The 60948-nt window shown below is 42.7% G+C and overlaps 2 protein-coding genes and 1 long non-coding RNA gene across 4 annotated transcripts; all 3 read right to left on the minus strand.

The window, feature by feature from the left end:
* Positions 1-25541: 25541 nt before the first annotated feature.
* On the minus strand, positions 25542-33772 carry LOC143525657 (uncharacterized). The gene is made up of 3 exons (XR_013133713.1): positions 30135-33772; positions 29767-29870; positions 25542-26183 (listed from the first exon to the last, which is right to left on the minus strand). It is a non-coding gene; the product is annotated as an uncharacterized LOC143525657 (long non-coding RNA).
* A 1552-nt stretch (positions 33773-35324) lies between these two features.
* Positions 35325-40103, minus strand: rassf2b (Ras association domain family member 2b). Its single transcript, XM_077019856.1, has 10 exons — positions 39710-40103; positions 39029-39091; positions 38850-38925; positions 38046-38203; positions 37868-37962; positions 37576-37721; positions 37282-37435; positions 36314-36435; positions 36029-36126; positions 35325-35725 (listed from the first exon to the last, which is right to left on the minus strand). The coding sequence occupies exons 2-10, from the start codon at positions 39082-39084 to the stop codon at positions 35659-35661; spliced, it is 972 nt and encodes a 323-aa protein (XP_076875971.1). The 5' UTR covers positions 39085-39091; positions 39710-40103; the 3' UTR covers positions 35325-35658.
* Positions 40104-40466: 363 nt separating this feature from the next.
* On the minus strand, positions 40467-60659 carry kcnip3b (Kv channel interacting protein 3b, calsenilin). 2 transcript variants are annotated; one of them, XM_077019857.1, is made up of 9 exons: positions 60466-60659; positions 51460-51658; positions 43589-43716; positions 43171-43240; positions 42945-43015; positions 42510-42617; positions 42279-42383; positions 41931-41993; positions 40467-41778 (listed from the first exon to the last, which is right to left on the minus strand). In XM_077019857.1, exons 1-9 carry the CDS (start codon positions 60469-60471, stop codon positions 41731-41733), a joined length of 798 nt encoding a protein of 265 aa, XP_076875972.1. In that variant the 5' UTR covers positions 60472-60659; the 3' UTR covers positions 40467-41730. The 2 variants fall into 2 exon arrangements, with proteins under 2 accessions (XP_076875972.1, XP_076875973.1); XM_077019858.1 differs by lacking the exons at positions 51460-51658; positions 60466-60659 and adding an exon at positions 44479-44920.
* Positions 60660-60948: the final 289 nt, after the last annotated feature.

Consider the following 60948-nt stretch of genomic DNA (forward strand, 5'->3'; position numbering starts at 1 on the left):
TCTTCAATGTCTATACCTTTTAGATATGAAAAGTATTCTTCTGTCCATTTGGAAGTGGAAGAGGACTTGTTCTGTCCTCTGCTGTTCCCTTCGAGTTGTGCTCAAAAGGTATGGGTGGAAAAATGAAAAAGAGCAAGTCAGCCAAAACTCAAAGAGTGAAAAATATAAAATGTCATTGCATCAGTCATGATTCAGTAAGGACAATGTTGGTGTCCTGCATCAAACTCTCTTCAATGTCTATACCTTTTAGATATAAAAAGGATTCTTCTGTCCATTTGGAAGTGGAAGAGGACTTGTTCTGTCCTCTGCTGTTCCCTTCGAGTTGTGCTCAAAAGGTATGGGTGGAAAAATAAAAAAAAGCAAGTCAGCCAAAACTCATAAAAAGTGAACAATATAAAATGTCATTGCATCAATCACTATTCAGTAAGGACAATGTTGGTGTCCTGCATCAAACTCTCTTCAATGTCTATACCTTTTATATATGAAAAGGATTCTTCTGTCCATTTGGAAGTGGAAGAGGACTTGTTCTGTCCTCTGCTGTTCCGTTCAAGTTGTGCTCAATAGGTATGGGTGGAAAAATGAAAAAGAGCAAGTCAGCCAAAACTCATAAAAAGTGAACAATATAAAATGTCATTGCATCAGTCATGATTCAGTAAGGACAATGTTGGTTTCCTGCATCAAACTCTCTTCAATGTCTATACCTTTTAGATATAAAAAGGATTCTTCTGTCCATTTGGAAGTGGAAGAGGACTTGTTCTGTCCTCTGCTGTTCCCTTCGAATTGTGCTCAAAAGGTATGGGTGGAAAAATGAAAAAGAGCAAGTCAGCCAAAACTCATAAAAAGTGAACAATATAAAATATCATTGCATCAATCATTATTCAGTAAGGACAATGTTGGTGTCCTGCATCAAACTCTCTTCAATGTCTATACCTTTTAGATATGAAAAGTATTCTTCTGTCCATTTGGAAGTGGAAGAGGACTTGTTCTGTCCTCTGCTGTTCCCTTCGAGTTGTGCTCAAAAGGTACGGGTGGAAAAATGAAAAAGAGCAAGTCAGCCAAAACTCATAAAAAGTGAACAATATAAAATGTCATTGCATCAATCACTATTCAGTAAGGACAATGTTGGTGTCCTGCATCAAACTCTCTTCAATGTCTATACCTTTTAGATATGAAAAGGATTCTTCTGTCCATTTGGAAGTGGAAGAGGACTTGTTCTGTCCTCTGCTGTTCCGTTCGAGTTGTGCTCAATAGGTATGGGTGGAAAAATGAAAAAGAGCAAGTCAGCCAAAACTCATAAAGAGTGAAAAATATAAAATGTCATTGCATCAGTCATGATTCAGTAAGGATAATGTTGGTGACCTGCATCAAACTCTCTTCAATGTCTATACCTTTTAGATATAAAAAGGATTCTTCTGTCCATTTGGAAGTGGAAGAGGACTTGTTCTGTCCTTTGCTGTTCCGTTCGAGTTGTGCTCAATAGGTATGGGTGGAAAAATGAAAAAGAGCAAGTCAGCCAAAACTCATAAAGAGTGAAAAATATAAAATGTCATTGCATCAGTCATGATTCAGTAAGGACAATGTTGGTGACCTGCATCAAACTCTCTTCAATGTCTATACCTTTTAGATATAAAAAGGATTCTTCTGTCCATTTGGAAGTGGAAGATGACTTGTTCTGTCCTCTGCTGTTCCGTTCGAGTTGTGCTCAATAGGTATGGGTGGAAAAATGAAAAAGAGCAAGTCAGCCAAAACTCATAAAAAGTGAACAATATAAAATGTCATTGCATCAATCATTATTCAGTAAGGACAATGTTGGTGTCCTGCATCAAACTCTCTTCAATGTCTATACCTTTTAGATATGAAAAAGATTCTTCTGTCCATTTGGAAGTGGAAGAGGACTTGTTCTATCCTCTGCTGTTCCGTTCGAGTTGTGCTCAATAGGTTTGGGTGGAAAAATGAAAAAGAGCAAGTCAGCCAAAACTCATAAAGAGTGACAAATATAAAATGTCATTGCATCAGTCATGATTCAGTAAGGACAATGTTGGTGTCCTGCATCAAACTCTCTTCAATGTCTATACCTTTTATATATGAAAAGGATTCTTCTGTCCATTTGGAAGTGGAAGAGGACTTGTTCTGTCCTCTGCTGTTCCGTTCGAGTTGTGCTCAATAGGTATGGGTGGAAAAATGAAAAAGAGCAAGTCAGCCAAAACTCATAAAGAGTGAAAAATAAAAAATGTCATTGCATCAGTCATGATTCAGTAAGGACAATGTTGGTGTCCTGCATCAAACTCTCTTCAATGTCTATACTTTTTAGATATAAAAAGGATTCTTCTGTCCATTTGGAAGTGGAAGAGGACTTGTTCTGTCCTCTGCTGTTCCCTTCGAATTGTGCTCAATAGGTATGGGTGGAAAAATGAAAAAGAGCAAGTCAGCCAAAACTCATAAAAAGTGAACAATATAAAATGTCATTGCATCAATCATTATTCAGTAAGGACAATGTTGGTGTCCTGCATCAAACTCTCTTCAATGTCTATACCTTTTAGATATGAAAAGTATTCTTCTGTCCATTTGGAAGTGGAAGAGGACTTGTTCTGTCCTCTGCTGTTCCCTTCGAGTTGTGCTCAAAAGGTATGGGTGGAAAAATGAAAAAGAGCAAGTCAGCCAAAACTCATAAAAAGTGAACAATATAAAATGTCATTGCATCAATCACTATTCAGTAAGGACAATGTTGGTGTCCTGCATCAAACTCTCTTCAATGTCTATACCTTTTAGATATGAAAAGGATTCTTCTGTCCATTTGGAAGTGGAAGAGGACTTGTTCTGTCCTCTGCTGTTCCCTTCGAATTGTGCTCAAAAGGTATGGGTGGAAAAATGAAAAAGAGCAAGTCAGCCAAAACTCATAAAAAGTGAACAATATAAAATATCATTGCATCAATCATTATTCAGTAAGGACAATGTTGGTGTCCTGCATCAAACTCTCTTCAATGTCTATACCTTTTAGATATGAAAAGTATTCTTCTGTCCATTTGGAAGTGGAAGAGGACTTGTTCTGTCCTCTGCTGTTCCCTTCGAGTTGTGCTCAAAAGGTACGGGTGGAAAAATGAAAAAGAGCAAGTCAGCCAAAACTCATAAAAAGTGAACAATATAAAATGTCATTGCATCAATCACTATTCAGTAAGGACAATGTTGGTGTCCTGCATCAAACTCTCTTCAATGTCTATACCTTTTAGATATGAAAAGGATTCTTCTGTCCATTTGGAAGTGGAAGAGGACTTGTTCTGTCCTCTGCTGTTCCGTTCGAGTTGTGCTCAATAGGTATGGGTGGAAAAATGAAAAAGAGCAAGTCAGCCAAAACTCATAAAGAGTGAAAAATATAAAATGTCATTGCATCAGTCATGATTCAGTAAGGATAATGTTGGTGACCTGCATCAAACTCTCTTCAATGTCTATACCTTTTAGATATAAAAAGGATTCTTCTGTCCATTTGGAAGTGGAAGAGGACTTGTTCTGTCCTTTGCTGTTCCGTTCGAGTTGTGCTCAATAGGTATGGGTGGAAAAATGAAAAAGAGCAAGTCAGCCAAAACTCATAAAGAGTGAAAAATATAAAATGTCATTGCATCAGTCATGATTCAGTAAGGACAATGTTGGTGACCTGCATCAAACTCTCTTCAATGTCTATACCTTTTAGATATAAAAAGGATTCTTCTGTCCATTTGGAAGTGGAAGATGACTTGTTCTGTCCTCTGCTGTTCCGTTCGAGTTGTGCTCAATAGGTATGGGTGGAAAAATGAAAAAGAGCAAGTCAGCCAAAACTCATAAAAAGTGAACAATATAAAATGTCATTGCATCAATCATTATTCAGTAAGGACAATGTTGGTGTCCTGCATCAAACTCTCTTCAATGTCTATACCTTTTAGATATGAAAAAGATTCTTCTGTCCATTTGGAAGTGGAAGAGGACTTGTTCTATCCTCTGCTGTTCCGTTCGAGTTGTGCTCAATAGGTTTGGGTGGAAAAATGAAAAAGAGCAAGTCAGCCAAAACTCATAAAAAGTGAACAATATAAAATGTCATTGCATCAGTCATTATTCAGTAAGGACAATGTTGGTGTCCTGCATCAAACTCTCTTCAATGTCTATACCTTTTAGATATGAAAAAGATTCTTCTGTCCATTTGGAAGTGGAAGAGGACTTGTTCTGTCCTCTGCTGTTCCGTTCAAGTTGTGCTCAATAGGTATGGGTGGAAAAATGAAAAAGAGGAAGTCAGCCAAAACTCATAAAGAGTGACAAATATAAAATGTCATTGCATCAGTCATGATTCAGTAAGGACAATGTTGGTGTCCTGCATCAAACTCTCTTCAATGTCTATACCTTTTATATATGAAAAGGATTCTTCTGTCCATTTGGAAGTGGAAGAGGACTTGTTCTGTCCTCTGCTGTTCCGTTCGAGTTGTGCTCAATAGGTATGGGTGGAAAAATGAAAAAGAGCAAGTCAGCCAAAACTCATAAAAAGTGAACAATATAAAATGTCATTGCATCAATCATTATTCAGTAAGGACAATGTTGGTGTCCTGCATCAAACTCTCTTCAATGTCTATACCTTTTAGATATGAAAAAGATTCTTCTGTCCATTTGGAAGTGGAAGAGGACTTGTTCTGTCCTCTGCTGTTCCATTCGAGTTGTGCTCAATAGGTTTGGGTGGAAAAATGAAAAAGAGCAAGTCAGCCAAAACTCATAAATAGTGACAAATATAAAATGTCATTGCATCAGTCATGATTCAGTAAGGACAATGTTGGTGTCCTGCATCAAACTCTCTTCAATGTCTATACCTTTTAGATATAAAAAGGATTCTTCTGTCCATTTGGAAGTGGAAGAGGACTTGTTCTGTCCTCTGATGTTCCCTTCGAATTGTGCTCAAAAGGTATGGGTGGAAAAATGAAAAAGAGCAAGTCAGCCAAAACTCATAAAAAGTGAACAATATAAAATGTCATTGCATCAATCATTATTCAGTAAGGACAATGTTGGTGTCCTGCATCAAACTCTCTTCAATGTCTATACCTTTTAGATATGAAAAGTATTCTTCTGTCCATTTGGAAGTGGAAGAGGACTTGTTCTGTCCTCTGCTGTTCCCTTCGAGTTGTGCTCAAAAGGTATGGGTGGAAAAATGAAAAAGAGCAAGTCAGCCAAAACTCAAAGAGTGAAAAATATAAAATGTCATTGCATCAGTCATGATTCAGTAAGGACAATGTTGGTGTCCTGCATCAAACTCTCTTCAATGTCTATACCTTTTAGATATAAAAAGGATTCTTCTGTCCATTTGGAAGTGGAAGAGGACTTGTTCTGTCCTCTGCTGTTCCCTTCGAGTTGTGCTCAAAAGGTATGGGTGGAAAAATAAAAAAGAGCAAGTCAGCCAAAACTCATAAAAAGTGAACAATATAAAATGTCATTGCATCAATCACTATTCAGTAAGGACAATGTTGGTGTCCTGCATCAAACTCTCTTCAATGTCTATACCTTTTATATATGAAAAGGATTCTTCTGTCCATTTGGAAGTGGAAGAGGACTTGTTCTGTCCTCTGCTGTTCCGTTCAAGTTGTGCTCAATAGGTATGGGTGGAAAAATGAAAAAGAGCAAGTCAGCCAAAACTCATAAAAAGTGAACAATATAAAATGTCATTGCATCAGTCATGATTCAGTAAGGACAATGTTGGTGTCCTGCATCAAACTCTCTTCAATGTCTATACCTTTTAGATATAAAAAGGATTCTTCTGTCCATTTGGAAGTGGAAGAGGACTTGTTCTGTCCTCTGCTGTTCCCTTCGAATTGTGCTCAAAAGGTATGGGTGGAAAAATGAAAAAGAGCAAGTCAGCCAAAACTCATAAAAAGTGAACAATATAAAATATCATTGCATCAATCATTATTCAGTAAGGACAATGTTGGTGTCCTGCATCAAACTCTCTTCAATGTCTATACCTTTTAGATATGAAAAGTATTCTTCTGTCCATTTGGAAGTGGAAGAGGACTTGTTCTGTCCTCTGCTGTTCCCTTCGAGTTGTGCTCAAAAGGTACGGGTGGAAAAATGAAAAAGAGCAAGTCAGCCAAAACTCATAAAAAGTGAACAATATAAAATGTCATTGCATCAATCACTATTCAGTAAGGACAATGTTGGTGTCCTGCATCAAACTCTCTTCAATGTCTATACCTTTTAGATATGAAAAGGATTCTTCTGTCCATTTGGAAGTGGAAGAGGACTTGTTCTGTCCTCTGCTGTTCCGTTCGAGTTGTGCTCAATAGGTATGGGTGGAAAAATGAAAAAGAGCAAGTCAGCCAAAACTCATAAAGAGTGAAAAATATAAAATGTCATTGCATCAGTCATGATTCAGTAAGGATAATGTTGGTGACCTGCATCAAACTCTCTTCAATGTCTATACCTTTTAGATATAAAAAGGATTCTTCTGTCCATTTGGAAGTGGAAGAGGACTTGTTCTGTCCTTTGCTGTTCCGTTCGAGTTGTGCTCAATAGGTATGGGTGGAAAAATGAAAAAGAGCAAGTCAGCCAAAACTCATAAAGAGTGAAAAATATAAAATGTCATTGCATCAGTCATGATTCAGTAAGGACAATGTTGGTGACCTGCATCAAACTCTCTTCAATGTCTATACCTTTTAGATATAAAAAGGATTCTTCTGTCCATTTGGAAGTGGAAGAGGACTTGTTCTGTCCTTTGCTGTTCCGTTCGAGTTGTGCTCAATAGGTATGGGTGGAAAAATGAAAAAGAGCAAGTCAGCCAAAACTCATAAAGAGTGAAAAATATAAAATGTCATTGCATCAGTCATGATTCAGTAAGGACAATGTTGGTGACCTGCATCAAACTCTCTTCAATGTCTATACCTTTTAGATATAAAAAGGATTCTTCTGTCCATTTGGAAGTGGAAGAGGACTTGTTCTGTCCTCTGCTGTTCCGTTCGAGTTGTGCTCAATAGGTATGGGTGGAAAAATGAAAAAGAGCAAGTCAGCCAAAACTCATAAAAAGTGAACAATATAAAATGTCATTGCATCAATCATTATTCAGTAAGGACAATGTTGGTGACCTGCATCAAACTCTCTTCAATGTCTATACCTTTTAGATATGAAAAAGATTCTTCTGTCCATTTGGAAGTGGAAGAGGACTTGTTCTGTCCTCTGCTGTTCCGTTCGAGTTGTGCTCAATAGGTATGGGTGGAAAAATGAAAAAGAGCAAGTCAGCCAAAACTCATAAAGAGTGACAAATATAAAATGTCATTGCATCAGTCATGATTCAGTAAGGACAATGTTGGTGACCTGCATCAAACTCTCTTCAATGTCTATACCTTTTAGATATAAAAAGGATTCTTCTGTCCATTTGGAAGTGGAAGAGGACTTGTTCTGTCCTCTGCTGTTCCGTTCGAGTTGTGCTCAATAGGTATGGGTGGAAAAATGAAAAAGAGCAAGTCAGCCAAAACTCATAAAGAGTGAAAAATATAAAATGTCATTGCATCAGTCATGATTCAGTAAGGACAATGTTGGTGACCTGCATCAAACTCTCTTCAATGTCTATACCTTTTAGATATAAAAAGGATTCTTCTGTCCATTTGGAAGTGGAAGAGGACTTGTTCTGTCCTCTGCTGTTCCGTTCGAGTTGTGCTCAATAGGTATGGGTGGAAAAATGAAAAAGAGCAAGTCAGCCAAAACTCATAAAAAGTGAACAATATAAAATGTCATTGCATCAATCATTATTCAGTAAGGACAATGTTGGTGACCTGCATCAAACTCTCTTCAATGTCTATACCTTTTAGATATGAAAAAGATTCTTCTGTCCATTTGGAAGTGGAAGAGGACTTGTTCTGTCCTCTGCTGTTCCGTTCGAGTTGTGCTCAATAGGTATGGGTGGAAAAATGAAAAAGAGCAAGTCAGCCAAAACTCATAAAGAGTGACAAATATAAAATGTCATTGCATCAGTCATGATTCAGTAAGGACAATGTTGGTGACCTGCATCAAACTCTCTTCAATGTCTATACCTTTTAGATATAAAAAGGATTCTTCTGTCCATTTGGAAGTGGAAGAGGACTTGTTCTGTCCTCTGCTGTTCCGTTCGAGTTGTGCTCAATAGGTATGGGTGGAAAAATGAAAAAGAGCAAGTCAGCCAAAACTCATAAAGAGTGAAAAATATAAAATGTCATTGCATCAGTCATGATTCAGTAAGGACAATGTTGGTGACCTGCATCAAACTCTCTTCAATGTCTATACCTTTTAGATATAAAAAGGATTCTTCTGTCCATTTGGAAGTGGAAGAGGACTTGTTCTGTCCTCTGCTGTTCCTTTTCGAGTTGTGCTCAATAGGTATGGGTGGAAAAATGAAAAAGAGCAAGTCAGCCAAAACTCATAAAAAGTGAACAATATAAAATGTCATTGCATCAATCATTATTCAGTAAGGACAATGTTGGTGTCCTTCATCAAACTCTCTTCAATGTCTATACCTTTTAGATATGAAAAAGATTCTTCTGTCCATTTGGAAGTGGAAGAGGACTTGTTCTGTCCTCTGCTGTTCCGTTCGAGTTGTGCTCAATAGGTTTGGGTGGAAAAATGAAAAAGAGCAAGTCAGCCAAAACTCATAAAGAGTGACAAATATAAAATGTCATTGCATCAGTCATGATTCAGTAAGGACAATGTTGGTGTCCTGCATCAAACTCTCTTCAATGTCTATACCTTTTATATATGAAAAGGATTCTTCTGTCCATTTGGAAGTGGAAGAGGACTTGTTCTGTCCTCTACTGTTCTGTTCGAGTTGTGCTCAATAGGTATGGGTGGAAAAATGAAAAAGAGCAAGTCAGCCAAAACTCATAAAGAGTGAAAAATATAAAATGTCATTGCATCAGTCATGATTCAGTAAGGACAATGTTGGTGTCCTGCATCAAACTCTCTTCAATGTCTATACTTTTTAGATATAAAAAGGATTCTTCTGTCCATTTGAAAGTGGAAGAGGACTTGTTCTGTCCTCTGCTGTTCCCTTCGAATTGTGCTCAATAGGTATGGGTGGAAAAATGAAAAAGAGCAAGTCAGCCAAAACTCATAAAGAGTGAAAAATATAAAATGTCATTGCATCAGTCATGATTCAGTAAGGACAATGTTGGTGACCTGCATCAAACTCTCTTCAATGTCTATACCTTTTAGATATAAAAAGGATTCTTCTGTCCATTTGGAAGTGGAAGAGGACTTGTTCTGTCCTCTGCTGTTCCGTTCGAGTTGTGCTCAATAGGTATGGGTGGAAAAATGAAAAAGAGCAAGTCAGCCAAAACTCATAAAAAGTGAACAATATAAAATGTCATTGCATCAATCATTATTCAGTAAGGACAATGTTGGTGTCCTGCATCAAACTCTCTTCAATGTCTATACCTTTTAGATATGAAAAAGATTCTTCTGTCCATTTGGAAGTGGAAGAGGACTTGTTCTGTCCTCTGCTGTTCCGTTCGAGTTGTGCTCAATAGGTTTGGGTGGAAAAATGAAAAAGAGCAAGTCAGCCAAAACTCATAAAGAGTGACAAATATAAAATGTCATTGCATCAGTCATGATTCAGTAAGGACAATGTTGGTGTCCTGCATCAAACTCTCTTCAATGTCTATACCTTTTATATATGAAAAGGATTCTTCTGTCCATTTGGAAGTGGAAGAGGACTTGTTCTGTCCTCTGCTGTTCCCTTCGAATTGTGCTCAATAGGTATGGGTGGAAAAATGAAAAAGAGCAAGTCTGCCAAAACTCATAAAGAGTGAAAAATATAAAATGATGATTCAGTAAGGAAAATGTTGGTGTCCTCCATCAAACTCTCTTCAATGTCTATACCTTTTAGATATAAAAAGGATTCTTCTGATGGTGGTGGTGGTGATGGTGGTGGTGGTGGTGGTGGTGATGGTGGTGGTGGTGGTGGTGATGGTGGTGGTGGTGGTGGTGGTGATGGTGGTGGTGGTGGTGGTGATGGTGGTGGTGGTGATGGTGGTGGTGGCGGTGATGGTGGCGGTGATGGTGGCGGTGGCGGTGGTGGTGGTGGTGGTGGTGGTGGTGGTGGTGATGGTGGCGGTGATGGTGGTGGTGGTGGTGGTGGTGGTGGTGGTGATGGTGGTGGTGATGGTGGTGGTGGCGGTGGTGGTGGTGGTGATGGTGGTGGTGGTGGTGATGGTGGTGGTGGTGGTGGTGGTGGTGGTGATGGTGGTGGTGGCGATGGTGGTGATGGTGGTGGTGGTGGTGGTGGTGGTGATGGTGGTGGTGATGTTGGCAGTGGCGGTGATGGTGGTGGTGGTGGTGGTGATGGTGGTGGTGATGGTGGCGGTGGTGGTGGTGATGGTGATGGTGGTGGTGATGGTGGTGGTGGCGGTGGTGGTGATGGTGGTGTTGGCGGTGATGGTGATGGTGATGGTGGCGGTGATGGTGGTGGTGATGGTGATGGTGGTGGTGCTGATGGTGATGGTGGTGATGGTGATGGTGGTGTTGATGGTGGTGGTGGCAGTGGTGGTGGTGGTGATGGTGGTGGTGGTGGTGATGGTGGTGGTGGTGGTGGTGGTGGTGGTGATGGTGGTGGTGGCGGTAGTGGTGATGGTGGTGGTGGTGGCGGTGGCGGTGATGGTGGCGGTGGTGGTGGTGATGGTGGTGGTGGTGGTGATGGTGATGGTGGTGGTGATGGTGATGGTGGTGGCGGTGGTGGTGGTGGTCGTGGTGGTGTTGAGAAAGTGGCACTTGCCATCGTCCGGCTGATTCATTCCATCGCCTGGCGGGTACACTCCATCGCCTGGCAAGCACACGCTTGCTAGTGACACGTGTGGTTTAGATCGAGGAAATGAGAACAGGTCTTCCTGTTTCGTTGTGGTTTGCACCATTGCCGCAGCCCACACGCAATCCCACACAATAGCAGTGACAACCAAGCAATCATGTTTTCCAACATCAACTTTATCCTCAAAACCTCTATCGGGGCCCTCACTCACATGCAGCGTGCAGTGCAGTGACCCCTGCGGTCTCAACATTAGATCACCTGGCAACAAACTACGCACTTCATGCATGAAGTGCCCCCAACAATCACCCCCTGCACTCTGCAGCTCATAAGCATACAGTGGAACTCCTGCTGATAACTGAACCCCCAACATAGCTGGCTCCCATTCTACAAACAACCCCTCAGGCCTGCTACTGATGTTACACCACAATTTACACATTAGATCACAACACATTAAATTTAATGGACATGTTGAAATCAGAAATTTATGATCAAATATGATATCATTTAATTTATATCGGAGAGGTTCAGACACTTTTTCTTCAATAGGGCTACCTCCTACCCCCACAACAATTATTCCTTTTCCTGAATTAAAATCACATTTAACAATCCCTTTTTTAATAACTGAATGGGTCGCACCGCTATCAACCAAAAACTTTATTTTAGTGCCGTTTACAGTCAATGTTATTTTAGGCAGGCCCTGTGGCCGTTCACTAATCTTCTGCAAGCATTGATAATTTAAATGAGAATGTAAACCAGTTACTTTCCTTTTGTCGTCTTCCAGTGGTCCTGCACCGTCCAGCCTCTCCGCTGCCCGTCAATCTCTGCTGTTTCTGTTTCCCCCCTCAGCATTTTCTTCATTCCCAGGACAATCTCTTGCAAAGTGTCCTAATTTTTGTTGAGAATTATATTTTAATCCCTTCATAGTTTGTTTACATTACAGTATTAAATCAAACAGCTTATCATAATCCATATATAATTTGACTAGTCATAAAGTATTAATAAAATTTCTAATATCACTATATGTTTTGCTTACATTGCACTATTAATCAAGTTGCTTAATATCAAGAATGTATGTGAAAGGGCTTGTATGCTCTTTCCAATACACTTAGTGTCTGCAGTTTGCTAAAAGCAGGCTGTGTAAAGGGACTCTCTATAACCCAATTTGGTAAGGTCAAGAAGAAAGGCACGCGTTCATCCCGTCGTATGCTGAACACGAGGGCCCACTGAGACAGATTTTGCCCACAAAAGAGTCTAATTCAACTAGGTTGAAATGAACTGAGAAGGCCCATTCAGCATTTGAATCACTTACTTCAGGTAATGCCTGCTCTGGGGATACCAGACCCCCAAAAGCCATTTGAACAGACAGTTGATGTAAAAGGAGCATACATGACAAGCGTTTTGACTCAAGCTCACGGTGACAGGCAGAGGCCTGTAGCCTACTTTTCAGGAAAACTACATCCTGTGGCAGCGGGGCTGCCCCTTTGCGTGCGCGTGATAGCTGTTGCAGAAAAAGGACCTGGTAGCATCTAGAGACATTGTGGTGTATGCTGAACTCACTCTCCTGGTCCCTCATGCCGTTTCTCAAATTTTACAGGACCAGATAGTAGCACATTTATCCACACAGAGGTGGTTAATATATCATACGCCATTACTGGACATGCCAAACATTACTGTGAAACGGTGTACAATTCTGAACCCATCCACTCTCCTTCATGAGGGAGAGCCTCATGAAACAGCTGTGACACCACATATAGATCTTAAAGAGGAGCCTCTGCACAATGCTGAGTTAGAAATGTTTGTTGACGGCTTTGCTAAGAGAGACAAGCAAGGCACTAATAGAGTGGCCTATGCTGTAGTCACACACACAGGGGTTTTGGAAATAAAATCGCTCCCCTCTCACTACTCAGCACAAGCAGCTGAACTGATAGCCCTCACTAGAGCGTGTCGGCTAGCTGAGGGACAAACTGTAAACATCTGGACCGATTCCAGGTATGCATGGGGGGTAGTGCATGATTTTGGAGCCATTTGGAAGCACAGGCAGGTCCTGACCAGCTCAAGGTCAAAGATTAAAAACCACCAATTGGTCTCAGAACTGTTGGAGGCCGTGCAACTGCTATCACAAATTGCAATCATTAAATGTGCCGCACACACCAGAACAGGCGACACAGTAGCAAGGGGCAATGCCCTTGCTGATGCTACAGCTCAACACACAGCCTCACAGTCTCCACACACACAAATGATGGTAGCAGATCACAGCAATGCTGAAGACACACCTCTCACAACCAGAGCAATTCAAACACAAGCCACAGTGAAAGAGAAACAAAAGTGGGCAAAGGGAGGGTGCAAAACAGTGGGGGGAGTCTGGATACACACAGAGACAGGTATGCCGTGTCTCCCTACAGCCTACATGAGAGGCCTGATTGAAATTTCACATGGGAGAGCCCACATGTGCAAGAGAGGGATTGTATCACTGATAACAAGACATTGGCATGCACCAGGAATAACCTCACTCACCCAAAATTTTTGTTTACGATGTCTGGTTTGTGCACAAAACACACCACAAGGGGATAACCGAACAAAACATGCACCTGCCGGACACCCGCCTCCCACCGAACCGTTTCAACACTGGCAAATTGATTTTGTTGAACTAACACCTGCTGAAGGGAAGAAGTACATGCTTGTGTGTGTGTGTGTGTGTGTGTGTGTGTGTGTGTGTGTGTGTGTGTGTGTGTGTGTGTGTGTGTGTGTGTTAGCAAGTGGATGGAGGCCTCAGAAACAGTAGCGAAGATGCTACTGAGGGAAATAATCCCACGATGGGGGTTACCCAGGAGGGTGTCAAGTGACAATGGCACTCCTTTCGTACACAAAGGGTTAAAAGAATTAACCAAGTACCTGGGAATAGACATGAGAATAGACCCTGCTAGCGCAGGAGCAGTGGAGAGAGCCAATGGCACAATTAAGGGGGGGCTTTCTAAACTAACTCTGGAAACGGCTTTGAACTGGGTGAAATGCCTGCCTCAGAGCCGCACTAGGCCCCAAGCTTGTACAGGCTTATCAGTCTTTGAGATTGTGTTTGGAAGGCCTCCAAACATGGGGGTTGGGCCGCCCGACTGGGTCACACACTTGATAAATGAGCCACTGCTGCAGTACTGTGTGATTCTGCACAAGTCTCTTTCTGATGTGTCTAAGCAGGTGAAGGTGGTGCTGCCTGAGGTGTCAGAGCACGAGTTCCAGCCGGGAGACTGGGTGCTGTTCAAAGACTTCCGCCAACGGAGGTGGAACCAACCCAGGTGGCTGGGACCATTCCAAGTGCTGCTAACAACCAACACAGCTGTGAAGACCAGCGGCTGAGCCACATGGACCAGTGTTGGGAACGTTACTTTTAAAAAGTAATTAGTTATAGTTACTCACTACTTGTTCAAAAAAGTAACTGAGTTAGTAACTGAATTACTCTATAATAAAAGTAACTCGTTACCAGGGAAAGTAACTATTTGCGTTACAGTTAAAAGAAAAGTTATGCCAATGAATAAGGATTTTTTTGAAAAAGCAGTTTTCACAGTCAGTTGAAATGAGTAGATCAAAAAGGTGTTTTGATGTTTATTGCACATCCACAGACCAGTGCAGGACAAAATCCTTTAAAATCCCAAATCTTTGTAAAAAAAGAAAAAAAAGAAAAAAAAAGCAAAAGTAAACAGTTACACTATATAAAGTGCATTTACATCTATCAAATTAAATTAAATTCTCTCAACCTGAGACAACTGGTTTGTTCACAACAGAAGTAAACTTAACAATAAAACCTCTATTCTTAATTAAATGAATCAAATATCTATTTTCCTGGTAGACATTCAGGAACTTGTATTTTCTTAAATAATGTTTATATATTTTCTTCGGCTTACTCCTGACTCGCCATTTCTGCCTCTTCTCGGTTTGTGTCATGTCACTGGTGTGCTTTGGCGCGCGTGTAAAAACACTGGCTCTGATTGGCTACCATAACGCTGCCTTAGCCAATCGCTTACTGATTTGTTAAGTTAAGCAGGTGTTACACCGAGAACTGTGACCTATCGAGATCTGTTACTCCTCACTAGCCTGGGCAGCGGTCCGCTCGCATTACTGTTAGTATATCAACATATAGTAACGCACCGCTTTTAATGACCAGTAATGTCAATGGCGTTGTAACGACAGAAAAAGTAATTAATTATATTATCCCGTTACTGACAAAATGACGCCGTTACCTAACGCCGTTATTTTAAACGGTGTTATTCGCAACACTGACGTGGACACATCACACCCACTGCAAAAAGGCTTCAGAGAGGCCGCCAGAATGAATGTTATGCTGTTGTTTTTGTACATGTTGTTTTTCTCAACAGGAGGGTCAAATGTTTTCTCCCCCACACCGAAGGAGAGGTGTGAGGTAAACACAGCATGTGCAATGTCCATTGTCACTGCGGCTGCAGTGAAACCAAACCAGCCCTGTCTGGTTTGCCATCCTTTCCACGTGCCGTGGACACCAACACCGATCACTTATGAAATGGCTACAATGTTAATTAACAGGCCCATATGCGAAATTGACAGGTTAACAGGTCAATTTTACAACATGTCACTATCATTAACAGTGGTAAGGTTCCGGCTTGGGTAGGTAAAGATGTTGCAAGTATAAATCATAGAAAAGACAACTGTGAATGATGAGGTGTCACGAGCCGGCATTCGCAACATGACATTTGACACCACCCCTGTTGAGGGAGAGTGGTGCCTCTGCTCAGAAGGGGCCTTGAAAGGCGATCCTTGGATAGGGCACACCAAGTGCCAGATTGATCTGGTAGTAACAGCCAGAGATGGATCAACATGGACCATTAGGCTAAATAACTTCTCTGCAAAATGGAGTTTCACCTCCTGTAATGGCATCGTAAACCCAGTAACAGAAGGGGCGATGATGTGGGCATGCGGAGAGAAAACCTATTCTGCTCTGCCTGGGAAAAGAAATCATACAACAGGGGTCAGTTTTTAGTTCGCCTGGGGAGGGTGTTGTACTCCGGTTTTCCTTACTCCCCCAGTGTCAATTTATACCATACCAAATCGTGTCCCACGGGAAGCCTCACTGGAGGGGATCCCTGCTAAGTTTAAAGGTTACACGCTGGCAGACCCCTGGACTACTCCAGCGGTTGCTGTGGCATTGGATGCTGTGGCATTGGATGCAGTGGCGCAAAAAGGGGGTATGCAGCGTATGCATCGCATAGGGGCGCTGCACTAGAGGGGGCACCAAATCGATGAGATATCAGTGGGGAACCGTCAGGGCCCTCTACGCCCTCTCAGAGGGCCTAAAATATTCTTAAAGCATTATATATATAATTATCCAATTTTATTTTATCTACTTACAGTTTGACATTCGACATCTAAACAATTACAAAAATATAAGCAAATAAAATATTCACCCGTGTCTATTCAATCTGTGTTGGAAGGTGAGGGGTTAAGTGGAAGCCTGTGAGCCTGTGTCTCCCCCTATCAGGACTGTGATGCCCGCTGTTCGTTTACAGAGGGCCTGGCAGTTATAATTCAGCGCAATACCAGTTTCAAATGACAGCAAAATTGACCAATCATATCTTCTCTCTTAGTGGGCGGGCTTAACTGTATGATAATTTCCGCCCGCTGTGGCGACGCTAGCTGTCGTTAGCACCATCGCTAGCTAGTTTCGATTCATCCCTTTGACGTCCTCGTGCGCGTTGTTTACATATTCCGCTTCCGAGAACCACGGAGCTGTGAACCTTATTTTGTTTGGAAACTTATTTTGCTTAAGATGTTATCTAGTACAGATATTATTGTTTATTGCGTTTTTAAAGCTGTACTGTCGTCTCAGTTTTTCTTTATTTAGTTTATTAAGAAAGGAAAAAAAAAATTTCGGGGGGGAGGGGGGGGGGGGGTAGCGGGCCCAGGTTTAAAGGTCACGGTTCGCTACTGTGAGATATAATACTTAACTTGTGTCCATCTTATGTTGCCCGCCCGCCCCCCCCCCCCCCCCCCCCCCCCCCCCCAGCAATTTTCGTTTGCCCCCTCTCCCCCCAGTCAACAACTTTCGATAAAAGAGTGCAGGCACCGATAGTATGTTTGCATACACCTCAGAAAGTAAGTAATTGCAACCCTGCTTTCATGGCAAGTTCTGACTCTGGCTTCTCGTACCGAGACTGCCCTGGAGCTATTCAACAAAGAGGTAAAAGAAATTAGACAGGTAGTGGTCCAGAATAGATTAGCTTTAGATCTCCTCCTTGCAAAGGAAGGAGGTGTGTGTAAGAAAATCAATGTTTCATGTTGTTTCAGCATTCCAGATTACTACGATAATATTACTGATTTAATCACATGAAGGCCGAGGTTCAAGAACCAGTAGAGGCCGATGATTCTTGGTTTGAGTGGATTACTTTATGGCTAGGCCCATGGGGACATTGGATGTTAACTATGATTTTACCAATTGTAATAATAATTTTACTGTTGTTGTGTTTATTGCCTTGTATTTTGTCTTGCTGTTCGTCGTGGCTCACTGGCCTTATGCGTCAGCATTTTCAGATGGCCTTGCATGACAAGGAGCCTGATGTAGCAGACTCCTTGAAGTGGATGTTTAATGAAGATAACTGGGACGACCTGGCGCCTGGCTGGGTTGTGCCCGATGGCCCCGAGCAGCTTAACTGACTCTAGGGCCTGACTTACGTTGATATTCTATGATAGAATTAATGATTTGGGGGTTTACTAAAATAGTGAAAAATGATATCTGTAATCCATATACTTGTATTATCAGTATTATACTATGCTGGTATAACAATGATTCAAAGCATTATCACCTTAGACTAAACACAACTGCCTAGCAGATAACGAGTGTCACAGTACACCCACACTGTATGTGGGCCGTCAAGGTGCCCACTCTAAAGTGCTCTACTCTACACCAAACATATCACAAACATATCACAAAATAATGAATGGAACATGAAATACATTCAAATTTCCATCTGGTTCATTCATTTGTCTTCCCCAGTTTCTAATAAATACTGTCCCCATGTTTCATAATAAAAATATGGTCACTTGGCAGTCATGGTCCGGTGGGGAACTGGTCTTGTGAGGATTGTGGGTTTGATTCCCAGGCCTGAGGCCATGAGTGTGGGCATGTGTGCACCACAGCCCCCTAGTAATCACTAGTGTGTGTGTGTGTGTGTGTGTGTGTGTGTGTGTGTGTGTGTGTGTGTGTGTGTGTATCCTTCATGCACACATTGTAGTAAGCCCATATTGGGTAAAAGAAAGTAAATTAATCAGAAAATTAAACAGTAAATTAATCAGACAATTTCACTGCCTTTCTGAAATAATCATTCAACGTGTTTCCACTTAGCCTAGATTATATAAACATGCATTAAATGTTGCGTTGGAGATCTTGGGAGATGGCTGCGTTGGCATTACTATAAGATATTGTTAATGGCCAAATTCGCAGAGAGCGCGTTTTCCGTGACCATTATGATTTTTTGGCCCATGATGATGAGTGGCTTATAAGCCGTTTCAGATTTCCAAGAACTGTCCTCTTGTGTTGAGTTGGGTCCAGTTTTGGAGAGAGAAACGCGAGGAGTTGCGCATTACCAGCGACAACGCTCGGCTTCCTGGCGACTGGCTCATTTCAAAGAGAACTAGCAGCCCGGTTGGGGATATCCCAGTCATCTTTGAGCCGGGCCATGCCAGCTGTTTTGGATGGGATCGTCTGAATGTCAGCTAGGTATATAAAATTCCCATATGAAGCGGTTGACCAGGCAAACATTGAAGCGCAATTTGCAGCGATAGACGGTTTCCCTAATGTAATTAGAGCGATCGACTGCACACACATTTCTATAAAGGCACCATCTGATGAGGAATTTGCTTATGTGAATAGAAAGCACTTTAATTTCATAAACATAAACAAAATAATCTGTGATGCAAAAATGTGCCTTATATAGTGGCACATTGGCCTAGATCAACCCAATGATTCGTACATCCTTACAAACTGCATGGTTGGGATAAGATTACAATATAGCAGAGTGCGTGACGGGTGGTTTCTTGGTAAGCAACAAAATTTAAGCATTTAAATAAAAGCATTTGACATTTCCAGCTTAGAATAATTCATTTTAAACATGGCTAATTGTTAAATTACTTAGGAAACAGCAGCTACGTGCTCAAGACGTGGCTGATGACCCTTTATAATCCACAGACTGACCGGGAGCGGAGATAAAATTCTCTCCATTCTCACACCTGGTCAGTCGTGGAGAGGGCAATTGGGCAGCTTAAAAGCCGGTGACCCTGCCTGGACAGGACCGGGGGATGCTCGTGTATCGGCCAGAGAAGGTGTGTTGTATTGTGAGGGCATGTGGGGTCCTGCACAATGTTGTGCACAGGTATGCCGTGCCATTGTTAGAGGTGGTGGAGCACCCAGCGAACCCAGAGCCAGGACAAATTAATGCGCAGTGCAAATTTTAACCAATTCTTTTATTGAGTCGCTGATGCTAGTGAGCGCATCACTGATATTTTTTAGGTGCATTATATTATTCTGCCAGTGTGCATTATTCTGACCCCACAACATTTAAAGCTTCACACATGCTATCCCATTCAGAGCTTTTGCTCTTTGCCATAATGCCACAACGTGCCAAACAAACATTTTTTCCGCACCCCTACCTTATTCAGGAGCATCTCTACTTTCACATTCGGTGAAGTTCCTCTTTTTTCACCATTTAGACATGGTTTGTGATAGATCAGAGAGCAAACTTCTCCGGTACAGGGCAAATTTAAATGAGTTTGCATATTTATAGGGTGGCGTGTCACCGTGTGCGCTCAATTCCACGTTGATTGGGATGTACAAAACAAATGTGCGTGGATTCCGGCGTACGCACGGTTTGATACATCTGGATTTTTTTATGCGTACGCCATTTTCTGGATTTGTACGTACGCCAATTTTTTGTAAGAAATCCACGCAAGTCTTTGTACATGAGGCCCCAGGTGTTTAAATACCCTGATCAGCCATCCATCTCTCTCTCTCTGGTTTGACTGACACCGAGGTTAAACCTATTTAAGAGAGGCTCCACCAATTTGCTCTCTCTGGTTTGACCGACACCGAGGTTAGACCTATTAAAGAGAGGCTCCGCCATTTCTCTCTCTCTGGTTTGACCGACACCAGAGAGGCTCCGCCATTTCTCTCTCTCTCTCTCTCTCTCTCTCTCTCTCTCTCTCTCTCTCTCTCTCTCTCTCTCTCTCTCTCTCTCATTTTCTTTGAGAACATGCAAACTTTGATACGACTAACAGCAAACAGCTGAAGGTCGTATTACTTAATTAATGAGCCGGTGCAATCTAACCAGCAACTGATCAACGTTACCGCGGCAACAGATTCACCGAACTACTTCAATCAAGCTTGATGACGCGGCCACATGGACTGAAACAAAGGTGATCAATTCCCTGTTAAACCGTGAACAAGACTCTCATTCCTGGACTTCATATCCAGAAGGACGATTCCCAGCACACCTGGACGACGTCGCTTTTATCAACGAGGAACCTGTGGTGGAAATTCCCTCCTAATTCGAGAAGGGTAATGCTGCAGGCCGGAGCCCCGGTGGGCGTGGGCAAAGGGCAGAGCATGTGTCAATCATTTTCGAATGCAGCCAATCAGATACTAGACTTTCGTTGCCAATCAATTTTTATTAAGCCAATTATCAGCCAGAGTTAGCTGTCAATCATTTTTTACTGCAGCCAATCATCTTAACAGATCTGCCAAAAGAAGGCGGAAACTGCACGGATAAGCTCTTTAAACAGAAGTATATGCCATTCTTGCACAAAAGTAGCTGAATAAAAACGTTAGAAGAGCCATGACTTTAGACATTTTTATATCAAAGTTTAAAATACTTCTCACTTATTTTTCTGGAACGGCACTTTAATGTTTTTTTTTTCTTTATTGCACGTATTGCGTCATTTGTACATCATATATGTGGCGAGTGTAAATTGTTAGCGGAGGGGAGGTGTAAATGGACACAAATTAAGTATTATATCGCGATCGATCGCCATGTATAAGCGCCTCCGCCGAGCAGAGCGTTGAGGAGCGATTTCGATTGGAGGATCGTGCTCTATTTTTTATTATTAATTTTTTTGCTGTTGCTGGTCCAGCGTGTCGCGTGCCACTGATTATGCCTCGGCGTGCCAACGGTGGTTGTCGACCCCTGCTGTAGAGCCTTTGAATATTAAAACCATTGTAGAAATTTAGCTCAGCAAGTAAAGTAAAAGAAGGTCGCGATCACACAGTCTCATTGAAAATGTAGGAGTTAATGAATAAAGTGCACCAACGCAAAACCCGCGACATAATCCAAATAAAGTTTGAAGACTAGTATTGTTTTGATATAATCAAATGACGATGGAGTGTTGGAGTTATCGGACAGAGTTGATCAAATCAGAGTTAATCCAACTCAATGACTCCCGCAAAGATGTAATTAAACTCTGCCCACGAATTTCTCTTGGCGAAAGATGTACACGGTGAGCATTCGATAGTATGCTCTCCGTAATTATGACGATTAAAAGCAATGCCTGATTATATAAAAAAATACTGGTCTTCAAACTTTATTTGGATTATGTTACGGGTTTTGCGTTGGTGCACTTTATTCATTAACTCCTACATTTTCAATGAGACTGTGTGATCGCGTCCTTCTTTTACTTGCGCTCCATTGCTGGTCACATCTGAACTTAATTTCTACAATGGTTTTAATATTTAAAGGCTCTACAGCAGGGGTCGGCAACCTATGGCACGCAGGCCACCGTTGGCACGCCGAGGCATAATCACTGGCACGCGACACACTGGACCAGCATCAGCAAAAAAATAATAATAAAAAAAAATGCACGATCCTCCAATCAAAATCGCTCCTCAACGATCGATTGCGATTTAATACTTAATTTGTGTCCATTTACACCTCCGCTAACAATTTACACTCGCCACACACACACACACACACACACACACACACACACACACACACACACATATATATATATATATATATATATATATATATATATATATATGATGTAAATGATGCAATACGTGCAATAAAGGAAAAAAAAACATTAAAGTGCCGTTCCAGAATAAAGTATTTTAAACTTTGATTTAAAAATGTCTAAAGTCATGGCTCTTCTGTTTTTATTCAGCTACTTTTGTGCAAGAATGGCAAATACGTCTGTTTAAAGAGCTTCTCCGTGCAGTTTCCGCCTTCTTTTGGCAGATCTGTTAAGATGATTGGCTGCAATAAAAAATGATTGACAGCTATCTCTGGCTGATAATTGGCTTAATAAAAATTGATTGACAACGAAAGTCTAGTATCTGATTGGCTGCATTCGAACATGATTGACACATGCTCCGCCCTTTACCCACGCCCACCAGGGCTCCGGGCTGCAGCATTACATATATGTGCCTAATTCGGGGAGGACTACGACACTACCCAAAATCCTCAACACGTGAGACTCTTACCGCTGGGCATAGTTTATAAAAGGGCATAGTTACTTGAACTGCAGACTTTCCTTCTCAGTGTTTTGTGTTCAACTTTCTTTAGTCTTCATCAAGATTTGTATATACAAAGTTCTCTTTGCTGTGCATGCCACCATCTTTTATTTATCTGATTAATTGACACCTTGTAGTCTTCCCCATTCTCAGACACACCACATTTATTTTTAGTTATTTAGCCAGCACCATTACCCTTTGTTCTGACCATGTTGGAATAAACCAGCTGAGCTCATTAACATACAGCCGCGCTGCTCTACTGTTTAAAGTTGGCGCCATTTTAGTTGCTTTGTTCTCTATAGGAGAACTGAGACTACAACTCCGCCTCCTCACGTGCGCACAAGCGCACACACACATTTATTCTCCTCCCCTTTTTACACACACACACACACTAGATGCTGAGTCTTCATTGTAAATATACTGATCCCTATTGATGCTGTTTTAGAATAGTTGGTTTTAAATAAATGTATCATTTATTTTCACCAAATTGTCTGTGTTGATGTCATTCAAAAGTGGTTGTTGCCAAAACCTCCAAAGAATTCACAGTTAAATCCTTCAGATACCAAACCATTAATTGCCTTTAGTTGATGACTAGATATTATGGTTCTGGTATAATTAGAATAAGAGACTAAAATTAATGAGACTGATTGATAATTAAGGTAAAGCAAATTATATCTACTTTAAAGGATTAGTAGGTGAAACTCCTACAATGCACTTCAGTATCAGCTGACCCTGCTACATCAGTTTACGTGTCCTACCACTTCATGGGTGAGTTGCTGTTATTCACAAACACTTCCATTTCTTTATAATACAGCTGACTAGCGAATGTTTAGGAGTGAGGAAATTTCACGACTGGATTTGTTGCACAGGTGGCATATTGTCACAGTTCCACACTGGAATTCACTGAGCTCCTGAGAGCGACTCATTCACAAATGTTTGTAAAAACAGTCCGCGTGTCTAGTAAAAATATATTATCAATGTCTATATGAAAGAAGACAGTTATCGATGAAGAACCCACCAGCAGGCTGGAGGTAGACTGGATCCATCTGCCTCAGAACCTCGCCTTGAACATGGGGTTAATAATAATAATAATAATAATAAATCTGTTTTATATAGCGCTTTTCTTAGTACTCAAAGTCGCTTTACAGTAATTTCACACAAAAATTCACGTACAAACATACACACAAAAAAAGAAAGAAAACAAAAACGGAAAGATAGGGTAATGACTTAAGTGTTATATTCAGACTGGAAAAGGTGGGTCTTGAGGTTATGTTTGAAGGAGTGCAGAGAATCAGAGTTACGGATGGTCAGGGGTAGAGAGTTCCAGAGGGTGGGGGCAGCAATGGCAAAAGCCCTGTCCCCAATGGACCTGTGTTTGGTGGAGGTAGTAGGAGTGAGGAGGTTGGCATCTGCAGAGCGGAGTTTGCGGGTGGGGGCGTGACGGTGCAGGAGATCTGATAGGTATGAAGGGGCAAGGTTGTTGAGGGCCTTGTAGGTAAAGAGGAGGATCTTGAAGTGTATGCGTTGTTTTATGGGAAGCCAGTGAAGTTGACGAAGGACAGGGGTGATGTGATGGGTTAAGCAAGGTGTCTCTGCCTCTCCATGTCAGGGCCTAAATGCAAAACCCAGGGCACAGAGGAAGCATGAACGTGTACTGTTAAGATCATCAGGTCTATAAGAAGGGCTACAGTGCCATGTGAATTCATTACAATGTTGAAGAATATGTGATGTCTTATTTTCTGATAAAACTGATGTTTTACTGGTGAGGTCATGTGCAGAAAGCTGATGGTTCTGCACCTCTGCCAGACCTTACAAACAAATGTAATAAATGTTTTTTTCTACTTTATCATGCATGGTTATTTGGTTTGTTGTATACACATGTAATCTTCATTGTTACACAGTACCAGTATGGAGTGGACCTGTGGGCTGGTGGATGTCCCATATAGATGGTCCTTCTACAGGCATGTTATCATGGCCGACATCTGAGGGTCCCGCCGTACTTCCGTGAGGGAAGGGTGCTGGTCCACAGGGATCCGTGTGGATCACTGTCTCTTGGGGGTTGTAGGGCACACCTGAAAATCCCACAGCAGGTAAAGTGAAACCCAGCAAAGCCTCACAGTGAGGCTCAAATGCCTTCAGTAGGTGATTCCCAATGAACAAGTGATTATAAGAAGGGCTATGGTGCCATGTGATGTCATTAGAATGTTGAGAGAATGCTTAAGAATTTGTTATGTCATGTTAGAAATCTGTTTCTTTTTAAAAATGTTTATTTTTATTTGCTTTTTTCATGGCCACATGGACAATATTAACACATGGTGGGATTTATGAAAATTGTGCTGAGTCAAAGAAATCAAAGAAATAACCCATGCTCCATTAATTATATTATCCTGTACACATGAAATAATGAGCTTGACAGTCATCAGTTATTTTATTATTATGAATAAGCCTATGGAAATCCATACTCATAAGAACTAAACATACTGTCTTACATAGAAGTATAAAATTATGTACAGTATATGAAAATGTATTTTTCTCACCATGAGTGGTAAAACCTGGTGTCTATGAAGTGGTTCTGTTCCTGCCCAGGCCTTGGATGATCAGTTCTCCTGGAGAAAAAACTCATTCTCAAGATGAAAAATAGAAAGAATTGAAAGATCTAGAAAAAATAGAAAGATCTGGGATTGTAAATCAGATCTTATTTGTAAGATTTGTAAGGTTTGTATGGATTGTAAATCACAGAGCAAAATGTCATACGACCAGTTCTGAGCTTTTCAGCATCGAAACTGAAATCCAAACATTCCACCTTCCCAACCAAACATTCTAATCCAAACATTCCAAAGTTGAGTAGCACATGTGATATGACAATTTCCAATTTTTCTAACCAAAACACCAAATCAGCCAGGCTGCTACAATAACCTGATGCAGCCTGGCTTGGACAGTGATGTAGTACAAATAGTACAAGTGACAAACTATTTTAAAAAATCATACATTGCATAAAATAATACACATAATCAACATTAATAGGTTAAAAGCAGGAATGCTTAGATGTATAATAATTTATAGCTATAGTAAATAATATATGCTGTGTCAGTGTGCCTAAAAATACACCATTCAAACAAGTGTGTGGATTATAGTTCTACTGTAAATTAAACATAGAAGTTATTTTTGTTGTAAAGTCAAAGTCAAATTTATTTATATAGCTTTCACAACACACGTCACAAAGCAGCTTTACAATCGTATGGGTCCAGATCCCTAATGAGCAAGCCAAGGCGACAGTGGCAAGGAAAAACTCCCTATGGTGGTGGGGATTAGGAAGAAACCTTGGGAGGACCAAGACTCAAAAGGGAACCCATCCTCCATTGGGCGGCCCGTTAGCACAAGTCCGTGGTGCGCAGGATGGTTCTACAGATAATGTTTAAGGTCCTTGTTCCCCGGCCAAGTAGTCACAGTCTCTTTGGTGTAGATGGTGAGCCTCAGGTAGGAGCATCAGCACGTCCTCTTGCATATAGTGTCATTAGCACACACACAGGATGTGGGAAATCTCTCTTATAAGTGGAGTGTTTGGAGTTGATTTAAATGCTTTAGCTAATATTACTGTCATTTAATTACCCTCGCATAAGTCCCAAAAACAAACACAAAAAGCAAGAACATGTTCATTATTACCCACAAGCACTTAGTGTTGTGCTGAAGTCCTCCCTGAGTCCGGGCTGCAAAACCACACCCACTCAAAGGGGGCGTCAGCTCTGGCTGGGCTGGCTGGGACTGGAAGGCTCAGGTGGTAGTGGGTCGTGACCTGCTCTCGGGCAGGTAGAGGACCATCTCTAGAGACACCAGCACATTGAATTCAAAGGCGCTCAGCTCCATCCTGCTAATGTGGAAGCTCTCCTCCAGCTCCTGCAAAGAGCAAAGACAATGATTGGTGGAGTTAGTGAAGGATCTGGAGCGCTCATTCTGATTGGCTAAGCTTAATGGGAACGTGTTTGGAATTCAGTGAACAGAGCTCCAGAGCATGATTATACTTAGGTATTATTGAAGCAGTTTAACGCTTTAACATCTGTGTTATCTAGCACGTTGGTGTGTTTACTCTGTGCAGGAATAAAATGAAACTAAATGATTGATATTGTAGTGAACTTGAAATTACTCAAATCAATGGTTATTGTGGGGCTCGTAAAAGCAACCTTACAGAAAAGGCTGTTTAATACATGTCATTAAAAATAACAGTTGCATTCCTGCAGACATCACATTCTTGACATTCAATAGACTCAAAATGCTATGTTGTATAGCTACAATACAATGCTACACATTAACTACAATGTCCTGTTCAAACTCTTGAACAATGTCATGTTCAAGCTCCTGTTGATTACAACAGTAGTTAATCTCCTTACACACTGGCTCTTCCCTCAACATCCACAGCACATAATGATGTGCTTTCCTATGTGATACTAATGCCATTCATTGCTGTGAACTGAAGACACACACACACACACATTTATGTATGTATGTATTATGTATGCATGTGTACTGATTCCTTCTCCTAGCAGGTTCCTCGTGCAGCTCTTTGATTGGTCCTTTCTGTCTGGTCTGCACTCATGTCCTTCAGCTGTTTGTCCTCTTGTTTCTACAGCTCTTGCCCCCAGCAGGGGGCAGGCGGCGCCACTAGCTTGTGGTTGGCCTTGATCAGACGGCCTGCAACACAACCTCACAGGACTGAAATGTCTGGTTAACTCTAATTTTTGTGACTTAACTGGATGTGTAGGCTATTCTATATGAAGCACATATCTCTACATTCAACAAGGGTTATTTTAAGGGGAGTATGATTTTGGTGAGGCCAACACAGATAAGTCACCAAAAAAAAAAACACAAAAACCAAAACAGCCATTTCAATCCTGTGAGGTAGTGACTATACCTTAGTCCATTGAGCACTTTAGTTTTGTCCTAACTAGATATTTAGACATAATACTGCTGTAATACTGCAAAGTCATGTGGTCAGAGGTGAACTTCAGTATAGCCAGTGTGTATTTTATTTAAAATAATTAACACCCTTGAGCCAGTGTGGCTTTGGACATAGATAATGCTAATTGCCGTGATGGATAATTAAAGTCTAGTTCTTGGCATAGAAACGTAAATCGATAATATCATCTGTATCGTCTTTATGCGCGGATAAATGGATTCAGTTCAGTAGATATACGCGGTTTATAGCCCGGTGCGGCTTATAGCCCGGTGCGGCTTATACAACATTTACCATAAAAAAAAACTTTGTAGGTGCGACTTATATTGAGGGGCGCACTATAGTTGAGAAAATACTATTATTTTTTATATAATCTTGGATTGTTTCATTAAAATGGAATTCTGCACTTAAAATCATTTCAATAACTAAAAATTATTTATATATTTTCTTTTAACTGCTTACACCCCCACGTCCCACAGTCCGGCACATTTCTGATAGGCCTACTACACCAATCTGATCTAGATATCTGACAGATAAAAATGGCCAGTCATTACAAATATGGAGCACAAAAAAGAAACGACAAAAGGAAAGGAGAGGAAGATCATAGAGGTGGAAGAGATTATATGAAGAGGTTTTTAAAAGAGAGAAAGGACAGCAGGGCTGGACTCTCAGCCCAGAGATGAAGGTAAATAAACAACAAGCGCTAATGTTGTAGCAATTTTTTGTAAGAAATCCACACAAGTCTTTGTACAAGAGGCCCCAGGTCATTTCGGTCATTCAGAAAAAATGACACCCCTTACAGTTTACAGGTAGTAGGTTAGAAAACTGTGTTCATGTTCAAGTTCATTTATCACTTAACACATCATGGAAGGAGCTTACACATCTAGGTATATTTTACTAGATCAGCAAAATTATTAATTGACTAACTATTAACTATTAGCCTAGTTGAAAAGAGAACACTTCCTTGATGTTGATCTATATTTAATAAAGACGTTTTGGTTTGTATTCTGTCAAGACTATATAAATATATCCTTCTTGCATCATTTGTTTTTTATACATTATAAAGCTTAAGTATGTATCCAAATGAAAAACTTTTTTATAGCTTGTTTACTATTTGTTTCTTTTGTTATTGCAGGTGGAGTTTCCATCTGATGGCCCCTTTATTGGACAGTCAAAGTGCAACTGCAAAGCTGGTCAGGGTCACTGCAGTCATAAAATTGGACTGCTGTACACTCTTGCAAATTTTTTTAAGCTAGACTGCAAATCTGTTCCTCCTACTGTTAGTAAAACTTCACTGCCACAGACTTGGCACATTTCACCATGTGCATTAGGTTTAAGCCCAAAACCTATTAATACAGTGACGCTGTCAAAATTAAAGCCATCCGCAGCAACTCAACTTCCGAAGAAATATAAAAGATGATGTGATGGTATCATTCCTAACCTCTATTGCCCCATTCCAGCCCCTCTTCCAAGTGATCAGTTTGCTCATGACCTTACAGAGAACCTCTCTGCTATTGGAAGCACGTGTCAAATGGTTCAGCTACTTCAAGCATCAGCCAGACATCCAGTGGATAACTTTGCAACAGAGTTTGGAGACCTGCCCTGTGGATCAGTGTTGACTTACCAATCCCACAACCTGCCCAGCACTACAATCACTGACCCTCACCCACTGTTTCCTCTGCCACCACAGCCATGTAATTACACCACAGCTTTAAATGAAAATGAGAGTAACTACTACTGTGGCATGTTTGTGATAATAATCTGTGGTCATATTTTTTTGTCTCCTCCCAATGTTATCTATGTTTCTCTCCCATTCTGCGTAACCGACGGCGCAGTAATTGCAGCGGCTGCTCTGGTTTCTGGTGCTTTAACACTGGAGTTTGGAGAAACGCAATCTCGTTCAGCTGTGCACTTGTAAAAAGTCTGAATGACAATAAAGTTGACTTTGACTTAATTACACCACAGCTTTAAATGAAAATGAGAGTAACTACTACTGTGGCATGACCGTCACCCTCTCTGATGCACAGTTACTGTAGATGGAAACGAGGGACCAGAGCACAAACAAGATCTGGCACAGTGTCCGCTCCAAGCGTCTGACCTCATCTGTTTACAAAAGGATTGTTTCTAGAATTGCAGACTTTGACTGCTTAGCGACAAATATGCAAAGACAGAAAATGCCTGTGCAGACCCTGGCAATGAAAAGGGGCCTAGAGATGGAACCCATTGCATCTTCAGAGTATGAACAAGTAACAAGTAATCACACATGACCTTGTGGCTTCATCATAAATCCTCATGCCCCCCATTTAGGTGCCTCACCTGAACATAAGGTGGTTGACAATTCTGGGCTTCTGGAGATAAAAGTGACCGATTGTGGACACTTTTGTTGAGTGCAGTTACCTGTCTGCCGGCCCAGATGGCACTTTTGCTCTTAAATGCAACCATGACTACTATTACCAGGTAATGGGACAGATGGGCATCACTGGAATGAAGTAGTGTGATCGTTTTATTCACTGTACCAAAGACAATCACCTGGAGCGGATCCACTTTGATGCCAAGAAATGGGAATCTATGAAAACGAAACTGGATATGTTCTTCTTTGAATATCTTCTGCCTGGCCTGTGCAGATGAGGAGACTATAAATAAAGGAAGCACACATGAATTTGACAATGTTCCTTAAGAAAACTACTGTTAATAGGTAATGTTTCTATAATATGAGTTTTTAAGAATTTATTTTAAAAAGTGAGAGAATGTCATGACCATAAAAAATGAACTGAGAAATTAGAACATTGTTTTTATTGGTTCACAATGAGCAAAAAATGTGTTGCATTAATTTCATTATTAACAAATGCACATCAATAAAGTTTAGCTGTATAAATGTATGAATGTTTGTTACTCACACAAAGACACAACAAGGTGACTGCACCACGACTGCACCACTCCCGTCTCACATCTGTCTCGCTCCTGTCTCACTCCCGACACACTCCCGTCTCTCTCTCGCCACACTCACGTCCTGATCTCTCAGCTCTCCTTGCAGGACATGGAGCGTGCTGCACGTTTCCAGCAGGCCCTGCTGGAGGAGCAGAGATCACTGCAGGTGCAGGAGAGAGGTCACCTGCAGAGGGCGCAGCGCACCGAGGCAAAGACTCGCCTGGGCCAGTTGAGACAGGAGCTGAAGGGGCGGGGCCTGGGCGGCCCAGAGCAGAGACAGCGGCTTACGCAGGTACGCCAGCACCAACGAAGAATCATTACATTCCTCACTAAAATTGACTGCACTCCTGCACAATAGTGGTAGGTAAAAAAAGGATTGAATATTAAGAAAACTTTATCCAATAAAGGTACTTCATCATCAGGGAGCAAGACCCATGCCAACAGTCTCAAGAAGTCTAACCCATGACTTCCTGCAGGCACTAACCCAGGGGAAGGCAGGCCTAACCAACATAACCACCCCAAACAGAATCTTGCGGGAGCGATCCGTCAACTCAGAGTTATCATGCTGCAGGTCAATGTCCAGGACAAGGGGATATAAACTTGGATGTTAATTCTAACCAGCATTGAAATACCACCATTGAATTACATTCTATTGGTACTAAAAGATTAAGGGTGAGACTACACATTCCACATTCAAGCATGCGACCTAGGCTGTGACCTAGGAAAAATACACAAACAGGTACATTAATTAACGGGACTGGCCTGATACACAGACATGAACAGAACTCACCTGACATGATGTCTCTGGGGTCAGTACGATACAGAGAGATGGTTCTTGGCAGACCTGTTTTATTCTTAGTTGAGTAAAACCAGCTCTGAGGACCGTGCCTCTGACCATAAGAGGAAATGGAAGGACATTTGGGATACATAGCGACCTCAAGCCTCCATGTGTGTATGTATTATGTGATTATTTATTGCTCAGTTATGAGTCTATTAACCAGAGGTGGAAAGAGTACTGAAAATTGTAATTGAGTAAAAGTATCATTACTTTGCCTAAAAGCTACTCAGAGTAAAAGTAAAATTACCCATCTCAAAATTTACTCGAGTAAAAGTACAAAATTACTTCATTTAAAATGTAATTTGAGTAAAAGTTACGTAGTTACTTTCAGTTATCTAATGCATGGATGAATCATGAACCAAATTCAGCACAAGTTGTTTTAATCGATTTCAAAGCGTATTTAAGTGCACATCCACACTTGCAAAAAGATCAGCTGGGCTCAGGAACATACTTCCTCACAGCACAAGGACAGTCACAACCTGTACCATAAAGTGCAAACAATTTTCATTCCTATTGTCCAACGGACAACATTATGATAAGAATAAAGAAATTTAAATTACAAATTATTCAAAAAACAAAATGCACACAAAATTAAGTGCCCACAAGATGCCACAAATCAAACTAAAATGCAACAGGATTCCACTACTCACAATAAAATGCCCACAGGATCCCACATCAAAAATTTAAAAATGCTCATAGGATCCCACAATTTAAAAGTAAGTGCTCACAGGATCCAACTATTCAAAATACAGTGCCCACTGGATCCCAATATTTACAATAAAATGCCCACAGGTTGCCACAACTCAAAATAAAATATAAAATGACCACAGGATCCCACATCTCAAAATAAAACAAAATGCGCACAGGATTCCACTATTTAAAACGCTCACAGGATCCAACTATTCAAAATACAGTGCCCACAGGATTCCACTTTTCACAATAAAATGTCCACAGGATCCCACAGAACCTGATAGATAGAAGATTTAAAGATAGAACAATCTCATCCTTTTGGAAAAAAAGTGCACCAGATTACGACCTGATTATGAGACAATGGAAAGGGTGAGCGCAAGGCAAGGCCACGCAATTGGCCTTCAGTTCTGGAACTCAGAAGTTTAAATTTCTGCCCGCATTAAATTTTTCACCATCAATATTTTTTTACTCAGTAATTTGAGGGCGTTCAGTAATTTGAGGGCATAGTGAAGTAAAACTACTTGGGTCAAAATGTACTCAAGTATAAGTAAAAATTACATATTTCAAAAACTACTCAGAAAATTACAAATTACTCATAAAAAGTACTCAATTACAGTAATGTGAGTAAATGTAATTAGTTACTTTCCACCCCTGCTATTAAGTAAGTAAGTAATTCATTTATATAGCACTTTTCACAGGCACAAGCCACAAAGTGCTTTACAACGGAAAATAAAATAAAATAAAATAAATCAAAAACACAAAAACACACTATAAAACAGAAATAAAATACAGTGCACAAGGTCAACGGCTGCAACCTCCACCACTAACTAAACGCCTGCGTAAAAAGGAAAGTCTTTAGCTGTTTTTTTAAAGTATCCACAGAGTCAGCTGATCTTAAATGTGAAGGAAGTGTGTTCCACAGTTTTGGAGCAACCACCTTAAATGCTCGGTCTCCACGAGTCTTATCCACAGATGTTAATGACAAGTTGTCTAATGTTATTGTCTTAGTGATCTGGGTTTCCTGGCATATTTTTCTAAGGGGTGATTCTATGTTATTTCTGTGTTAAAGGATTCCAATACAGTTACCTAATCATTTCCACTAGTGAATAATGTATCTTCATTTTCATTAAATGATAATGAGTTTAAGAGGCTGGGGTTATCTTGACACAACAAAGAACATCACAAAAGAAACTGATATTGAACAGCCCTTCAAGTGATTGTGGGTGTGGCTTTCAAGTGTGTGACATTTATACAATGTTGCTAGGAGACTAATTACTAATTACTTCATTTTTGGGATGTTTTGGGAGGGGGTAAAGTGGGATATAAATAGCTAGAAAATTAAGCAATGCACTGAAACAGGATAATTAAACAAACAAACAAACAAAAAACACTTCACACTGGGATTTTACAATGAGATTCCACGTCAGTGTTTAAATTGTGAATTAATAATAATTCTAGAAAAAAAAAACTAATACAATTAATTATATATTCCATTAAAAACTGCCTTAATATTATTGTTCTAAAAAAAGACTCAAATTCCAAAATTAGGTAATTATTGAATAATAATTTACAAATACGTAAGCCCTGTATGTCTCTGTGTGCACAATAATTAAATATCACTTTAACAGAGGTACTCCTTAACCACATTTATGTTTGTACATTAAAGGATATAAAAAATAAAAATAATTCTGAGCTTTATTTTTATGTACATAATAATCAGTGAGCCGAGTTACTTAATTTCAGAGGGATATTTCAATTGCACGATTAGCATATTTCTATGTGACATTTCACTATCAAATGTTAACAGTTTCTGATTTTCTGAGCCATTGTCCACATCTTAACCAGGGAAACGTGGCTTGTTTTCTCCAGCTGCAGCTCTAAATTCTCTAAGTGATTCCAGGTTTTTACCCACACAAGTCTAACAGGGATGTGAAAGACCCTCTATTTCATACACAACACACCACAGAAAGATCACACTCCTAATTCAAGACCACCTAAAAATACTGCAGTTTTACCTTTGGAACACTGTCCCAGTCAACCATTTCAATTGTGTCCTGAAGCATCAACAGAGACATGAGATTTCCATCAGCCCCACAGAAGGAAGCCAAGCGCTGTTCCAAGAGAGGCGAGCATGCTCAGATCAGGGCCCCGGTTGGCCCTTCCCCTGTAGTAGCTCTCATGTGAGCCATTGTAGTACTCCGACCCGTCATGGTAGCGTCTGTTTCCATCCGAGGGGTCCCGGCCGTAGCCGTAGCCGTAGCCGGGTCTGCCCAGACCCCCCAGCCCATAGCCGATAGCTGCCCCTCCTAATGCGCCAGCAGCCGCAGCCCCTGCCATCTTCATCCCAGTCCTAGGCGGGCCTACTTTGTGCACGGGGGCGTGTTTGGCTCCCATGCCGCCACCTTTACCCCGCCCCCAAAACCCACCGGGCTTACAGGAAACCCCGGGGCACAGCGTGGCCAAGAGCAGCACGCACCAGCACAGCGGCCGAAGCTTGTGAGCGATCAGCATGGCCCTGGCTTCTGCTGTGACAGGACGGACGGACAGTGTGCACGAGCTCTCGCACGAGCCCTCGCACGGGCGTGTAGTCCAGGAGTCTCCTGTGGCTTTGACAACTTTAAAGACTGTAGTTAAAATCTGCAAACAAAACCTTCATTTACAGTGTAGCTTTAACAGTGGTGAACATTACTCCTGTCCTGACGTGGACGCCCCATGGTTACAGTGTGAAGGGAAAATTCTCACACAATGGTCCTCAGTGGTCACGTGCCAGCAGGTGGACGACAACTGAACCTAGTGAGAACGCCACGTGAGAACGCTCACCCAGGAAGTGCGTGGCGCATGACGGCCGGACGATAACAAACTCTGCTCATCAGCATGTTATAATGCGTCACACAGCTGAGCTTGATCTATGAAGAAAAAAAAAACACCATCAAACATGTTCACTTTGTGAACTAGCTTCACTGCTCAGTTGAATTCTGCAGAATAAAGGCAGTGTACCGCCCTCCAACGTATCTTGAGCGTGGCCCCTACGGTGTCCCTGTGTGCCCATCTCTTACCTGACCACGGCTCTGTTGTCTGGTCTTCTCTTCGCTCTGGTGACGAGCTGTTCTGTACCTCTCTTATAAAGCTCCTCTGTGATGTCAGCAACTCGCCTCCAGAGCTGTCACTCATCAGACAGCAGCCAATCAATAGTCTAGCCAAATCAGTACTCCAGCCAATCAGTAGTCGTTGTGTGAACAATGACAGTTCTGTAGCTGAATTACTGCCTGGTACAAGATGGCCATTTTTGTTGTGTTCATTTGGCTTGTAATGTTTTGGTCACTGGTGCGTGAAACACGCAGGAAGAATTAGACAGTCATCACCCACTCCTCTAGATCATTCTGTGCATCTCTGCTATACTCACATTCCTCAGTTGTTTTGGTAACATGTCAGTGGTTCTGAAGCCAAGTGCAAGTTTGTTACAGTAAATTATTAGATAACATTTCTTTCTTTATGTAACAAGAGCGGCATTGCTGTTTTAAACCCCGGTGGCATGTTCCCATGGCATTTCACAACAGTGTAACAGATGCCACAACCACAGGGAAGTTCTGAGTTATTTCGGCAGCACAGCACAAACCCACAACACAGCAAGTATAATGAAAAAATAATGAAGAAAAATAAAACCGTTTTATTAAATATTTACAAGTGTCAACATTGTACACAACAATTACACTGCATTACATCATCAGAACAAAATTAGGTCACATTGTCTTGGCAAAGAAAAGGCCCTCAAAATACATCTTAATCGCAAATACAGTCCTAAATCTATAGATGCTTGAGAATGTCTACGTTGACAGATGCATAGGCAAATGTTTGTGTCTGTTTCAGAGAGTAATATTATGTCTTTACGTGGCATTAACATGGTGCAGAGAGGTGAAATGGTGAACCGGAGAATAAATGGGTCAGCAGTCTGCTGGGTCCATCTGCTACCCAACAGCCTTATGGGCCAAACAGTGCATGTGCTTCTGAATCATGGTGCGCAAAGCACAGTACCTGCAACAAACATGCCATTACTCAAACAGCGCACTACTCAAAAACAGTATTACTCAAACAGCACATTGCTCAAACATTGCATTACTCAAAAGCCATTATTCAAACGCCACCACATTATTTAAATAACAGCCTAACTGGAACACGTTTTATACAAAACACGATATTACTTACAAAACACATTGTCATTCAAACATGGCCTTACTAAAAAAACATTTGTCCACCCAACACAGCGACACTTAATTCCTATGAATGTATTTGATGAGTGTGTTAATGGATGTCTGTGTGTCAGCGGAGTCTTGGTACCTCTGTTTGAGCTTCTCCATCTCCCTGCACTCCTCCTCCTGAAGTTTGAAGATGAAGCTCTGTAGTACGGGCATCTCCAGCTTAATGTACTGCGCCACCTAGACCACAGCAAGAACTGCATCACTGTTCATTGTGATTCAGACAAGTGGAAGTAAGCTAACACGCACACTTTTATTCTGAGACTGAATACTGTCCCAGAAAAATATAAACTAAACAAGTAATCAATCAACATGTCCTCCCTCACTGATAGAAGGCAGTACGGCTCACGTGAGCTTAATGTCTTACGTCATATGTAACCTCCTCCACCTGGTCCGGCTCCATGAGGAAGATCTTGCTGACCTGTTCGCATGGCCCTTGCAGGATCCGGACCACCAGTGGGTGCTCATCCCGCTTCAACTGCACACGCTCTGAACACACAGAACCTAAGTTTGTACCCTGCTCATAGTCTGTACTCTTAGTTTGGAACCTGCTCACAGAACAGTAGGCCTACTCATAGTAGAGATGTCAGCAAACAGAACCATACTCTCAGCACAGAACCATACTTTGAGTATGTTCGGAATTAGCATTAGCATGAGTGAAGGAGTGAGGAAAAGGAGCAGTGTTTGAGCAACTGTGCTAGTGGCTAAGGTATAGCTGTGCCCACACTGTGCTAGTGGTTAAGGTATAGCTGTGCCCACACTGTGCTAGTGGCTAAGGTATAGCTGTGCCCACACTGTGCTAGTGGCTATGGTATAGCAGTGCCCACACTGTGCTAGTGGCTATGGTATAGCTGTGCCCACACTGTGCTAGTGGCTCAGGTATAGCTGTGCTCACACTGTGCTAGTGGCTCAGGTATAGCTGAGCTTACATTGTGCTAATGGCTAAGGTATAACTGTGCTCACACTGTGCTAGTGGCTAGTGGTTAAGGTATAGCTGCAGGGTTGCCAACTTTTGACGTTCGCTTGGAGTGAGATTTTAACCTGGAGCCGGTGGCGAGTGTATTTTGTTGGGGGGGGCGAACGAAAGTTGTTGAGCGGGGGGGGGGGGGGGGGGGGGGGCGTAAAATGGACACAGATTCAGTGTTATATCGCCGGTGGATGGCGCCAGAGCTAGCGAACTAGTAACTTCTATTGAATCATATATGTGGATCTGAGGTAAATAAACTGGATATTTTTTTTCGCCGTGAGATATCGGAAGTGTGGCGTGAGAGCGTGTGAAAACGGTCAAATGAGTTGGCAACCCTGTAGCTGTGCCCACACTGTGCTGGGCCTCACCTCCACTGGTATGCAGGAGGAAGAGGCTAAACTCATCTGGGCTGTTCTCAATCTTGAACTTGTTGAGCAGCACACGGAGCACCTGGGATGTAGTCATGGAACTGTTAATGCGAACATTAGTCACAGAACCAAACGCTGGTGTGAAAACCGCCGTCTGAGGGTAAAATAAAACAAACAAGCAAACAAAAAAAAAGTCAGAAACATACAAAGATGAGCCCTGCTATATCAGAGTAATCAATTAGCCTTATATTATGCTTAGAAATGTACAGGTCTTGGACTGTGGAAATATTATGCCTTGTGGTTATAGAAGTGGCCATTGAAGGAACATCTGTGTCTCCTGATTCGCCGTTGAATTCCAGGTGCTGCCCGCCCTCCCAGTCTCTTCCCACCTACATCACTCCTGGTTCTCTGCAGGTATGAGCCCTCCTCCTGATCTGTGCCTGTGACGGACATGTCTTATTATGCACTCCTCCATACTAGCATACTACACACTAGTGCTCTAGCATACTACAGATCCCACAAAGACTGCACAGAGTAGGACATCCCACATACTTTAAAAAGGACTGCTCCAGTCACACATATTTACCTGTTTCTCCTGCCACTTCACTACAACTGTCGTTTGCTTGGATCTCAGGTCCTGTGACCTTAATGGTGGGTGCAACATGTTGTATGTTCTGTTTTCTAATTAAAAAGATATTAATGGACATTAATGACCAATAAAGTAACTATGGGTTTGTATATGTAAAGCAGGATGTATAGCATACTTAATTTCTGCTTTCCCTGCAGCACTTCCTGAAGACCAGGATGAAAGAAAAGGATCAGATTTGATTGGTTCCTTGCCATCTTCCATCTGCAGTCTGATTGGTCTGCGCAGCCCCCAAGAGATGTTAAGCAAACCCTCAATAATCAGCTCCCCTTCTTCCTGTGTTAACCACAACATAAAATATTACACTCATCTCTACACAGCTACGACCTTAACTAGGTACGAGGACACAGACGTCTAGACTTATCCCCTTGTGTGTTTAATAATTAAATTGAATGAGTATAGAGAGACATTCTGATAATGTTATAGCAGAGTGAATAGTATATTGAGCAAAACCTTGCATCGCAAGAGCAGCTGTCAATGGTGATGAATTTATCTGTTATACTTAACTGCTCAACTGGAACCAGCCTAATGGTATACAATGGTTTCCCTTCCAAAATAGCTGAGCAGTCAGACACTGAATGTAGTGTTAATACCCACAAACATAAATGTGTGGTCTGTATTGATACTCCTGTTAATGAACAGGCTTTAATGACACCTTATTTGTGTGCCATGCTTTAAAAAGTCTGAGAAGTAAGAGTGGTCTGAACATTATGGTTAAAACAAGGAAACATAGTGGAACATGTAGCACTGGACGGACATACATCAGGTTGAGTGGTTTATTACTTTAAATGAACTCATTTCTACAGTATGGAGCTAATTAAATTGTTAAACTGGTTATGACCCTGCAAACAACCCTGAAAGTCTCCTTAACACATTACTTTCCTTTCCTCGGTGTGGTAGAGTGTTGAGATGTCTAACCAACCTCTCTGTGCCGAAGCTGGAGGGCTTGTTCTTCATAATACAGGTTGAATGTCTTGAGGTGTGAGAGGAGAGAGCTCCTATAAAGCAAAGCATGATGCCGTTGAAGGAGAGAACCCCAGGACTGCATGGCTGATACAGAGACAGCTTCCTTCCCTGAACTGAGCTGAAAAGGGAACTTACTTGCTGACAAACTTGTCTTTTCCAATCTGTACCCTGTCTGAATCCACAACAGCCATCCTGGCTCTGTTGAAACACAAGGAGCCAGTTTCAGAGGAGAAGCAGACGATTTCAAACAGAGAGCACTGATGTCTTACGAAGATGCAGGGAGTCTCGTGATTTCCTGCCTCATGACTGCAGAATGGCTTCATTCAGTGGAGCTTCAAATACTGATCCAAGATCAGGACATCACAGCCTGGGCTGCTGGGAGGGTACTGCTAGCACACACCCCCGCTGAACCCACCGAGGGCTACGAACTTCGCAGTGCCCATGCAGTGTGGGTAGGTCAGAATACTAAGTACCAGGTGTTTTACAGATACTACTGAATCTATACTTGAATCACCTTTTTTACCACTGAGTAAAAAGGACCTATTTTCTTCATCAGTCTAAAACATGGAGGAAAGCACGCTGCCATTTACTTCTAATAAATTAACAGGAGATTTCCCCACATTCCTACCACTCTCACCAAAGCTGCTTTTGATACTTCACCTCATCAGTGGAGGCTCCTTTATAGACTGTGCTAAGGTTAATGTCTCTCTGGATGCCCTTAATCATCTTAGCCTGATCATCGGACACATGTCACCAAAAGCACTACACAGTGACAGGTAGAACACAAGCTGGAGGCAGAATAAATGGGTCACTCACTGTGTATGCAGACATCAATGAAGGAGATGAGCAGAGATGTGTGTGTTGGACACAGCTCCAGCAGCGCAGAACCTTTTACTGAAAAGTTGATTTATCAGGAAGAAACTGCAGGCGTGTTGAAAGACTGAAGAAGCCCATTGCCCCTCCCTAAAAAGTGGTCATACAGGAAGCTGGTGTTTTTTTTTACTTGCACTTGAATTTCCTGTCAGCAGCCCCGACTTCACCAGAGATGCACAGATAGCTGAGCTCAGAGTCTGTAGCCCGCATGACAGATAACGGCTAAACGTAGTCCTCCAAAGATCTGACACACTGAACTGCTCTGGGACAATCTGCACCAGGGAGCAATCTCAAAACCCTTCTGGGCCCCCCTGAAGACCTTTAGACTACTAGGCTGTGTTTGAGCGCTACTCATGGTGGTTTCGCAGTCGGTGAACAGATGGAAAGAAGAACAACACTGTAAAACACGTCTGTTGCGTGCCAGTTAGAATTGAGAGCCAAGGTAGTGGTTTCAACCTACTGCAGGAGGGCATGTGCAGGGTTGGGCTCCCATGATATAGTGGATCCATGTGGAGTTTACTGCCACCTTCTGGCAAAATATATGTACTTGACATGTACAATGGACATGTACAGCGTCCATGCGCTTATATTGTTATATATATTATATTGTTGACTTGGACCTAGTCAAGAGGTCTAAAAATATTTAGTACAATATTTAGTCACTAGTGATTAAAACATCATATGGCTGAGTCATGAATCAGACTGCACAGCTCATGAAGGAGGAGGGGCATTAATCACCTGAAGACGACGTATAACTGACCACAGCTACAGTACGCTGGAGTCAAGCAGCATACGCTTGTTTATTAGGGCAGAAATCCATCCAGTAAATATGTACAGATAAACTCAGTATTTACAAAACAGCCATTTAGCAAATACTCATCATAGTCATGCAGCAGAGGAATGAGAGCAGAGTGTGGGGTAATGGGGCAGTTTGGGTACGGGCAGTGTGTGGGTGTGTAATGGGGCAGTTTGGGTATGGGCAGTGTGTGGGTGTGTAATGGTGCAGTTTGGGTACGGGCAGTGTGTGGGTGTATAATGGAGCAGTTTGGGTATGAACAGTGTGTGGGTGTGTAATGGAGCAGTTTGGGTACGGGCAGTGTGTGGGTGTGTAATGGGGCAGTTTGGGTACGGGCAGTGTGTGGGTGTGTAATGGGGCAGTTTGGGTACGGGCAGTGTGTGGGTGTGTAATGGGGCAGTTTGGGTACGGGCAGTGTGTGGGTGTATAATGGAGCAGTTTGGGTACGGGCGGTGTGTGGGTGTGTAATGGGGCAGTTTGGGTACGGGCAGTGTGTGGGTGTGTAATGGGGCAGTTTGGGTATGAACAGTGTGTGGGTGTGTAATGGAGCAGTTTGGGTACAGGCAGTGTGTGGGTGTGTAATGGGGCAGTTTGGGTATGAACAGTGTGTGGGTGTGTAATGGGGCAGTTTGGGTATGAGAAGTGTGTGGGTCTATAATGGGGCAATTTGGGTACAAGCAATGTGTGGGTCTATAATGCGGCAATTTGGGTACAAGCAATGTGTGGGTGTGTAATGGGGCAGTTCGGGTACAAGCAATGTGTGGGTGTGTAATGGGGCAGTTCAGGTACGGGCAATGTGTGGGTGTGTAATGGGACAGTTTGGGTACGGGAAGTGTGTGGGTGTGTGATGGGGTAATTTGATTACGGGCAGTGTGTGGGTGTGTGATGGGGTAGTTTGATTACAGGCAGTGTGTGGGTGTGTAATGGGGTAGTTTGATTACAGGCAGTGTGTGGGTGTGTAATGGGGTAGTTTGATTACAGGCAGTGTGTGGGTGTGTAATGGGGTAGTTTGATTACAGGCAGTGTGTGGGTGTGTAATGGGGTAGTTTGATTACAGGCAGTGTGTGGGTGTGTAATGGGGTAGTTCAGGTACAGGTAGAGAGTAGCTCTGCCATTCGGGACAGGCTGCTAATGAACAGCTGATGCAGCACACAATTAACATGGTCTTTTAGATGACATTCTCAAACAGCTTCATGGAGGTCATAATGTTATCATCCTGAGAGAGAGAGAGAGAGAGAGAGAGAGAGAAGATTAGAGAGACAAAAGAAGACCAAGAGAGAGACCAGTGAGCAGAGGAGGAATTCCTACTTAATTTTTAAATAGATGTGGTTTCTACAGCTTAGGTGACGTTCTGAGCAGGCTCCATACCTTCTGACAGGTCTCCATGAACTCATCAATGGTGACTACACCGTCTCTGTTCCTGTCCATCTTCTGCAGAGCACATTTCTACACTTTAGCATTTGTGTACTTCAACATAGACGCTTCAGAAACACAGTGAACACCAAGTACAAGTGATTCTAATAGATTCACTGCATTGATGCACAGTACTTGGACACAGACTATACAAGAACATATGGTTACTGTTTTAATGTAACACTGTAATGTTAAGTGTAAGTGAAAAAAAAAATGTAAGTGAAAAAAAAAACAGATTTATAAACCAGTTGAATCTGGTTAAAGAAAAATGAATGAATGAAACAAATTAATTAATAAAAGCACCTGGAAGAATCTTTCCACATGTTCCAGCGGTGTGTCCTCTTGGACAGAGGGAAATGTGTAACGACCCATCATATCATAGATGGATTTAATGATGGCCAACATTTCCTGTAGGCCAAGAAAAAACTCTCTGTCACTGTGTGAGTGAGCTGCCACTCTGGGTAGTCCAATCAGTCACTGTGTTAATGAGGCACCACTGTTAGTGAGCTGTGTGATGCTGTTGACTCCTCCTACCTCTTTGGTAATGTATCCATCCTTGTTGATGTCATATAGATTAAACGCCCAGCTAAGCTTGTCGGTTATTGAACCACGCAACAATACAGAGAGGCCAATTACAAAATCCTACCAGAACACACACACACACACACACACACACACACACACACACAGCATATAAGATAACATTGATTAAAATGTGCAAGTTAATTTGAAATAAAAACAATTAAATATAAAGAGATACTCTATGAAAGTTTAATGTAAATGGATATCTAGACAAAAACAATAATGCTTGCAGTAACACTGTCAACCTCGGGACAACATCCCACTTAGGATGTATGACCAGTGTAATCTTGGTATAGTGCTAAGTGTGTGTGTGTGTGTGTGTGTGTGTGTGTGGGTGTGTGTGTGAGAGAGAGAGAGAGAGAGAGAGAGAGAGACATTGCTTCATACCTCAAAACGTATAGAGCCATTCTGGTCCACATCAAAGGCATTGAACACAAAGTGTGCGTATGTGGTTGCATCTAGAAAACAAAAACAATCACCTTTTGAATTAACTTGAAATGTTATAAGTTATACGTTTTCCTTAATTTCTCCCATGCTTGAATACTGGATTTCTAATAATATTCCAGCCTAGTGTGAGACACACATTAAAGCACCAGTAGAACTCCCAGAATACCTCCTTGAGGGAAGAAGCAGGAATAGATGTTCTTAAAGGTCTCCTCGTTAACTAACCCACTGGGACACTCCTAATCGGAGAACAAAAGAAAGACAGAGACAACAACAAAGAGGCAAAGACAGAGACTGAAGAAGGGAGGAGGTGATGTTCATTTGTGTTCATTTCCAATTGCTACATAGTTGATGAAATAAAACAATAATCACATATGAAACCACTTTATTAAACGAATGTGTTCAGTGATATGATGACTGATGCGATTAAAGTTTTGCACTTGTGTCATCTGTAGCTTATATTTCTATTTAAGCTCTTATGTTTCACATTTAGGTCTATGAAACCAGCAGATCACCGGGAAGGAACAGACCAGGTTCTCATCAGTCAGCACTGCTCCATTTGGGCTCTAAAGGAAAACCAGTCTCACGTTTTTGAAGCCCCTGTAGAGCGACTGCAGTTCCTTCCTGGTGAACTTGGTCTGTGCCTGCAGCACTTCCAGGCCCTCAGGTTGGTGTCTCACTGCGGCCAGCTCCAGCTCCCAATCACTGCTGTCTGCTACAGATAGACAGGGAAGACATGCATGCAAAGAATGTCAGAATGAGACAAGACGGGCAAACAGACGGGGCGGACAGACGAGACAGAAGCATGCGAAGGTCAGCAGAGAAAGACACAGGCAGACAGACGGGGGTGAAACCCAGGTCGCTGGGGCCATGCCAGAGAAGGAGAGGAGAAGAATCAGAAGGTGCCATGGATGGGATCTACAGCCATCTGCAGGAACTACAGCACAGGATCTCACACAGGCTTTCCTCACAGAGACTGTAATATTAACAGCAGCATCTGTGATGGCAGGAACATCACAGAACATCACAGGGAAGGTAATAGCAAAGAAAAGAGCCCAGTGCCATGGGAAACAGGGTTAGAGCAGGGTTCTGCACAGGCCTGGAAGGATCTTGAGTGTAGGGTTCTAGATAAGGTGGGGTGGGTTCTGCAAAATATGCACTTACCATCTAGGGGCCAGAAAGAGCAGGGCCGTGGAGATTGGGAGTGACAGGGAGAGGTAAAGAGGAAGTAAAAGGAAAAAAGTAGTATCATGTGTGGCTGTGTTTCTGGTGAACATGCACCCTTTACTCAAACATGAAAGCACCCAACACATGGAGTTAACGCATGAATCCACACTTCCCTTCAGCCTGTAACATAACGTTCTCCCTCTACTCAAACATTCTGGGAGAGTTCACAGCGAAGTTCCCATAATGAAGGAGGAGAGAGAGAATGAGAGAGAGAGAGAGAAAGAGAGACCGACTACTGGGATGTCCTTACCCTCAAGGGGCTCCAACAGGCTAAACTGTTTCAGAACCATGAAGAGCAGAAGCATCACCACACCCACAGCAAACAGCTCCATGCCCTGCACAGTCATCACTGCATGACAGCAGAATACGCTCAGCTGCTCCTGATATATCCAGGATGTACGCAAGGTTCATATAGTCCACGCTGGGCTTCAGATCTGTCTCCCTTCATCTGGAGTTTCACTCAATGTCTTTTCAAGATGTGCTTTGGGATGACAAGCTACACTAGCACCAGTAGAAACTGACATCTGACGTCCCCACATCGCAATAGTCTAAAACTGAAAAATAAGGAACCAAATCAGATACAAAGCAAGTTGACAGGTAGTCTGTCAGGTCCCTGTTAACTTTAACACTAAAAGATGTTTCTAAAAAAAAAAAACCCAAAAAACAAATGTGAAAAAAGGAAAAAACAAACAAACAAGCAAACAAACAACAACAACAAAAAAAAAAAACACAAACCCTCAATACTTGAAAGGGGAAGCAGCGAGCCGGCACCAGCGTTGTAGAGTTCAGAGGACGGACGATCAGGAAGATGCAGATCGCTGCTTTCTGAAGTTCACCCGGAAGACGCCCACAGCTCAGTTATGGTTCTGGTCCTCCATTTCAGGTTGAAACTCTGACCTTGCTGCAGGCTTCACGGATCATTTATGACGACCCCTCAGAGCACTTTTCATCGTGCGCCGTCTCACGGCACCAGGAGCAATTATGTGTAGTAACAAGCTCCCCATAATACAAAGAGGAGAGCACTCACCCTCTCCATATCACTCCCCTCCCCCCTCCCTCCCTCCCTCCCTCCCTCTCTCCTTCCCCACCCCGCCATCCCCTCTCCCTCCCTCCCCACCCCCCCCTCTCTCTCCCTCCCCACCCCCCCCTCTCTCTCCCCCCTTCTATCCTCGTGCAGTTCCACACCCTTTTATCTGAATTTTGATCCCATTTTAAGTTTTCTAGTTTTGAGGTTCTCTGAAAACCTATTTTCTAACTATTGTTTAACTATTGTTTTGTCAAATTCCTTATGGAATGGAGGGTCTTCATATGTTAGCGGGTCCTTGTGTGTTAGCGGGTCCTCTGTTATGGTAATATTGGTGGTAGTGGCAAGGCATCGGAGATATGCATGTAGAAATGCTAGCGCTAACAAAGCTGTTTACCACATGCTGATGCACCTCACAACCACATCTAATATCCAGTATACTGGCAAGCGATGACATAAAAGACAGACAAGCACAGGACAAAACGCGCCATCGCTGTTGTGGTTTATTGAGCACTGGGCACACGGCGAGCGAAGATCTTGCTCCGTTCTGTTTGAAACACACTTATCAAACCATCTCCCGTGAGTTCCTCCGCTTGCACCAAACTTGCGTTCAGTGTTACGCCAGCTAATAAAGACGGAGCTCTTACTGATGAGTGTTTCTGCTTGTGGTTTTGGGTTTTCCTGCATCAGCAGAAGGGCTTTATACTGCTTTAGAGCATAAGACACAGATATGGTCTGAGGATTAGCTGACTCATGCACTACATACACCTGCCTCCACGTCAGCCCAGGCTCACCATTCTGCTGCCCACAGTGAGGCCTCCTGCTTCTGAACACTTAGCACTGATACTTAACACTGATAAGCAATTCTACAGCTGCATAATGCTAAAGAAAGTCTCTCGATTTGTGCACATGGAGGTATATTAGAATAAAATAAAGCTCATCATTTATGTTGCCCTGGGGCACTTGTTAGGTGTACTATATTGTATTTTACCTCCCCGATATGACTACAATACACTTTATGCAATGTCTGTCCTGCCCTAACCTTACCACTGACCCTTCCATCAAGAATTTATGACCTATAAAGTAATTTCAGCCGGTTCTCATGGCTGGTAGCTGATGAGTTTGCATTTCTTAATGCATGAGTTTAACCAGGAGGGAAGACCAATGTTGGAGGATCGATAAGAGTCCCACAGGCTGAGCTGGACAGAAAGGAGGGAGAGGGAGGGAGGGAGGGAGGGAGAGAGAGAGAGAGAGAGAGAGAGAGAGAGTGACTCAATCTGAGATATTATTCTGGCACGAGTTTTGGAGTTAACTACAAGTTTTTAGCTTTGGAGCTAACTATGCATTTGTGTTTTAAATTTTGGAGTTAACTATGTGTTTGTTAGTTCTGGATTTAACACAACTTTGTGTTTTGAAGTTGTGCAAGATAACACTATCAAAATGCACAAGGTCACATCATGAATCAGGCAGCTTCAAATGCTAAATGCTGTTAATAATTTACCTTTTTAAAATGTCTTCACGATACTGTCCAGCTCAGCAAAAGAGTTTGAACAGTGATGCGAAGCTCTTAAGAAGTGGCAATCAGGAAAGTCAACTTCAGCTAATCTCCACTTTAATTTAAGCGCTCGGACATTAAATTAGCTCCCTAGTCCTCCGTGAGCAGCCCAACCTCTCACTGCACTCACGCTGCTGAAGGTACTGCAGAGGAATGCTGATCACAGTGGACAAAGATGGTAAATTAATAACTGAGTGAGCAATTTAATAATTACAATAACTCTTCGCACTAAGCAAAACACTGCAGCCTAGATTTAAGATGCATAACTTTGACCTGTGCAATCTGCCATTTGTTGAACACAGTGTAAAATGTCTCTGCTTTAGACCATTAAAAAATAGTCAGTCAGCTGATGTTAGTCAAAGTCCATGCTGGTTCTGTTTTACAAGACAGAGTGGGCTTATGTTCTGCATTCAGTATCGGGGTGGTGCAGCATCTGCTTAAAATTAAAAAGCCTTTATAAGCACTAAAATGACCACTGGAGAAATGTATAGCATAGAACAACAACTAAAAAACTACTTATCTGATTTTAGGGAATCCTTTACTCATTTGAAACAGCCATCTTGATAGCATTTTGATAGCCCTCCACCTGCTGGTAGTCACTGGCCTGTGGAGGTGGCTGAGAACATGGCTGTTTATGTTCTGTTTTTGTTTCACACGTGCTTGAATGTTTTGTTTTTGTGCCACTTTGATGTATGTGTGATTGCAGTAAAAGACCTCACCTGTGGTTTTTCTGCATCAGTCTGCAGAGTAAATCTTAAAATGTGCAGATGCAATCATCAGGCATGTCTTTCATTGAGTTTGTAGTGCACTGTTTTCTTAATGCATAATTTGACCTAACTTGCTATCTTTCAAATTATTCTAAACATGTACCACTATCATCGCTAATGTAAAAAAGAAACACACCCAAACAGCCACTAGAGGGCAGTGTTGAGCAAACAAAGTTCTCTGCTCTAGTTTGATGGTCAAGACTTTTAGAAGCTTAGCGCACAAAGCAGGTGTGACTATGCTGTACTTGTATCTGATGGCTATGGAAGCCCATTCCCGCCACCTAAAATAAAAAAACAGCACATATATATATATATATATATATATATATATATATATATATATATATATATATATATATATATATATATATATATATATATATATATATATATATATATATATTTCTCATTATTAAGTAAATTGCTATCTCATTATTTTGAGATACTAAGTCGTTATTTCGAGATACTAAGTCGTTATTTCGAGATACTATAGTAATATCTATAGTAATATAATGAGATAGCAAAAAAATACATAGATTTGTCCCACCCAAAAATTAAACCACAGAAAAAGCGGAAACTGTTTTAAAACTTTTTTTTTCTAAAAGCGCAGTTTGGCAGCACTGTGTTTGGCTGTGTTCGAAATAGCCTACTACATACTACTGGCGTACTGATCGAGCCCCAAATCAGTATGTCGTATGCAGTATGTGACCAAAATGAAATTTTCCAGTACGCGAAACATACCCGGATGACCTACTACTTCCGCAAAATATTCCAGTACGCAAACAGAGCTATCTTCGTGGTGTACTGCATCCCATCATGCAACACTACGTTCACGTGACCCCGTAGTGTGCTTTGCTTTTGTCGCATACTGGAAACTGTACTGCATACTACTACGAGGACCAGTATGCAGTATCCAGTATGTAGTAGTCTATTTCGAACAGAGCCTTTGTTATTAGCTCTCTGGGTCTTTCGCTTTCTTAAGGCTTGTGTTGAGATGTTCAGAAATATCCCGCACTCATAGCGTTACTGACCCGAGCTCTCGCCTCGCTGCAGCATCGGGTTAGTTTGCGCCAGCGTTAAACGCGAGGTCAGTGATAAGAATGAATAGCAAACCATATGACCATATATATGACAATAAAATAGCTTTATTGTAATGTGCTGTTATGGTAACAGACTAGGAGGGTTTGGGATAGCTAAAGTTTATATTAAAACTTGTCAGAAAGCTATCTGAAACGTAGTTACATTACTCTCTGGCCACGTCCCAAACTGCAGACTGCTACTACACTGAATGTGTAAAAAATTAAATATTATAAATAAAACAAATAAACAAACGAATAAATAAAAGGACACCATGGTTTGTAGTGCGGTATGTAATGTTCCAGAATGTGCTGTTTGGGACACAGCCTTACTGTCTAACATTAATGTTAGTCTTGTCAAGTCAGAAACCCTTAACATACATTTTTTGTCATTTCATTTCAGCATGCCACCAAAGAAAAAAATAAAACCACATGTCACGTTGTGGGGGGGCCCCCTGCCGGTCGCCCCCATTTACAGTGGCAGCGGTCCTGTTTTGGTCACGTGATGTTCGTCCCTCAGGTGGGCGGGACCCGTGATCCGTCTCACCTGAGGGTCGTTTGTTCGTCTATATATGTCTTGTCTTTATACCAGTTGACTGCTGGTTATTATTTCCTTCATCTGGAACAATGTCACGGGTTTTTGGTTTGCGCACTTTCTATTAAACCATCCTCTTTCCCTGAGACTTGGCGTGATCGCTTCCTTTTTAGTTGCTCACCCTGCCCGTCACACCACAGGACACAATGCTCCTGAGTTTTTTTTTTAAGAGTGGAAATAGTGTAAATATACAACAGAGTTTAGACATAATAATAATAATCATCATCATCATCATCATCATCATCATCATTATTATGTTATATTATTTTAAATATTATGCAACACCTTATTAGGAGAGTACTGGTACAAAGATACAGTAACAGTGCAGAAGCTGCAGAGATCATTCTGCAGAGAAGCTCTGGTCAGGTTACTTTTAGTAGTTCCTGTTTCATCCTCTGAGACAGAGAGAAGTTTTAGTGGCCTCCGCAGGCTCAAGACGTGGCTCCTCTCTACAATGACTCAAATTAAACTTAACCATGTCGCTATCTGTCATGTCCATCAGAATAAGCTTGATTTGTTGGATAAAAAGACAATTTGCAAGGAATTTGTAGCTGTGAATGATAAGAGAAGAAAATATTTTGGTTCTCTAGCATAGACCATGGGTCTAAATGCTTAAAGCTCAGCTCCTACAGAGAGCATACAATATTTTTGTGGACAACAGTATCATGTATTATTGCATATCTTGTTTAGGTTATAATGTGTCCTTTAATTTGGATTTATCTAATAATAAACATAAGTATAGAAAAGGTTGCATTTTGTTTATTTATTTATTTGCAATTTACCGCAATTCCACAAATGTTCTATGTCACTATACATACAGTGATTAACTTACCTACAGTGAAATCAGTTTATATTAATATTTTAGAGGATAGGGTGGGCTTTGATTTGATAGCAGATGTGTCCCCCCAATGTCAAACCTGCTCCTACGCGCTTGAATGTCTGGATAGCCTGAACATGTCTACCCCAGCAGAACCACCTAAACTACGCACTTCTATTGGAAATAGAGAAGTGCTATAAAAATGAAACATAAAAATTTTTATTAATTTTTCATTTTGTTCATTTACCTTTGAAGCCTTGCGGCTATACAGAGAGCACTTAAAGCACAAAGGCCATGCCAGGCTGAGGAATAACTTGTATGAGGACAGAGTGTGTTCAGGGTTTTAGGTTTAGGGTGTGTGTTTACTGTAGGTTAATTGGGTGTATGTAGCCTTGGTGACTAGGATCATGTCTCTTATGAGAAGCCATTTAGGGTCATATCAGTGACAAACACTCTACTTGTGCACGTATACGAAACACCTGCACATAGCCTACATATGTTAACTTGCACAAAAGTAGTACTAAATGTTCAGTATGCCAAGTCATTTCACTCTAACAGGAAAGCAGATACATAATGTGTACAACATGCTCATGAAAATAAAGTGCAGAGTGGTCTGATGTTTGTTTAATTGTAAACAAGCGAAATGTCCATATAGTATACGAACTCCTGATTAATTATGTAAATTTGAAAATTAAGACTGGTGGTCATTAATCGGACATTATCCACTGTTAGAAATGCTAAGATCAATTACAAAAAGTGAGTTGATTCCATACTAATTAAATTATAGATGCAAACACTAGTTAATAGGTTCACTATGCACACATGATCACACACCCAGACCTGCTCTCTCTCTCTCTCTCACACACACACACACACACACACACACACACACACAAGCCCTCTCTTCACTGCTGTTTGCCTAAAACAAGCGATGTATATTTGGACATGAACACCTATGTATTTTAGATCCTTGATCTATGTAATAGAATATGTAATAGAATAATCACATATATAATTACATTTGTTATTTCTGTATTGTAGTTGGGAGACTGGATGGATATAGGAGATGTAGGAAGACTACACCAGTACAGCAGGTGCCCAGGGGGGTGGAGCTGAATCAAGCTACAAGGGTAAGTTCACTGGGTTACAAGGGGCAGAAAGACATGATGGGACAGTTCTGAATACCCACCTTCAAAATTCAATAATAATCCAAAGGTAACCTATAGCCTATAGGCTTTAAAAGAGAAGGGCCCCACCTGGGCCATAGGAGACCAGGGGGAGAGTGGTGTGTGTGTGTGTGTGTGTGTGTGTGTGTGTGTGTGTGTGTGTGTGTGTGTGTGTGTGTGTGTGTGTGTGTGTGTGTGTGTGTGTGTGTGTGTGTGTGTGTGTGTCCATACCTATGCCCTGTGGTGCTGTACTGGAAATGAGCCATCTGACCAAGCAGCACTTCATCAAGCTCTTACGGTAGAGGTGGGGCTTGTGCCACTTGGCCCCGCCTTCCTTGTACCTGCTGGGGCCTCCATCCTGATCCATATGCATGTCAGACACATTCACATTGGAGAGAAGGACCCTGTCCACATCCTTTAGTTCTTTGACCTGTAAGGGACATAAATCAATAAGAAATGGACAAGAGTGAATGTGACTGAGAACCTAACAGAGTGACAGAGATAGTATGGTGTGTTATTTACATTTTACAGCATTTGGCAGACGCTCTTATCCAGAGTGACGTGAGCACGTATCCAAACTGACTTGAGCACGTATTCAGAGTGACGTGAACACTAGTATGATTCCAGGCGAGCTGCAGGTATGACTAGGGCTGCAGGTATGTTTGCAGAGGTGTGCGTGTGTTTGCAGAGGTGGGAACGCAGCTTGTACCCATTTGGGAAGGAAAACGACAAACTCGTTCAGGAAGTACACCTGCATGTGCCAACATGATGATACTGCGCACTAATTTACAGAACACTGTGCACACACCCATCCTGCTGCAGGTACAAAGGCTACGGTAGGGTTGCGTGCCGAGGGAAAACAGACCAGCTGTTTGGGGACGCTTTGACTGGCACCAGCATACCCATCATGTAAACCTCCGGAGTGTTCAGCTTCAGCTGGTGATGCGCTTATGCAAAACAGACCATTTCTACCCAATCAGCAGCAGAGGGATGGGATGGAAATTGAGGGGTTACTGCAAGCAAAACTGAAGGAGAAGCAAAGACAGAAGTGACAGTGACCCTAATGCCAGAAAGAGCTTGGGTCTATGATACGGAGTGTGTGTGTGGTCTATGAATGTTTACAGAAACACCCCCCCCCCCCTCCACACCACCACCACACACACACTTCTAATTCTTTTATTTACATATGAATAGACAGTACGTCTTGAGCTGGCAATTCAGAGCATCATCAATAATCCTGAGTCCTTAAAAACAGTCGAGAACCTGTGTGCTGAGACACTGTATCCGCAGCACGGAGCCAAGCATGAGCTTAGGTCAGATAGACAGCACACCCCCCCCCCCCCCCCCCCACACACACACACACAAACACACACACACACACACTTTAAAACTGTTGAGCCCATTATGAAAAAAATGTCAGCATTTATTAAAATTCAGGTCTTTCAACCAGACACAACCAAACACAAAGGCTTGAACTAAAATAACACACAATAGGTGCATCAGTCTGAAAGGTGTCTAATGTTTCCTCTGAGAGATGGAAACAGAGGAACATTAAAAAACTGCATCAGCGAACAGCTTTATTTTGCGGACCAAACATGAATGGTCTGCCACCTGTGTTGGACTCTGTCTCTGTATGGATCTGAGTATTCTTGTGCTCATCATAATTCTGATGTGAATATGTTTATTTTGGTCTATAAAAAAGAAATTATATTTTGGTGTACCACACCTAGAACACATGCGGTCTCTAGACCACCAACAGCTCTTCAACACAGCCAGTCTCTGACCGCTTAACTGCTAGCTCAAAACAAAGAAAACTGCTGTTCAAATTTCGCTGGTTTTCAGTTCTCAGTGGTCTGGAGGGTGTACACTATCTGACTTTGACTCTGAATCACCTGCGTCCTTGTCGGTGTGTACATGAGCCTGTGTATCTATCTATCTGTATATCTGTGTGCCTGTCTGTCTGTCTGTGTCCCTGTCTCTCTGTCTATGAACACATGTCTGTGTCCCCATCTAAAGACAAAGCTTAAACACACCCTCCAACTCCACACAAAACACTCACTTTTATGTACTTTTACACTGGGGATTACAGTGTTATGTAGAGGACCAGTCAATAGGATAATCATGTGAGAAAATCCACACACAGAGCATAAAAACCACATGTACATGTACACACACACACACACACACACACACACACACACACACACACACACACACACAGACACACACACACACACACACACACACACACACACACACACACACACACACACACACACACACACACACTTTGAGGCACTGTTCCCTTGGATTGCTCGATAACGTTCTCTTGGGTCTTTCTTTAGGCTTGGAGACTATTTCATTAATGATTAAAAATCTTTACTGTGTTTAAAGTGTATCCTCCATTTCTCCTTCGTAAGATGAAAACTTAATCCTTACATTCCGGTGTTAAAATATTTTACGGGAAGATTTCAAACAGCAGCTTTGTTTTTTCAGGCATATTGCATTCTCCTCCCTAATTATGGGTAGCTTTATTCTAAGAAGAAACCACAGGTCTCCTTCTCCAGAAGTCTTTCTTTAAATTGTCCTGAAGGGTCTGGTAAGCATAATGTCTTTAGACAACAGCCAATTAAACACTCAGTCTCCTTCACACTTAAGGCATGTAGTCTAATCTCCCTCTTTCCTTCCCTGTTGCCTAAATGCTCTTTCCTACTGTTGTCATTACCTCCACATTTCTCATCCTGGGTCATCCAGTGGAAGTGGAGTGTCATACTTCACCTCTTTTAATCGGATGAATTGAGGAAGATGAGGACTATTACACAACACAGTGAGCAGCATTCCTGCTGTGGCAGGTCTGACACAAGTATCTGTTACTGTGCATATTTATGTTCAACACATTTTACACAACATCCATCACACCTGTCTGGGTCTGTTCCAATTTGTTTAGGATGGCAGTATTGCACATCCTGTACATTCTGGAGTGATCAATGTGGAGTCATTAGTAATGAAGAGTGAACTCTTTGAGGAGTGATAGGACGTGTTTGTAATTAGGAAATTATTTCTAAAGAGGAGTGATAGTCTGGTCAGAGTCCTGACTTAAACCCTGTTTGATTGATGTTGCAGCAACTGAATTGCACAGTTCATTCTCAAAGGCCTATAAATGTCACTGTTCTATAATGAATGTACCAAAATTCCTCCACAGCACGTTGCGACGCTAACAACTACAGAAAGCGATTGCAGTGATTACTGCTAACGAGGCTATCCTATGCCAAGTGGTTGGTCCCTGTTCCACAAAAGGGGACTGAGTGTTAAATGTTAATAAATGCAGTGTTTATCACATAGTGGTGTCCCCTCAGGATGTATTTAAGGTGTTATGTTTTGGTTTATGACGAAGCTGAATATCATGTTTGAAATGTGCTCAATAATTCCAGGTCACTGGTGGAACAGAATCACTTATACGCGTATAACCGTCAGTAATCTGTTTACGAAATCACAAATGGTTAAATTAAAACAGAATCACAATGAGAGATTGGTAAACTAATTAAAAAGTCCAGGTAAAACACGATATTCTGATAAATATCCGTTAGCCTCCATCAAAGCAAACTAGATTGTAGCCTATATGAAAAGTTTTATTCTGTTAATGTTGAAACGGGAAAAGTAACGATTGTTATTGTTGTTACTAAATCTTTCTGAATTATTCATTCTGTCACGACCTCCGACCCAGCGGACTCCAATTCCCAGCATGCTCAACCACGACGGCGGAGATCCGCCTCCCCGGAGTATTAGCCAGCTGTAGCCTATTACGCTTGTTCAATATAAGACCAGTCATGAGTGTGCAACGTTGCGAAGTATTGCCGACATTCCATTGGAAGCGTACCAAGCCTTATTCGTGTATGATACCCTGGTTTGACCTGTATTGTGTGTTCCGTGTTCCCCTCTCTTGGATTAGCCCTCTGGTACCTCTGCTCGTTTGTATTGCTGTAGTGTATGAACCTGGACTGCCCCCGACCTCTCTTTGGATCTCCCTGTTATCATTAAATCTTACTTTATTGAACGTCTGCAAGCGTCTGTGTAGCGTCATGTTTCCAGCATCACAGAATACTTCGCCTTCTCAACAGACGGCAGACTCCGACGGTGTGGCACGGGCTGTCGCTGCTCAAGGACAGCTCCTGGGACAGCATCAACAGCACTTCGGTGAGATCAGTACGTCCTTGGATAACATCTCAAGACAACAGGACGACTACCAACAGCAGTTGGCCAGTATGGCACAAAACATGCAGGAGATCACCTCACAGCTACAGAGGATGGCTGTTGCTGCACCTGATGCCCCAGCAGAGGTACCCACCGAGAATCCGGCCCCCGCCCTGTACTACACCGTTAGCAAACCCGACAAATACGACGGAAAACCGGAAGCCTGCCGTGGATTCTTGCTTCAATGTGAGATCTACTATAACAACAACCCCCCTAGCTCTGATCACAGAAAGATCGCCTTCTTTGTCTCACGTCTCACCGGAGAGGCTTTGGAGTGGGCCACAGCCACTTGGGAGAATACGAGGGGGCTGACGTATGACCAGTTCATTACACAGTTCAAGGCGGTATTCGATCACCCTCATGGAGGAAGATCCTGCGGGGAACTGCTTCCCAAACTGAGACAGGGCAGGCGCTCAGTAGCGGTTTATGCGAGGGAATTCCGCACCATAGCAGCTGGTAGCGGATGGAACGATGCGGCTCTCATGGTTACTTACCGTAACGGATTGAGAACGGAGGTCCTCCAGGAAGTGGCCTGTCGGGATGAAGGGCTCAACTTGGACCAGCTCATCGCACTCACGATCCGAATCGATCATCTGCTAAACGAGCGTAGGAGCACCCAGTCCAGGCAGGTCGTCCCTTCCTCACCTGCTGTCACTCGGGAGACTGAGCACCACAGGGCGGACGAGCCTATGCAGTGCGACTCCTCTCGTCTCACTCCGGAGGAACGAAGAAGACGCTTTGAGGGCTACCTATGTTTGTATTGTGGGGAACCCGGGCATGTGGTGAGGAACTGTACCCAGACCACCAGAAACAAACCCGGCAGCCAACTCCGGTCCACCAGGGTGAGTGTTGACCAACCAGAGCTGTGCAAATCTCTCACACTACCAGTCGTCATACATTCGCCTGCTACTGCGTATGCTTCCACAGCGTTAATCGATTCAGGAGCCGAGGGAAACTTCATACGCGAGGCTCTCGCAGTGGATTTGGGGTTCACGCTTGAACCCCTCGTCCGAAAAATCTCTTTGTCCGCTCTGGATGGGGCGCCTGTAGGAGGGGGTTTTGTGTATAAGCAAACAGTACCCATTAAAGTTCAAGTTGGTGCATTTCACACGGAAGATATATCGTTCTTTGTGGTTAGTTCATCTGTATTCCCCATTGTGTTAGGCCTGCCTTGGCTTCGCAAACATAACCCACAGGTTTCCTGGAAGACCCGAGAGCTAATCAAATGGTCCTCCTACTGCTTGGAGAATTGCATACACACCGCTTGTCTACGGCTCCTGTCCACTAGTATTGAAAGTCCCGAGACGGCGGAATCCAAGGCTTGTTCACTCCCACCAGAGTATCATGATCTGAAAGCAGTGTTCAGTAAGGAGAACGCTACTCACCTCCCCCCTCATCGACCTTACGACTGTGCCATCGACCTCTTGGAGGGAGTCTCCTTTCCTAAAGCGAGGATTTATCCCCTGTCCAGGGAGGAGGAGAGAACTATGGAGGAGTACGTTACTGAAGCCTTACAGCAGGGTTTTATTCGCCCTTCCACCTCGCCTATTGCATCAGGTTTCTTCTTTGTGCGAAAGAAAGACGGAGGACTCCGGCCTTGTATCGACTACCGAGGCGTCAATCTGATATCCAAGAGGTATCCGTATCCTCTACCACTCATTCCCGCAGCACTAGAACAACTCCGTGAGGCCAAGCTGTTTACAAAATTGGATCTCAGAAGCGCCTACAACCTTGTGCGAATAAAAAAGGGAGACGAGTGGAAGACCGCTTTTCACACCACCAGAGGGCACTACGAGTACACGGTGATGCCTTACGGCTTAAGTGTAGCCCCTTCGGTCTTTCAAGCTTTTATCAACGATGTGTTGCGAGCGTTCTTAGGGAAATGCGTTATCGCTTACATTGATGACATCTTAATATACTCCCCAGACATGAAGACACACATTGAACACGTGCGCCAGGTGCTACGTACCCTACTACAGAATCAACTATATGTCAAACTAGAAAAGTGTTTGTTTCACCAGTCATCAGTGTCGTTCCTAGGCTACGAAATCAGCTCAGGGGGCGTGACCATGGACGACAACAAGATCCAGGCTGTCCTTCAATGGCCCATACCACGTACGGTACGTCAATTACAAAGTTTTCTAGGGTTCGCAAATTTCTACCGACGTTTCATCCGCAGCTACAGCTCCGTGGCGGCGCCCCTCACTGCTCTGTTGAAAGGAAAACCCAAGCAGCTCCAGTGGACCGCGGAGGCAGAACAAGCCTATAGGAACCTCAAGCGTGCTTTCACTAGCTCACCTGTGCTGAAGCATCCTGACCCATCGGCTCCGTTCATAGTGGAAGTTGACGCCTCCAACGTGGGTGTGGGTGCAGTCCTGTCGCAACGGGTTGGTGAGTCTCGAATGCATCCAGTGGCATATTACTCTCACAAGTTGTCTGCGGCGGAGAGAAACTACGGCATCGGGGAACGTGAACTCCTGGCGATAAAGTTGGCGTTGGGGGAATGGCGTCACTGGTTGGAGGGGGCTGATCACCCATTTCGTGTCATTACTGACCACAAGAATCTGGAATACATACGCAACGTGCAGAAGCTGTCTCCACGTCAGGCGCGGTGGGCGCACTTTTTCGAGAGGTTTAACTTCACTATTACCTACCGTCCTGGGCAGAGGAATACAAAGGCAGACGCTCTGTCGCGTATGTACCAAGAGGAGGGGGAGGCTAGCGACGGTAAACCGGGAACCGTTATCCCGTCCGAGCTCATAGTCTCTTCTATACGTTGGGATATTGACGAGGAAATTACAGCACTACTGAAGGACACGGAAATACCTGCAGAATGTCCGCCAGAAAAAACCTATGTCCCCCCGGCATGTCGTGACCGGCTTTTGGCATGGGCCCACACATCTCCCACTACAGGTCACCCAGGGGAGACACGCACACATCAGCTCCTCACCCGGAGATATTGGTGGGAGAGCATGACCGCGGACGTGCACAGGTATGTCGCCTCATGTTCAACGTGTTCACAGTGCAAAACCCCGAAGTCTCTTCCAGCAGGCAAACTCCACCCCCTGCCCGTGCCGGTGAGACCCTGGACCCACTTGGGATTGGACTTCGTGACTGACCTGCCGGATTCGGAAGGCTACACCACCGTACTTACGGTGGTAGATAGATTCTCACGGGGAGTACGCTTCGTTCCCTTTCCCGGTATCCCAAGCGCTTTTCAAACCGCTGAGGCAGTATTCCAACACGTCTTTCGCAATTATGGAATCCCAGAGGACATAGTAACAGACCGGGGACCGCAATTCACCTCTCGAGTATGGTCGGCATTCCTAGAACGACTCGGAATCGCGGTGAGTCTCACTTCCGGATACCACCCTCAGTCTAACGGTCAGTGTGAGCGAATCAACCAGGAACTCGGGAAGTTCTTAAGGATGTTCTGTCTAAATAACCCTACTGATTGGTCTAGGTTTCTCCCGTGGGCAGAGATGGCCCAGAATTCGCTAACCAGCTCCGCTACAGGTCTTACGCCGTTCGAATGTTGTCTAGGTTACCAGCCGAACATGGCACCATGGACAGCGACACAATCCGACGTCCCCGCTGTTGACGACTGGATCACGCGTAGCGAGAAAGTCTGGGAGGAGACGCATCGACGCATCAACACGGTATTACAGCGCAACAAGGCGAAGGCTGATCGTCGGCGTGGTCCCAACCCGGACTATGAGGTGGGGGATCGGGTATGGTTATCCACGAGAGACATACGTCTGAGAGGTTACTGTCACAAGCTCAAACCCAGGTTCATAGGACCGTTCCGGATCACCAAGCGTGTCAACGAGGTGACATACAGAATCGAGCTTCCACCACACTACCGAATAAACAACTCCTTTCACGTGTCCCTGCTGAAACCTGCTACTACGGGTCCCCTGGACGAGGCTGCTATAGAGGACGTTCAGCCCATAACCATTGATTACGACGGTACTCCCGTCTACACCATACGTGCAATTCTAGACTCCAAACGTCGTGGTAATGTTCTGCATTATTTGATAGATTGGGAGGGATTCGGCTCGGAGGAACAGCGATGGGTGCCGGCTAAGGACGTCTGGGACAAAGGAATGGTGGCGGATTTCCACCGCCGGTATCCTGGGCGACCGGCGCCTCGCCCCCGGGGCCGCCCCAGGGGTACAGCGATCCTTCCCCCTCCTGCGGCTGGTGGGCGTCGCGGACGTCCTCGGCGCTCGGCCGTTCCGGCCGCCTCGGGGGAGGGTACTGTCACGACCTCCGACCCAGCGGACTCCAATTCCCAGCATGCTCAACCACGACGGCGGAGATCCGCCTCCCCGGAGTATTAGCCAGCTGTAGCCTATTACGCTTGTTCAATATAAGACCAGTCATGAGTGTGCAACGTTGCGAAGTATTGCCGACATTCCATTGGAAGCGTACCAAGCCTTATTCGTGTATGATACCCTGGTTTGACCTGTATTGTGTGTTCCGTGTTCCCCTCTCTTGGATTAGCCCTCTGGTACCTCTGCTCGTTTGTATTGCTGTAGTGTATGAACCTGGACTGCCCCCGACCTCTCTTTGGATCTCCCTGTTATCATTAAATCTTACTTTATTGAACGTCTGCAAGCGTCTGTGTAGCGTCATGTTTCCAGCATCACACATTCTAATTTGCTTTGATCCTTTATATGAGACTAAAAAATGTATCCGACAACCAGCCATTTTTTATTTAAAAATAAAATTAATAAAATTTATTTTTTCAAAGATCAGAACGTTTTTAAAGAATCGCAGTACATATAATCATTATAAATTAACCACAACCTTTGTGCGTTTGCTAAAGTTCCTAAACAATTTTATGTCGTGACTGACATAGGAAAGCAAATACTTGAATGAATGACAACATTTCTCACCATGTGAGAAATGATCAATGATCCCGCCAACATTTTTCTCCAGCAACCTCGATTAGTGACGCAGTCTTTATGAAATAAACCTTACCTGCATGGTTTTCAGCTACAGTATCTCTTTTCCGTTTCCACAGCTGTAAAACGTCTTCAGTCTGTCACCTGCTGTCGCCTTTACTTTCTGTCCATTAACGTTGTTGGGAGTTGCAAGCGCAGAAACTCACGCGCACTCGAGACGGAGCGCGAGCAAGGAAGAAAGGGATGCAAGGGGCGGGAAAGAGAGACGCTCGAGCGCACCTGAAGAGGACGGGGCCGAAATTAGATTGAAATTATTTAAATAATTATTTAAGTATAGAAAGGTCTTGGCATTCAGGTCAAATCAAGTCAACCAGAAAACTAAAGTCACGCACTTTTTTGTAACCTGCTTATTACTGTTGTGTTCGAAAATAATGGATGTGGGTGTATTAGACCAACTAACTGCTGCACAGAGACAGTCTCTTGGCCAAAAGACTAAATTTTCAGCACAGTCCACACTTTTTAACATTTATAGTGCATTTCATACATGTACAAGTCACAG

The sequence above is a fragment of the Brachyhypopomus gauderio genome, chromosome 10 (genome assembly GCF_052324685.1).
Source record: "Brachyhypopomus gauderio isolate BG-103 chromosome 10, BGAUD_0.2, whole genome shotgun sequence".
In the NCBI taxonomy this organism is placed as follows: domain Eukaryota; kingdom Metazoa; phylum Chordata; class Actinopteri; order Gymnotiformes; family Hypopomidae; genus Brachyhypopomus; species Brachyhypopomus gauderio.

Coding starts and splice junctions, on each gene's coding strand:
- rassf2b (XM_077019856.1), bottom strand. CDS start 39,084: ATGGCTGTTGTGGATTCAGACAGGGTACAGATTGGAAAAGACAAGTTT. Junction 38,204..38,849: donor TCCAGCTTCGGCACAGAGAG/GTTGGTTAGACA, acceptor TGGTTAACACAG/GAAGAAGGGGAGCTGATTAT. Junction 37,722..37,867: donor TGAAGTGGCAGGAGAAACAG/GTAAATATGTGT, acceptor TGTCCGTCACAG/GCACAGATCAGGAGGAGGGC.
- kcnip3b (XM_077019857.1), bottom strand. Junction 42,618..42,944: donor ATGGCTCTATACGTTTTGAG/GTATGAAGCAAT, acceptor GTGTTCTGGTAG/GATTTTGTAATTGGCCTCTC. Junction 42,384..42,509: donor ATGGATACATTACCAAAGAG/GTAGGAGGAGTC, acceptor CTTGGCCTACAG/GAAATGTTGGCCATCATTAA.